The 70,385-nt window shown below is 52.7% G+C and overlaps 2 protein-coding genes across 5 annotated transcripts; one reads left to right on the top strand and one right to left on the bottom strand.

Moving 5' to 3' along the window:
- Positions 1-45,854: 45,854 nt before the first annotated feature.
- On the top strand, positions 45,855-61,616 carry ADGRE5 (adhesion G protein-coupled receptor E5; the record flags this gene model as incomplete). Its single annotated transcript, XM_082837437.1, has 20 exons — positions 45,855-45,894; positions 49,328-49,378; positions 49,597-49,713; positions 50,265-50,420; positions 53,738-53,869; positions 54,427-54,573; positions 55,044-55,193; positions 55,282-55,328; positions 55,457-55,534; positions 57,006-57,183; positions 57,267-57,374; positions 57,595-57,818; positions 58,409-58,588; positions 59,413-59,604; positions 59,851-60,077; positions 60,205-60,271; positions 60,406-60,497; positions 60,583-60,751; positions 60,838-60,942; positions 61,027-61,616. The coding sequence occupies 20 exons, from the start codon at positions 45,855-45,857 to the stop codon at positions 61,054-61,056; spliced, it is 2,490 nt and encodes an 829-aa protein (XP_082693563.1). The 3' UTR covers positions 61,057-61,616.
- Positions 61,617-61,731: 115 nt separating this feature from the next.
- DDX39A (DExD-box helicase 39A) lies at positions 61,732-69,653 on the bottom strand. Of its 4 annotated transcripts, none has more exons than XM_082835869.1 (11): positions 69,569-69,653; positions 65,736-65,947; positions 65,475-65,602; positions 64,537-64,629; positions 63,998-64,181; positions 63,173-63,291; positions 62,708-62,839; positions 62,510-62,619; positions 62,264-62,408; positions 61,979-62,126; positions 61,732-61,883 (listed from the first exon to the last, which is right to left on the bottom strand). In XM_082835869.1, exons 2-11 carry the CDS (start codon positions 65,941-65,943, stop codon positions 61,867-61,869), a joined length of 1,284 nt encoding a protein of 427 aa, XP_082691995.1. In that variant the 5' UTR covers positions 65,944-65,947; positions 69,569-69,653; the 3' UTR covers positions 61,732-61,866. The 4 variants fall into 4 exon arrangements, with proteins under 4 accessions (XP_082691995.1, XP_082691996.1, XP_082691997.1 ...); XM_082835870.1 differs by having other exon boundaries at positions 69,516-69,612; XM_082835871.1 differs by lacking the exons at positions 64,537-64,629; positions 65,475-65,602; positions 65,736-65,947; positions 69,569-69,653 and adding an exon at positions 63,510-63,570 and having other exon boundaries at positions 63,998-64,055.
- Positions 69,654-70,385: the final 732 nt, after the last annotated feature.

Raw genomic sequence — 70,385 nt, 5'->3', positions numbered from 1 at the left:
GCAGAACCTGAATGGGGACATAGACGCCTGTGATTGTTTTTGGTGGAGAGAACTCTCAGGAGAGAGAGAGATTGAGAGAAGCAGGATGTGACAGAGGAAGGGGCTCAGGCAGGATGTGGGTCCAGCTCCAGCCTGATCCCATGGAGCGGGGGGAGCTCCGGAGTGTGAATTGCCCCATACAGTTGTTTCAGCTTGAGGCAAAGGGGTTGGCCCTTAGCAACCCTATATCAGACAGCCATTAGCTGTGGGCTGCACCTGGGGGGAGTGGACGCCCCCCTGGCATCTCCAGAGAAGGGAGCTTTCACCAACACAAGACATTCTCCAGAGGAGGGGCAGGTGAGAGCCATTAGCCAGCCAACACTGAAGGAAGAAGTAGATGGGTGTGCTGGCCCAGAAAAGGGAATCTAGTTTGGGTGGGGGCACTAGCAGTGTTTCCAGAAGTGGCCATCGGCCATATCTAGCGGGCTTAGCCCCATCATTCATCTTATTTTTGTTTAGCAAACACTTATCTATCATTTTCAGTGTTCCAGGCACTGTTCTGAGATCTGTACACATTTAAATCTTCACAACAACCTATAAATCAGGCACTGTTGTTACAACCACTCAGGAACACAGTCTCAGGGATCCTCCGCTCACCGCCCGGGGCCCACTGAGCGCTCCCTCCCTCGCCCCACTGCCACTCACCCCCATCCATCTTGCGGCCCAGCGCCCCCAGCTCTCACCGCCTCCTCCTGGCAAATCCTCCTTCCGGCTCTTAATTGATTCTTAATCTGCAGCCTTGGGGCAGCCCTGCTGAGAAGGCAGGTGGAAATCATTTCCTACAGGGCCCTCCAGTGCTCAGGGCATCTGAGGGGGAGCCCCACCCCCAGTTTCTAGCAGTCCTGGGCCCGCGGTCCCTACCAAGTCCTGTCCCATTTATTCTCTGTTCCCCCGCTTACTCTCCTCATCCCAGGGGCTTTGGGGGAGGATGTGGCAAAAAAGAATCCCCCCCAACCCATGCCAAGGAAAGACCAGAGCTTTCTGGGAGTACTGGGTTTGGGCACCCATCCGAGGCCCACCTGTCCCCCCAGCCCAGAGGTGCTCACGGGGTGGGGGGGTGTGGGGGGGCGATTCTGTCCCCCAAGGGCAATATGGCCATGTCTGGAGCCATATTTAGTTGTCCCAACTCAAGGAGGGGGGTGTTTCTACCCACGGGTAGCGGGTGGAGGCCAGGGATACTGCTAAACACCCTACAGGGCACGGGAGGGTCCCCGCAGAGAACGATCTGGCCCCGAATGTTAGCAGTGCCAAGGCTGAGACTCTACTCCCAGGCTCGGGGTGCAGCCGGCTGGTGGGCCAACAAGACACCAGGGACACTTTGAAGGTCCCCCTGGTGCCTCTAACCTGCAGCGTGGGAAACCACGTGGAGAGAGTCTGTTTTCAGGCCCCCCTCCCCCTTTCCTCTGTGGGGCTCCCATGTCTGTCAGCAAAGGGCCAGGAAGAATCTGTGGGTGGAAACAGCCTCACAGATCCCAGCCGGCGTCTCCTTCCACCTCCCTGGTCCCGGCACCTCCCGGGGCGCAGAGGACTCCGCAGTGGCCCGGCTTCCTGACCTTCCTGCGCGGGACGGAGATGAGGTAGACAGGCCCCAAGTGTGAAGTCCAAGTACCCAAGTTAAAGGAAGGGAAGAGAAGCCTGGGAGGAGGGAAGAAGCAAGCCCTGAGGAGAAAGGGGTGGATGTGGGGAAGGAGAGACAGCAATGGAGCGAGCAGTGTGGGTAGGTCCGGGGAGGCCGAGGCTCAGGGTGCGTGTGCGTCCTGGGCAAGCAAGTCACCTGGTCTTCCAAACACACGCTTCACACTCATCTAGTCACATGCTCGCACCCTCGCGCCCCCCTCAAGTTCCCACACAACCCCACATTCTCACACATCCACACGCTCACACATTACACACTCAATGACACAGCCTCCACACCTCAAATTCTCATACAGTCACACATGGTCAGTTGTGCACTCACACACATTCACACGTACACACTCACACACTCACACAGATTCACAGCACACACTCACACAAATTCTCACACACTCACACATCCACACACGTAGCTTCACACACACTCACACACATTGGCATACACACTCTCACCGTCACACCAATTCTCACACACACAATCACACACACACAAATTCTCATACACTCTCACACATCCGCACACATTCCCATACTCACACCCTCAAATTCTCAACTACACAATCTCACATTTATGCACTCATAGTTCACACCTACACATTCACACACACATTCACATACACACTCTCACATCCTCAAATTCTCACAGTCACACATTCTTATAGATATACAGCCATACACTGTCACACACACATCCGCATCTCTAGACACTCACACAGCCTCACACACTCTTGCACACTCACACCATCACACTTATCTCAACTTCACATACACACACAGCTGTATGGTTTGTGTCTGTCTCTCCGGGATGTCAGTCAGCCCAGTGCAGGCAGAGATTTATCTCGTTCACCCCGGTGCCCAGAACCGGGTCAGACGCACAGGAGGTGCGTACAAAAACTCCTACACCCTCGAATTCTCACACTTCCTCACGTTCATGCGATCACACACAGTTGCATCAGTCCCACACTCACACATCCTCACACGTGCACACGAACACACACAGGCTCTGCAAACACTTGTGGTTTCCCCTGCCTGGGCCCCCACTCCCCTCCGCCAAAGCCACCCTAAGACTGTGTAAATGTCACGGGCTGTGCTGCTCTGGCCCAGGCAGGCCGGGGAAGGCCAGGGCGGGAGGGCAACAGTGAGCTGAGCCCTGGTCTGCTCAGCTCCCCACAAGCCTGACGACACTCAGATCCCTCTGCTTTAGGACTGGGCAGATTTAGAGAGAGAGCCAGCCTTCTGGAACCAGAACCGGCAAAACCCAGCACCCCACGGGCCTCCGGTGTGGGGCGACGAGGATGACGGAGGTCCTTTGTCATTGTTCCTTCACGGATTCATTTTGCATATTTGATTGAGCACCTCTTCTGTCTGACCCCGTTCTGTTCTCTGGGGGCACCGGGGTGAACGAGATAAAAATCCCTGCCTGGATGGGGCTGACGTCCTGGAGAGATAGACACTAAACAAACACGTGGGTGTATCTGAGGTTGCCATAAGGGATATTAAAAAAAATACTAATAAAACCAGAATGAAGCATGATGGAGGGAAGGTAGGATCCGTAGGCTGAGATCTGAGTGAGGAGAGACACAGAGAAGAGCTGCTGGCAGGGGGAACAGCACAGGCAAAGGGCAAGAGGTGGGTGTCCACCTGGCTGCAGGGAAACCTGTGTGTCCAGAGCTGGGGAATGAGAGGGATAGATGAGGGCGAGGAGACCAAGGGAAGGCAGAAGCCGCCTGCCCCCAGGGTCCTGGGGTGGGGGTGGGGTCACCATCAGGGGTCAGCATTTAGTTCTAAGTGAGCCGGGTCCATGGAGGGTTTTAGGGACAGGGGTTTCCTGTGGCTGCTATAACAAATGACCACAAACCAGGTGGCTTAAAACAACTGAAATGGGGCTTCCCTGCTAGCGCAGTGGTTGGGAGTCCGCCTGCCGATGCAGGGGACGCGGGTTCATGCCCCGGTCTGGGAAGATCCCACGTGCCGCAGAGTGGCTGGGCCCGTGAGCCATGGCCGCTGGGCCTGCGCGTCCGTAGCCTGTGCTCTGCGGGGGGAGAGACCACAACAGTGAGAGACCCGCGTACCACAAAAAAAAAAAAACAACAACTGAAATGTATCCTCTGACAGTTCTGAAGGGCTGAAGTCCAAGATGAAGGTGTGGGCAGGGCCGTGCTCCCCCTGAAGTCCCTAGGGGAGGATGCTTCCTGGTCTCTTCTAGCTTCTGGTGGCCGCAGATGCCCCTTGGCCTGTGGCTGCATCCCTCCAATCTCTGTCCTCACACGGCTTCCTCCTCTCTGTGTCTCTCTGTGTCAGAATATCCTTCTCTTTTCTCTAGTCTAAAGACACCAGTCAGAGACTTCCCTGGTGGTCCAGTGGTTAAGACTTTGTGCTTCCAGGGCAGGGGGTGCAGGTTTGATCCCTGGTCGGGGAACTAAGATCCCACGTGCCTCACGACACAGCCAAAAAACAATGTTTTAAAAAGTCCTTCTTTAAAAAAGAAAAAGAAATAAATAAAAATAAAGACACCCGTCATTGGAGTTAGGGCCCATTGCTTAAGAATCTCATCTCCAGATCCTTAACTGATTTTATCTGCAAAGACCCAGGTCACATTCTGAGGTTCCCATTGGACAGGAATTTGGGGAGGGAGAGAAACTCTATTTAATCTGATACACTGCGGTTGAAATAGTGGGGTCCCTCGGCCCCTCAGACTGGGTGCACTCCTGGGGGTCTCCCTCTCTGATGGCCTCCTTGCTTTCTGCACCCAATCTGGCCTCCCCGCCTGGGGACCCTGTCCCCTGAGGCTCCAACCCAGACCACATCCAGCCTGGCGGGATCCAGCCCCTTGGTCCTTTCTTTCAGCCCCGGATGCCTTCTGAGGAAGCTCCACTCCATCCCACAACCCCGTGGGCATTTCAACCCCATTCTCCACCCCGGAGACTTTGCTGGAAAACAGCTAATTATGTCCCTCCCCTGAAGCCAGTCTGGTGGACCTAGGGTGGTATTGGGTGAATGTGCCCTGCGTCCACAGCCAGCAGCCCACACTCCAACACACAGAGATTTCTCTATATTTTTAATTCCACAGCAGTACTTTGATTAGAGAGCCAATGTGTTGTGTACGACCTCAGGGACCTCATTATTTTTCTAACTCAAATAAATACGGCGTTCGGAAAGCAGGGAGGGGCGGAAGGGGGTGGAGGAAAGGAAAGACGCAGGAAACCTCATCTATAAAAAGAACGCAGGCCTTAATGAGCTTTTAAAACTTGCCAACCCCCCTCCCTCCTCACTGATCTATAAACAGAAGATATGGCTTCTGGCTTCAGCTGCAGGATTTGGGGGTGCAGTGTGGGCACAGCTGGGGAGGGGGGCTCATCTAGGTGTCTAAGATTTTGGAGGGTTCCCAGCTGCTGGGAGGATGGGAGTGGTCCAGTCTAAGCTCAGAGGGAGTCGCCACCATTTGGGATCCAAGTTTGACTGGCGTGATGATCTGAGAAATATCTAGAGTTCCCCGATCCCCTGGGCCCTCTTGCGCTGGGCCCACACTGGCATGAGGAGGAACGAGGGAGAGGTAGCATTGCATCATCCTTGTGTGTCTGGAAATTCATCCCCAAAGCCTCCTCTGGGAGAGGCTGGGGTGAGCAGATGGGGAAACTGAGGCAGGACAGAGCAAAGAAGGCTGGACCATAGTGTGTGTTGGGGAGAGACCATAGGCACTCTCCCCAACCCACTCTCATGGTGGGACAAACAAGCCTTGGGCCTGCCCAGTGGCTGATGGGAAGGGGAGCTACCACCAGCCTAAGGAACCCCTTCAGTGGCTATGATGTTGGGGAGGATGGAGTAAGGCGATGACCATGGAGCTCCCAATAGGGCAGGGTGACCTTCAAGCCACTGCTGTGTTCGTCCATTCAAACAGGAGCCAAGACGCTTCCCAGAGCAGGCAGCAAAGCCAATTTCAGGTGAAGGTGAGTTCTTTGAGCAGAAATGTGCTTGGACCTGATGAATTTCTGTGTGATGAAAATTCCAGGGAGCAGGACAGACCCAGGGCCTCTGGGCAAGGGCTTTAAGAAGGACCCAGGGTGGGGAGAGGGAGGAAGGGGTAAAAGAAAAGAGTCAGGTCATGCAAAGACATGTGTGCGTTCAAGTGGCTGATGGGGGAAGGGTGGGATGCAGGAAGATGCAGGGGAGTGGGGGAGGGCTACATAAAGGATAGAGAGGGGTGCTCAGTCTAAAATGCAGCCCCTACCGCTCATTTTCTCTCTACCCATTTTAGTTTTCCTCATGACATTTCTTTTGTCACTCTCTGACATGATGTTTGTTTGTCAGCTGCCTCCTCCACCAGGCTGGCCTCCTGCCTTGCTGCACCTGAGGGCAAGGGGTTTTGCCTATCTTGAAAGGTGGGTGGGCAGGTGTCAGTTGGGGCAGCTGTCCTGGGGTGTAAGCAATGGTGTGCTGGTAAACCAGCTGGGATCTGTAATGTTTGCCAATTTACATGATGTAAATTCTCCCACCTTGGTCAATTTCAAGCTGTGAAAGTGATGTCACTGAGAGGGAGAAGGGGGAGCTCTTGACTGAATGTTATTTCCCCCCCAGATTCACATGTTGACATCTTAACCCCCAAGGTGATAGTATTAGGAGGTGGGGGCCTTTGGAAGGTGATTAGCTCATGAGGGCAGGGTCCCCATGAATGGAATTAGTGCCCTTATAAAAGAGACCCCAGAGAGCTACCTGGCCCTTTCCACTGTGTGAGGACACAGTGAGAAGACACCATTTATGAAGCAGAAGAGAGTCTCACTGGACAACAAATCTGCCTGCGTCTTGATCTTGGACTTCCAGCCTCCAGAACTGTGGGAAATCAATGTTTATTGTTTATAAGCAACCCAGTCTATGGCATTTTGTTATAGCAGCCCCAATGGACTGAGACAGCGGGCATGAGGGGGTCTCCAGATGGGTGCAAGCTACAGTGTGCTCATAAACCAGCTGGGACAAGGGCATCTGTTTATAGTGTCTGCCAATTTCCATGGTGTAAATTCTCCCATCTTGGCAGATTTCAGGCTGTGAATGTGATATCTGATATCTGAGCCCTGAGCTAGGAAGAGATATGCATAATTGGCTCTTGGGAGCCAGTTTGATCCAACTCAAGTACACCAATTGGTGTCATCTCCTGGCCTGGAATTGGTCCTTTTGCAGTTTGGGCTCAGGAAGAAGGGAGGAGAAGGAGGAAGGTGAAGCAGGCCTTTCTGCCTTCCATTCCAGGACCATTTCACTCACTGTTCCCTGGCCTGGCATGATCTTTCTCCAAATAATAACCAAGTCTTCCCTACCCACTCTGAGAAGACCCCATCCCACCCTCCTGCTGGCCCTGCCCCCTAAACAGCCCAGCATCCTCTGAGCCCCCTGCAGTGACTACCCACGCAGGTATCATTACTGCCAAATCTGTATTTTATGAGTAGGAACATGAGGCACTGTAAGTTAAAGCACGGGGCTAGAGGCACAGAGCCAGAGAGTGACAGGCTGCCTGCTGAATCAATTTGTGTAACAATTGGGCTTTATTACTGCCCACTTCCATCTCCTCCTCAGTACATTGTAGGCACTTTTTGCTGCTTTGTCTGCTAGACATCAGTGCGAGCACCAGCTCTGCTGTCTGAGCGTGGCCAAGTTACTTCTTCTCTCTGAGCCTCAGTTTTCCCTTCTGCAAAATGGGTATAGAAGAGTACCTACCCCCAACGTGGTGTCATGCACCTTCACGGAGGGAATACGTGGCTCGTGTACCTCTAGAGCAGGGTTTCTGGACTTTAGCGATACTGACGTTTAAGGCTGGGTCATTGTTTGTTACAGGGTCCTGTCCGGTGCATTGTAGGTTGCTTAGCAACAACCCCAGCCTCCACCCACTATATGCTGGTAGCATCCATGCCCCAAGTGAGACAACCAAAAATGTCTCCAGATATTGCCAAATGTCTCCTGGGGATGGGGGTGGGCAGAATCCCCTCTGGTTGAGAAACACCATTCTAGATCAGCAATTCTTCACCCTGTCTGCACGTTAGAATTACCTGGGAGTTGAAAACTCCCCAAAGCCAGCCTCACCCAATTGCCTTAGGTTCTCTGGGGGTGGGGTCAGGAGTCAGCATTGTTAAAGCTCCTTAGGTGATCCCAGTGGGCTGCTAAGGTTGAGACCAGTGGTGGGAGACACATGACGCACCCAAAGTGGAGGATGCCAGGAGCCTCAATGAAGGCGTGGGCCACATCCAGGGAAATCAACAGGGGGTGGTGATGTACCCCAGGGCTGCCAGGAGCTGGGAGCTGTTACTACCCTGTCTCAATCAGCTTGGGCTGCCAAAACAAAGAGCAGGTTGCTTAAACAACAGACATTTATTTTCTCCGTTCTGGAGAGTGAAGGCGATCAGGAGACTGATCAAGGCGCCAGCAGAGTTGGTTTCTGCTGAGACCTCTCTTCCTGGTTTCCGCACCGCTGGGCTTGCGAGATCTCCGCTCCCTGACCAGGGATTGAACCGAGGCCGTGACAGTGAAAGTGCTGAATCCTAAGCACTAGACAACCGGGGAACTCCTTTAACTTTAATTACCTCCTTAAAGGCCCTGTCTCCACATACAGTCATACTGGGGGTTAGGGCTTCAACATATGAATTTGAAGGGGGACGATTCAGTCCACAAGAAGGCGAATGGAAGAGCATCCAGTATGGAGACAAACTGCGAGCTTCCAGGGACGTATGGTGGTGGGCACGCAACCACTTTGTGAATGTAGGCTGTTGATAAAGGGCAGGAGGGCTGAGTGGACACGCTGGGCCCTGCAGTGGCTGGTACATCCATGGATGGGGCATGGGGGGATGGCTGTGAGAGGCCCCTCCAAAATGAGATTCATGCAGGACAGTGTCCCCAGAGCGGATGACCCCCCCTACACACACACACACACACACATGGGTTCCCAGACCCCTCTGCCCATCAAGGCTGGCCAGAGGCAGCTGCAGAAGGGACAAAGGGTGGAGTCAAAGCCAAGGCCTCCAGCTCAGTAGACCTGATGGGAGGCAGGAATCATACACATACTGCTCAACTCAACAGAGGGAGCGGGGACACCCAGGAACTCAACCCCTGACCTCTGACTATTAAACTTGAAGCTGGTAACCAAGCCCCACCCCCAGGGGGACAGGATGCTACAATAAGTTTATCTCTGTGTGTATGTGTGTTAAAATACGTATAACGTAACATTTACCATTTTTTAATTGTAACCGTTTTTAAGCTCACAGTTCAGTGGTATTAAGTACCTTCACTTTGTTGTACAACCAACACCACCATCCATCCCCAGAACTCTTTTTATCTTGTAAATCCGAAACTGTTCCATTAAATAATAACTCCCCCTCCCCCTCCCCCAGTCCTTGGCAACCACCATTCTACTTTCTGTCTTTATGATTTTGACTAATCTAAGAACCTCTCATAAGTGGAATCATACAGTATTTGTCTTTGCGTGGCTGGATTATTTCACTGAGCATACCGTCCCCAAGTTTCATCCGTGTTGTAGCATATTGCAAAATTTCCTTCCTTTTTAAAGCTGCATAATATTCCATTGTATGAATATACCACATTTTGGTAATCGATGGATGGACACTTGGTTTACTTCCATGTTTTAGCTACTGTGAATAATGCTGCTATGAACATGGGTGCACAGATATCTCTTTCAGACCCTGCCTTCCATTCTTTTGTGTGTACACCCAAGAAGTGGGGTTGCTAGGTCAATGGTAGGCGTGTCTTTAGATCCAGCAAGACCTACTATGTAGGTCCTAAGTGTCCTAAGACTGGGGATGCAGCAATGAACAAGACAGAGGCCCCTGTCCTCCCTGAGCCAATGTCCCAACAGAGAGGGAGACAATGAATTAGTTAAATAATATAGAAGTTGATAAGTTCTAGGAGGAAGGTAAAGCAGAGAAGACGAATGGGAGTTCTGGGAATGGGTTACAATTTTAATTGGGTGGCCAGGGAAGATCTCATGGAGAAGTTGACTTTTGAGCAAAGAGGTGAGGGAGGTGAAAGAGTTATATTTTTTATGTAGTCCTGCGTAAAAAATTACCCCAAAACCTAGTGGCTCTAAACAACAACATGGATGATCTTGTGATGATTTGGGGGTCTGGAATCTGGGTGCCACTTAGCTGGTCCTGTAACTCATGAGGCTGCACTCAGGGCATCCACTGGGGCTATATGGTCATCTCAAGGCTCAAATTGGGAGAATCACACACAAGGCTGAAGACAGAATTCAGTTCCCCACTGGCTGTTGGCTGAAGGCTACTCTCCGTTCTTTGCCACCCTCCATAGCATGGCTTACCTCATGGCCGCTGGCTTCATCAGAACGAGAGACAAGAGTGCTGGCAAGAGGGAGAGTCCAGCAGGACAGAAGTCACAGTCTTATAACCTAATCTTGGAAGTGACACCCCATCACCTTTGCCATGTCCTATTGGTTAGAAGTGAGCGGTTCAGCCTCCACGCAAGATGAGAAAATTACACAGGTGCCTGAAGACCAAGAAGCAGGGACCATTGGAGACCATCTTAGGTGCTGCCTACCACAGGAACCGTGCAGATACCTGGGGGAAGAGCATTTGAGGCAGAAGGAACAACATGTGCAAAGACGCCGAGACAGGAACAAGCTTGGACTGTGGCTGGGAAAAAAAGGACAATATGCCTGGAGCAGGGATTAAGTAAGGGGAAAGGGTAGAGCACGAGGGCAGAGAGACCAGCAGCCATCCTGAGGGCCATGGGAAGAAATCCGCAATTTTTTCTAATAGCAATGAGCACCACCGGCCAATTCCTAGACAAGGCATGCGTCGTCTAATTTATGGTTTGAGAAGATTCCTGTGATGCTTGCGGAAGTAATACGGTACTCGGTTTTTGCTTTAAAATACTCCATTCATTAGCAGATTCAAACTTGTATATAGAGAATGGATAAACAGCAAGGTCCTACTGTAGAGCACAGGGAACTATAGGCAATATCCTGTGATAAACCATAATGGAAAAGAATATGAAAAAGAATGTATATATATATGTATAACTGAATCACTTTGCTGTACAGCAGAAATTAACACAACATTGTAAATCAACTATACTTCAATGAAAAAAAGATTATAAAATACTCCCTGAAAAGACACGTTGGGAGGTAAGCGATGAAACAAGATGGGCAAAATGTGGGTTATCGTAAAAGTCGGGTGACAGGACCCTATGGGCTCTTCATACTCTTCTGTCTGCTTTAGCACATGCACGAAATTTTTCTATAATAAAAAGGGAAATATTAACGACAAACTGTGTATCAGATTTCTGAAGTGTGAACAAACAGTGGGGGAGCCAGGGCGGAAGCAGGTGTTCGAGGCAGAGGTGACTACAACGGTCCAGGCTACAAGCTATCAGCATGTTGGCCAAAATCAGAGGCTGCTGATACCGAGTGTTGATGAGACGTGGAGGAACTGGAACTCTCATCCACTGCAGGTGTGCAAAGAGAGTCTGCCAGGTTTGTTTGTTTGTTATGAAGTTACACACTCACCATACAGCCCAGCAATTCAATTCATAGGTATTTACCCAAGAGAAATGAAAACATATGTCGGTGCAAAGATCTGCTGACAAATGTTCATAGCAGCTTTATTTGTTATTGCCGAAAAACTGGAAAAAACCCAGATGTCTAGGATGAGAGAATGGATAAACAAATTGAGGTCCGTTCATACCATGGGATACTCTGCTGCAAGAAAAAGGAACAAACTGCTAATAAGGGAACTGGATAGAGATCTCAGAATGCTAGCTACCCAGGAGAAGCAGCCAGACAAAAGAGGCCACCCTGTGTGAACTTCTATTTGTATGAAATTCTCCAAAAAAGCTAAAGTAACCCATGTCGACAGAAATCAGACTAGTGATTAGGGTTGGGGATGAGGCAGATGGGAAACTTCTGGGACCTTCTAGATGGGAATGTTCCATAGTCTGATGGTGTGGCCGCCCAGGGCCCAGAGGCACCTGCAATGCACGCAGGCATCTCGCTTTAAAGGATGTAAATGATCTCTCAATAAGAGGGCCAGGGAAAATGATTCCAAACCCGGCGTGATAACAATGGGGTGAGAAGCAAATGGGATTTCGTACTCAGTTCCGAGGCAAAGCCCGCAAACCTTGCAGGTGGGCAGGTTGTGGAGGTGAGAGGCAGCCCCGTGGCCTCCCCACTTTAGGGGAGGGGGAAGCCCAGACCTCCACCCCTGGGCGGGACTCGCTGGCGGGTCTAAAACCTTCCCTGCAGCGGCCCAGGCGGTCGATAGCAGACACCCCGGCTCCGTCCCCGTCCCGCCTGCCGGGCAGCCCAGCCCCTTCCCGCCAGCCCAGTCCCCGGGAGGGGACGCGGGCCGGGTGGATCCTGCTCTGCAGACCCACATCTGACTCTGGTCCCCCTCCCCACGTGTCCCTCCTTCTCTGTCCCCAGAAGTCCGAGACTCTGAGACTTGATCTCGTCCGGGGACTGGAGCGAGGCACCCAGGCAGCCGCCCCTGGGGGCTGCACCGTGATGGGCCTGCCTGAGCCCACTGCCAGCCCCTCTACCCCACACAAGAGGCACGGGGAGCCCAGGTGGCTCCGTGAAAGATGGGAGCTGAGGTCTTACTGTTGGAGCAGACCATAAATCTTAACTTAGAGCCACATCTTTGATGTCATTCAGGCTCGCGTTCGTTAGTTCATTCATTCATTCAACAAGTATTTACTGAGTGTCTAAGACGCCTAAACAACAAAACAACCCCCCACCCCCCCTGGAGCCGACATCTTAGACCAGCAGCGACAAACATATGATGAAGCCACAAATGAGGACACATAGGTAATTTTCAATTTCCAGTAGCCACATTTTAAAAAGTGGAAAAGAAATAGATGCAATTAATTGTAATCATATATTCTATTTAACCCAGTATAGCCAAAATATTATCCTTTCAACACATAATCAATATTTTTAAATGTATTTATGCGATATTTTACGTTCTTTTCTCAGTACTAAGTCTTTGAAATCCTGTACGTTTTTATTAGAACATACCTCAATTTCGACTGGTCTTTTTTCCAGCTGGCATGCGGGATCCTAGGTCCCCCATCAGGGATTGAACCCGGCCCCAGCAGTGAAAGTGTGGAGTCCTAACCACTGGACTGCCAGGGAATTCCTAAGACCCAATTTCCAAATAAGGCTGCATTCACATGGCCCAGAGGACAGGACTTGGGCATGTCTTTTGGGGAGCACAATCCAACCCATGACGTAGGCCATGTCCCATGGATCAGCTGTGGGCCCCCAACACATGGCACAACGTCTCTGAGCCCCTCTCAGTGGCACAGAATAGGTGCTCAATAAACCAAAGCTACTGTTTCCATCATCCCCAGGGCCTCTCCTGCCAGCTGGTCTGCTTGCAAGCAGCCTCAGGGACCCAGGTTGGAGCATCAGGCACAGTACCTGGTATCACCTGGGGGAGACGGCAGTGTCCTGGTTGATGGTACAGGCTCTGGCCTCAGAAGGACAAGGGTTCAAACTCTAGTTCCACCACCTAAAAAATTCAGTGGCCTTGAACAGGTGACTTTGAACCTCTGAGCTTCAATGTCCTCATTTGTAATGGGAAGGGGTGTGTCGATTGCTTCAGCAAATATTTATTGAGAACCTACGGTGTGCCAGGTTCTGAGTGCGAGGGCTGGGTTTACAGTGGTGAATAAAAGAGGTGAGGTCTGGGCTTCCCTGGTGGCGTAGTGGTTGGGAGTCCGCCTGCCGATGCAGGGGACGCGGGTTCGTGCCCCGGTCCGGGAGGATCCCACATGCCGTGGAGCAGCTGGGCCCGTGAGCCATGGCCGCTGGGCCTGCGTGTCCGGAGCCTGTGCTCCACAACGGGAGAGGCCACAACAGTGAGAGGCCCGCGTATTGCAAAAAAAAAAAAAAAAAAAAAAGAGGTGAGGTCTGCGCTCAGCAGGGAGATGAGTGATAAAAACAAGAAACATGCTATTCAGAAAATTTAAATGGTCTGATGGATTGGTGTAGAGAGGGCTTCTCGGAGGACGTAACATTAATTGACGTCTGAATAAGGGCATTCCGGGCAGAGGAAAAGGCAAAGTGGTCCTGGGTCCTGGGGTTTGATGATAGAGTCATTAATTTATTCACTCATTCACTCAACAAATGTTGTTCAGCCCCATCCACCCGCCATGGATACAGCCCTGGATGAAGAACATTTGGTACAGGTCCTGGTCAGGCTGAAATGCTCAGTAACCATTGACAGTTATTGATGGTCAGTAAATTCAGGAATCTCTCCGCCCCATCCTTCCCCGGGAGACTTTCCTGAGGGAGGAGCCTCTGCTCTATGGCTTTCTTTCCACAGTGAAGACGACTTTCTTGTTTTCATTCTGGTTGTAAGATGATACATACCAGGGGGAGAAAATCCAGGCAGGTAGAAAGAGGACAATACCTGTATTCTCACCTCCTGGAAGGAAGTATGGTTAACACTCTGAGGGTATCTTTCTGGATGTTTCTCTGTACAAGCAGGTGTGCACTCGCACACACGGGTGTGCACACATGCATGCATGCATGCCTACAAATGCCTACATATGCACACATGCTTGCTCTCATTCATAGACACCACACACAGAAGTGCACAAAAGCATGCAAACACGTGTGTGTTCACACCCGGGGAGACCCATGTGTGCGTGCACATGTGTGTGCAAACACACATGTGCAAACACATGCAGGTACACAGGGCCAGGATTAGGGTCAAGTGACTGAGTCTGAGTCTGGAAATCAGGGTCAGGTCCTGACTGTATTATAATGTGGTGCTTTCAGGGAACGATATTCAATACCTTGTAGTAACCTATAATGGAAAAGAATTTTTAAAAAAAGGAGGTATATATATATCTATACACACACACACACAACTGAATCACTTTGCTCTACACCTGAAACTAACAAAATATTGTAAATCAACGATGCTTCAATAAAAAAATGAAATATAAAGAAGAAAAAATGTAGTGCTTTAAAAAAATAAAATGTGGTGCTTTGTTCATATGGAATTTTTTATTATTTTGATTTATTTAAATATCACATTAGATGGAATATAATCTGTAAGAATATCAAATCTTTATGTTGTACATCTGAAACGAATATAATATCGTAAGTTAACTATACTTCAACTAAATGTATATATATATATATTGCATTAAAATATTTATCTTGATGACTGAGTTTTTTGACATGCCCTCAAATTTTGCACCTGAGGTCACTGCCTCACTTGTCTCACCTTCATCCCAGCCCCAGCACACACACACACACACACACACACACACACACACACACACACACGCACACACACACGTATGCACATACATGCACACGTGCATACATGAACACACAGGTACACACGTGGTCACACATATATACTGCAACCCAATAGTGGGGGTGAAATCCAACCAGTGCATTGGAGCCATCACTTTCTTCTGTTGCTCCCATTCTTTCTCCAGTCACTATGTAGACCCCGCCTTTTACTGGGGGTCTGGTGACATCAACCAGAACCTTGAAGACAAAAACATTGTACTTATGAGAAAGACCTCCTTTCAAATGGAACAAAAGAGAATAGAAAATATCAGAACCCACTGCACAGAGAAAAGATAAATATCACTTCATAAAACTTTTGTTTCAGTTCTGAATCTGGGTAGACTACATTGCAATGTGAAAAATTAATTCCCTGATTCTTGATCACATTGCTTGAAATCTGTGGCTATATACGACGTTTGAAACCTGTTTTCTTTTTCTTTTTCAATGAATATATCGCAGAGGTCACGTGGTGTTAATGAATATAGGTTTGATCATTTTCATTTTCTACTATGTATTTGGGCAACCTGCTAGGCACAGACGCTTCCATTGTTTCCCAGCTTTCCTTAAAGGTTTTCACAATGATGATAATAGTATCAAGCACCTGTTATGTGTTTGGCAAAGAGACTCTGAATTTCACACACATTACCTCATGGAGTCCTCATGATAAGCCCATTGCACAGGTGAGAGAATGGAGGCTCCGTGACATCAAATCATTTGCCTGAGGTCACACAGCTTACAGGTGGTGGAGCCAGGATTTGAACCATGGCTGTCTGACTCTGGAGCCCTTAACCACCCTGCATTACTCTTTATAGATCTTTGCGTATTCCTAGAAATGGACTTCCTGGGCCAGAGAGTTTACACACTTAAATGTTTAATACAAATATCTGTACTGCCCTCCAGTGTATTACTTTACACTTCCATGAGAGTACATGGGTGTGTATACTCAAAATTTCACACGTGCTGGTAAGCTGGACAAGTAAAAGGGATTCTTTAGCTGATGAATGATCAGACGGCACATCTTTACAGAGGTTTGTTGAAGTTTTATCATTCCTTTGTAAGCCCTGGGCCAATTTCACACTTGGGATGTTTGTCTTTTTCTTATTGAATCATAAGTGCTCTTTATATGTTAAGGTTCTTAATGCTTTGTCTGCCATATATGTGGTCAACAATTGAATCTCCCTTGACCTGAGACCACTTTGAAAGGCCAGACAATTCTGTTTTTATTGCACTTCTGGCCTTGATGAATGTTTCTGTTCTGACAAAACCACACAACAGGCTGTACTTTATTGGTGGTGTCTCCAGAAGCAAAAGTGGGGACTGTGAGGTCTTATAAACCTCAGTCTTATTCAGACCAACATTTGAAAAACCCCTTAGCTTTCCACGGCAAGAAAGTCAGGACCCCCAGCTTTTTGTCCCAGTTCTGTAGTCCAATGCAATGCCTCAGCTTCTGCTCCTTCCAGGTTCAGAGGGATTGGTAAATCGAGCCACACCCACCTCCCCACCAAACCATGCCCACTGCATACAAAATCTCCCCATTCGGCCATGCCCATCTCCTCTAATGGAGTGGAAGTAGCAGATACAGAGAAATGGTTGCCCCTCAAATACAGTCAAGGAAACTGTACAAGGGGGAGGCAAGCAGGAAGGGTCCCTTGACCTTGATGGCTGGCAACCACTTGGTGTCCCCAGCAACCACCTGGTTAAGGAAAGAAGGAGGCCCCTGGCTACTTAAACCTACCTTTCTAACCTACTCTTTAATATATTCCTATCAGGGCCCATGGTTTCTCTGTGCCTCAGTTTTATCACCTGTAGAATGGAGATAATTTTAAGGATGCCATGAGTTGGCATCTGTAAAGGGCTTGGAACGGTGCCTGGCACATAGTAGGTCTTCAATAAACACTGGCACATAGTAGGTCTTCAATAAACAATCTCACTGTTGCGGTGCCACTGTATTATCATTGAGGATAAGCTGCAGGCTGGAAAAGCAGGGCCCCGGGGCACCTGGAGCCAGCCCCGGGGGCAGGTGGGGCTCTGCACAGCATCTTTACCCACTGTCACCTGGAGGACTCTCTTGGGGAACAATGAGGTCCCAACTACACCCCTCCCCAGCCCCTAGTCCCCCTCATCCACGTCCCTGTCTTCAGAAGCCCAGAAGGGGCCCCCTGGGAAAGTGGCACCGTGGGGACTGCAGGCTGCCCAGCACAATTACCGTTCTCATCCTCATTAAACCACATTTTCATTCTAATTAGAGTTTCACCGCCTCCCAGAGAGAAGGGCCGATTACTTTTCACATCATTACCAGCCTCTCCCTCCCTCCTTTCCCACCCTGCTCAGGTGCCTCTTCCACACCAGCTTGTCTCTCTCTCTCTCTCTCTCTCTCTCTCTCTCTCTCTCTCTCTCTCCCCTCTCTCTTCATCTCTCCTCGGACTAAACAGAAGCGCAGAACATTTATTAGTCGCCTACGGGATGCCGAGCTTGGTGTTAGGAATCTTCACCCACAACATCATTGCCTTAGTTTTGCCCTGCTCTCATTGCCCTTTTTTCTCCAACACTTATCCCTCTGAACATGCCCTGTGATTTACTTATTCGGTTTATTGTTTATCTCTGCTCCCCCAGAATGTCAGCACCCACTTGTATCCCCAAGGGACTCCACTCCTGGGCACACTGACCCTACAGCTTCCAACAGCCAGCCTCTGGCTGCTGGATCATTCCCAGGGCAGGCAGAAAGTTCTGGAGAGCAAACACACTGCTGGAGCAGCCCTTGCCCAATGACTGGGGAAAGGAGAGGGATTAATACCCCAGCTCCCTTGCCCCTGGTGGGAAAACTCTGAGGGGTGTGTTCTACTTGGTGTCTCAGCATTTCCCCAGCAAGACTGAGTCACAGTTGTCCGCAGTGTAGATTCATTCATGAACATCCTTTCATCCAACGCCTTCCCTCCCTTACTCCCCCTCTCCCCCCATCCTTGCTTCCTGGGGTCACCTCCCAGATCAACCATATCCTGGATCTCCCAACCTCCTTGGGGTCCGGGGAAACCAGATCTCTGAGAGAGTCACTTCAGTACTCAGCACCCAGGGGATGGGTTCAGAAACCTTCTGCAGCTCTCTCTGAAACAGAAGCTCCATTTTAACTAGAACACAGCATCACTGGGCAGCTCTGACCCAGGTTTAAAATAAACTCTCTGGGGAGTTCCCTGGCGGTCCAGTGGATAGGACTCGGCATTTTCACTGAAATAAACTCTCTGGGCGCTCCCGTTTGGAATGGAGGTAACCTGCCCAGCACTTTAGGGGAGCAGCTTGACAGTATGCATTAAAATGTGAAGTGCGCAGATCATCATTTGCTTTCTGGGTGGCCAGGAGTCACAGGTCTCGAGTATGGAAATAGAGCCAGCATGTTTTGGGCAGGCTGTTTGCGACATGCAAACAAGAAATGATCTATGTGCCCATCAGTAAAGGGTGGAAAAATGAGCTACGGTACTGTGGAATACTACAAAACTGCAAAAACAGGAGCTGGATGCCTGTATGAGTTTCCTGGGGCTGACAAAACAACGTACTGCCAAGTAGGTGGCTGAAAAAAATAAGAATTTCTTCTTCCACGGTTCTGGAGGCTAGACATCCAAAATCAAGGTGTGGGCAGGGTTGGCTCCTTCTGGAGGCTCTGAGGGGAGAAGCGGTCCATGTCTCCCAGCCTCTGGTGGCTCCCAGCAATCCTTGGCTTGTGGCTGCATCACTCCAATCTCTGCCTCCGTCTGCCATGGCCTCTCTGTGTTTGTGCCTTTGTGTGTTACCTCTTTTTCTAATTGGATACCAGTCCTGTTGGACTTAAGGCCCACCCTGACCCAGGATGACCTCATTTTAACTTAACTCATGTCATCTACAAAGACCCCATTTCCAAATAAGGTCGTATTCACAGGTACCGGGGGTTGGGACTTATGTATATCTTTTGAAGAGACACATGATAGTGCCGAGGGATCGGCCCTAAGTGTGGTCTGATTCCCTTTACGTGATCACAGTCAACCTTCATTGGGAGATTAACATTCTCCTCCTGACACCCACGCCTCCAAGCTTTAGCCCAATCACAGCTATTTCTTTTCTCCCTTGATTTAGCCAGTATTCATCAGGCCCTTATAACATGTTCAGCACCGTCTTAAACATTTTAAGGGCATCCTTTTATATAATTTTTGCAGCAACCCCATGAAGCCTCTATGGTGTTAGCCCCCATTTTACAGATAGGGAAACTGATCCCCGGGTACATTGAATCCCTATTTCACTCAGCTGGTAAGTGACAGAGCTGGCCCAAGCGGCCTTTTGTCACCACTGTGGCTACTGGTTACTGATTTCCCTGGTGACAGGGTGTCCCTTCCATGAAATACATGCGGTCGTTTATTTTTTCCCACAACCCTGCGAGGCAGAAATTACTCTCATGTCATAGATGAGAAAATGAGGCAAGGAGAGAGAAAGTGACTTGCTTAAGGTCACACAGCAGGGGTCAGAGTGGGGATGTGAGCCGAACCTGTGAACTCTAGGGGGACCACAGGCTCCATCACCTGGTAAATGGAGTGAGGGTCCCCTCCAGCCCAAATGCGGTTACAGAAAGTCACAGGGCCTGGGTCTTGGCCTCCCGACTTGGAGCTGGGGAGCAGCCCCGACTGACAGAGGCCAACCAGTGGTGCCATCTGTGGGTCCTGCTCTTGAAGCATCTTGGGACTGGTAGCCCTTTCCCATCCCAGGCTCTGAGCACCACACACCAGGGACCCAAGTCAGCCTCTAGGTCTCTCAGAGCTTGGGGACCCACAGGCGCCACCCTCACCTCGCAGGGGGTAATTAATTAACGCTAATTAGTATCTGTGTTCACTGAGCCAGCCAGGCCCCTGGGCCTGGAGCCTCCAAGGAAGGAAAGCATGAGAAGGCTGGTACCCTGCCAAGCAACAGGGATTATTCAGACTGCCACGGCGGGCGAGCAGGGAAGGGCTCACGGTAACCAGCTGACCAGTGGGAAAACGGAGGCACGGGTGAGGACCAAGCAGCGACGGACAGCTTCCAAAGTGGTTTGCCACTTGAAAGAACAAGGAGACAAGCCTTGGAGATCCAGCAGCTCCTGGCTTCGCATGAGCTCTGGGTCCCACCCCTGAGCTTCAGTTTCCTCATCTGTAAATGGGCCAATAATTTTTTTTCTTCTGTGTGCGAGGAGACTCGTCAAGTTTTTATGCATGTGAAATGCTTTGCACTCAGACTCCGTTTCCCCGGCTGCCTACGGGAGAGGACTACTGCAGCCACTTGGTTTAGTTTCCCTCTTCCGCATACAATGAGCAGGCAGGGTACCCCCTTTGCTGCTCCTCCCTTTGGAAGGTTCCCAGGGCAGGGCCCGACTTCACAGAAGACTCTGAAAGATCATTTCTGATCGGCCTTGAATTGATGTCGCCGTCGTTGACGTGGTGACGAGACAGTTCCCTGGCCCCTGATTAAAAACAGAAGTTTCCCCCCCACGAGACGGAGCAGAAGGGAAAACAAAGACGCACACGCTCGCCGCCAGATAAATACAGACTCAAACACAGGCACGGCAGATAAACACACACTGGCACACCAGATATACACACAGCCGGCTGCAGAATTCCGGTGGGCTGGAGCAGCCTGGCTCAGACAGCCCAGAGACCCCCAGGAACGACCACACGGAAGGTAAAGAAACCCACCTCCCACCGCACACCCCCAACCCGACCCTTACATGGATGCTGCCAAGCCTGGACCACATCCGGGCCCCTGGCCACTGCAGTGCCCCTGGCCAGGAGCCAGACATGAGGGAATGAATGCCCCCGGCAAGCAGTCCTTAGTCCAAGGTGGAAGGGACTTGGTGGATAAATACTTCTGCTTCCTCTCCCGGCAGCTGCATGGGCCAATGGTCTCCCAGAGGCCTCTGGAGCATCTGCAAGCCCTGTCTCCCCTGCCTTCTCCCCGTATGCCTACCCTCAAGTTTCCCCCATCATCTCCTGCCTTCGTCTGTTCTGGCTGCTATAACAAAAATACTGGGTGTCTTATAACACCAGAAATTTCTTTCTCACAGTTTTGGAGACTGGAAGTCCGAGATCATGGTGAGGTTCTGGTGAAGGCTCTCTTCTAGGTTTATAGAAGGCCACCTTTGCGCTGTGTTCTCACATTGCCAAAAAACGGTGAGGGATCTCTCTGGGGTCCCTTTTATAAGGCACTGACCTCATTCACGAGGGCCCCACCCTCATGACCTAATCACCTCCCAAAGGCGTCACCTCCTAACACCACCACGTTGAGGGTTAGGATTTCAACGTAAGAATTGGGGGGAAGGGAATCCCCTGGTGGTGCAGCAGTTAGGACTCCTCACTTTCACTGCCGAGGGCCCGGGGTTCAATCCCTGGTCAGGGAACTAAGATTCCCACAAGCCGCGCCGCCAGAAGCAAACAAACAAAAAGAATTGGGGGAAAACACAAACATCTATCTTATCTCCCAAACAAACCATGTGCCCTCCACCCTTGTGTCATGGTCCGCTTCTGGAGAAAGCCAAACCAAGGCACCCACAGAGAAGCACAAATGTACAAGTGTACACCCACCGTGAGCGTGTGCGCACCTATCAAAAGAGCTGCAGGTCTCAGTGGGGGGGATTCTGCCCCTCAGGTGATGTTTGGCAAGGTCTGCAGACATTTCTGGTTGTCACAATTAAGTATGTGCTACTGGTGGCCAGTGGGTCAAGGCAAGTGAGGCCGCTCAACGCCCTACGGGGCATGGGACAGACCCCACGGCAAAGAACGATCTGGCCTCAAATGTCAAGAGTGCTGAGGTTGAGAACTTCTGGTCTACGGGAACCCAACTGCCTCGTACACCCTGGCACCCAAACTGACCCCCATGTAGAAAGAGCTGCACGTACACCACAGGCATGCAGTGGGGTTCACAGGCCTCAGACCACAGATGTGCACTACGCACCAGGCCCTCATACTAGGGAAAGAGCAGGAACGTTCAAGAACGGTGTGTTTCCCACCAGGATATGTGGACTGCCAGAAGGGACCTTCACGATCTGGGAGTAGCCTGTGTGCCAAGCTCTGTTCTAAGAGCTTTTCATGGGAATAACCCATTGGATCCTCACAGCCATCTGGGGAGATAGTTCAATGACCGTTAAGCCCATTTTACAGATGAGGAAACTGAGGCCCAGAGAGAGGAGTTTATGCTCAGCGACCCAGCTAGAAATCCAGGAGCCCCCAGTGGTATGTGTAGACACCTGTGAAGACGGAGAAAGCAGGGTGGACGGGAACCCTCCCCACCACCGTCTGGGGTCTGAGGTGAGGAGGGTCAGGGAAGACTTTGACTTTCCAAATGGATTCCTACATCACTTGGGGTAACTAAGAAATCCATTTTTAATGGTTCTGTTTTTAAACCTTTTGACCCTGGAGTTGGACACACCTATGGGTCCAACCTCAGCCTCACTATTTTTGGGCTCTGTGAATCTGGGCCTCCCGGAGCCTCAGTTTCCCCATCTGTAAAATGGGGATTCCCCTGTTCACGATTCCACAAGTATGCTCTGAGGGCCCACCGAGGCCAAGCACTGTGCCCAGCTCTAGCCCATAAAGGGTTAAAACAAGACATGAGCATAGTAAGCACTTTCCCCCCCACGTTCCCCTCCCCCAGGCATCGGGCTGCTTCACTAGTTTTGTGTGGAATGGGAGCAAACTGTAGGGCAGACGGGCGGAGGGGCGGAGCCCTCAGCTCCCTCCACCCCTAGCCCACCATCCCCGTGCCTCTCAGAGCCCCAGAAGTTGGGACCCGAGGAGGCATCCAGATTGGGGCCAGGGGCTGACCCCAGGTGGAGGACAGGGGAGGGGTAGCTGCAGGTGCCTCCCCAGCCACCAAACAAACGCTCGGGTTTTCCCACCTCTGCTTCCCGCAGCTAAAAGCACGCGGAGCGAGCGCCACCTGTGGGCCACCGGAGGGAGGTGCATGTGACTCCCCGGAAAGTGAGTCGCCCCTCCTATCTCTCCTCACCCAGGACACCCGCGGAGGGGGTGGGGAGGGTTGCTCAGCAATTTTGGATGCGACTTCCCCGCCTACAAAATTCTCCACGTTCCGCTTTTCCCAGCCGCTGTTTCCACGTTGTAATCTTGTCCCCCGTGCATTCCCCTCCACCATCACTAGTTACTGAACACCTGCTTTGTACCGGGCTCTCTTCTGGGTTCAGAGAACACAGAAGGAACATAGTAGGTAAAACTCCCTGGTATTCTGGAGCCTATAGTCTGGGGGGAAGACAGACGAGGAAAGGGACAACGACCAAGGAGGCCATTGCTGGTTGAGATAAGTGTTCTGAAGGGGAGAGTAAACAGAGGGATGTAACAGGACAGGGAGCCTGCTCTGGGTGAGGGGAGTAGAGAGGGCTCTCCGAGGAGGCAATATTTGCACTGAGGTCTGAGAGGGATAAGCCCCCGGCCATACCAAGACTACGGTAAGGCGTCCTGTGGAGGGCACAGCAAGTGCAAAGGCCCTGGGGCAGAAAGGAGCTTGGGGTGTGTTACAAGAAAGGGTCAGGGTGGCCAGAGCTGAGAGGTGGAGGGAGAGGTCGGGTGGGATGTCAAGGCCCCTTTTGGAGACAAACCTGACCCTATACTCCCCCTTGAGGAGTTGTCTCCTAAAAGCCTGAGAGGAAAAGAATAAACCTCAGACTGAACCAAAAGCCCTCTATCACCACTCAGCTCCACACAGATACCATCCTCCCCACCCACCACGAAGACCTGGGAGCAAGTGCTCCCCACAGAGGAAAGCCCCAGACCATGTGTCCTGCCTCCCCTCCCAGGCCTTTGCGTCTGACGATATTGGCTTCACTGTGCCGCCAAAGGGCACGTGAAGTGGAGAGAAATGGGACTCAGTGACTGACCTAGGGGCGGGGAGACCTAGAGTTGGCCTCAGAAAGCTCCTTGGAGGATGCCAGGGGCTAGATTGTTGGGGCAGGAACAAAACAAGGGGGTGTATGTGGACCTGCATGTCCCAGGGCTCCTTGTGTGCCAGCTGCCCCATGCCAGGTGGGCACTGGGGCAGGGGTTCGTCTCTGCTGGCAAAGCCCCCTCCTTGCTCCCTGGCTGCCTCCCTGGGGGACCCGGGAACCATACAGCCAGTCTGCCTTCTGAGTCAAATACCTCTCGGCTGTGTTGAGTGCCCCCACCAGAGGGCATCCGCTGTCTTCACTGAGCGCCCCCAGGACTGCCCCTATCCTCCCTGTGCCCAGCCCCTGTCCCTGGCGTCCTCACCCCCTTTGAGGCTGGGTTCTCTGCTTCAGCTCCCCTCAGCCAGAGAGAAAAACCCTTAAGGGTTGTCACCAGCCCCACACCCCAGACCCCTGCCCAGCCCCATCTCCCTGTCTCCATGCCCCCCAAAAGCAAAGTCCCCTTGTGTGGCCGGAAAACCCCAAAAGGGACTGTGCAGGGAAATGCCCGGGTCCCATAAGCACTGTTCCCGGGGTCCCTGCTTTGAGGGGTGGGTGCCCTGAGGGAGGCCGTGGGTCTCCCTCAGCCTCTGGAGGGGAACAGAGCCCGGTCCCGAGTCCCAGCTGGCCTCAGCTTTGGGGACTGCCTGCAGCTTGGGGAGGGGGCGGAGCCTCCCGGAGCTTCTAATTACGGTTTCAGAGGCACAGACTTAATTACTGCCTTGTGAAGGGTTAATTACCCCAGTAGGCTGGGAATCAGACAATTCTCCTGCCTTCTGAGAACCAAAATATTTCCCCTCCCAGACCCCCCCACTACTTGGAATCTTCTCAGTTTCCCGGCACGGAGGTGTGTGGTGGGCTAGGGAGAGTGGGGGCAGGGGGCGAGCATGCGGATCTGAAACCAGCAGTCTGCTGGCAGAGAATCCACTTTCTGGGCAGAGAGGAGACCCGGGGGGCCCAGAGGTGGCTCGCTCAGCGGGAGCTCACTCAGCACCTGGGGCCACTCTGTTCCTCCCAAGAGCCCTCTGCCTGGGCTCCTGGTGACATGAGTATCAGGACCTGCCCACCTCCCTGCTCTTCTCCGGACCCCCTCCTTGGGCCCTAGATACACCCACTGCTTCCCGCCTCAGGCCCTTCGCCCTTGCAGGTCCCCCTACCTGGCTTACTTTTCCCCCCATGATGCTGTGTCTGAGAAGCTCTGGCCCTAAAATGTCCTCTCCTCCAGGGAGCCCTCCCTGACCACTGTCTCCCCAGGCACCCTTCCTGGGAGTTCTCCAGCCTATCACGCTTTAATCCCTCTGAGAAATTGCCTTGTTTATATGTGGGCCGAGGACTCTGTTTCCTCATCTGTAAAGTAGGGGTGATGTCAGCAGTCCCATCAGAGTCCTGGGCCGTGACTGTGGTGACCCCAGGGGTCAGGGTGAGTTGGGACCTTCTTCTGCAGGGTCCCATGGGATAGACTTGGAGGTTCTGCGCACAGCTTAAGGGCAGTGAGCCGAGGGCAGGTAAGAGTGAGCTTCAGGTGAGCAGTTCATCAGAAGAGGTTAGAAAGGAGGCCGACCTGGGAACAGTGATCAGGCTGTTTGCCCGTTTTACAGATTGGGAACTTGAGGCTCAGAGAGGTGAAGTCACTTACCCAGGGCACAAAGCTGTCTAGTGGGAGAGCTGGTATTCACACCCACATTTGGCAGGTCCCACAGACACCGAATTAAGGAGGGGTGAGCCTGGGGAGGCAGTGATTGGAGGAGGTTTGTTTCAGGGAAGGTAAAAAGTGCAGTTTGACTCGGCTGTGTTGGCTGTATTGGGCGGTGGGGGTGGGAGGCAAGAATGGTGGTTTAGGCCAGGATTGGGTAATGATTCAATTAGAGATAGAAGGGAAGAAGGGAGGGAGGGAAGGAGGGAGGAGGGAGAAAGGAAAGAAAGGAAGGAAGGAAGGAAGGAAGGAAGAAAGAAAGAAAGAAAGAAAGAAAGAAAGAAAGAAAGAAAGAAAGAAAGAAAGAAAGAAAGAAAGAAAGAAAGAGAAAGGAAGGAAGGAGGGAAGAAAGAAAGAAAGAAAGACAAAGAAGGAAGGAAGGAAAGAAAGAAAGAGGGAAAGAAAGAGGGAAAGAGGGAGAGAGGAAGGAAGAATTGGTCAGGACTATTTCAGTTTCAAGTAAAAATCCAAACCCAAACTGACTTGAGAATTAAAATAATAATAATTTATTGGTTCACGTAACTGAAAAATCTAGGGTATGTTGGCTTCAGGCACAGCTGTATCCAGGAGCTTAAAGTAATCTCTCCCTCTCAACTGAGCTCTCCTCTAGGGAACTTCATTCTCAGGCAGCCATTTCCCATGGGGATTAAATGGCCTCAGCAATCCCTGGCTTATATCTTATCAGCCCAGAAACTCCAGGGAAGATGGCCACTTTGCCAAGAGCTCTGGCAAAAATCCTGGAGCTACCTCTCCTTGGACAGACCGAGATCCATGTCATTTAGGAGTCAGTCACTGTAGCCAGAAAAAGTGGAATGTGTCCATTGGCCAGGCCTGGTCACGTGATCACTCCTGGTGATGAGGGTGGGCCTGGCCCCATCAGACCTAAGTGGACAAAATGTGAAAGAGAAGAAGACAACTCATTCAACAAACATTTATTGGGCACCTACTGTGTGCCTGGTTCTGGTTTCGGTGCTGGAAATACAGCAGAAACACCCCTGCTCTCTTGGGGCTGGTAAAGACGTGAATTCCAGTGATATTAGGTGTGAAAATTAGAAAAAAATTAAGAGAAAATTAGAGAAAAAAAATTAGAGAAAATTAAGGCAGGGGAAGAGGATAGAGACTGCTGGGGAAAGGTAACTGAGATTTTTAAACAGGAGGTGGTGTGTGAGCAAAGACTTGAGGCAGAAGGAGTGAAAATATCTGGGAAAGGGTATTCCAGGCAAAGGGAAAAGCCCGTGCAAATGTCCTGAGGCTGGACTGTGTCTGGTGTGTTTGGGGAACAGCGAGGAGGCCTGTGTGGCTGGAGGGAATGAGTGAGGGGGAGAGTGGGAGTTGATGGGGCAAATTGTGCAAGGCCTTGTGGGCCATGGGGAGGACTTTGGACTTCACCGTGAGTGAGGTGGGAGCTGCTGAGTGTTCTGAGCAGAAGAGAGACAGGACCTGACCAGACTCAGGTGTTCACAGGAAGAGTAGATGGTCAGACCCACAAAGTAGCCATCATATATACACAGAGAGGGAGGCTGGGTCTCTACCCATCATGAGCTCCGCTGATCTGCCCACAGCCATCCTCTCCCCTGTGTCTCCCTGAGGTTTGGTGTGCTACCTTTTCCTACGACCCACCGGGAGAGGAACAGGTAGGGTGAAGGGCTGGGAGGACAAGGTACCTCGGGCTTCCCCTTCCCAGGAGGACCCAGCCCCACCCTGATCCAGGATACACTTGGGCAGGACTGCTGGGCAATGTTTGCTTTTTGCCCTCTCCAGGCTTGTGGGAACAGGCGTGGCTGGAGGCACAGAGAGGCATAACCAAGCTTGGCTGGGGCAAGGCTGAGGGGAAGGAAGCTGGGTCACAGAGAGGTCACCCCAGCCCAGGAAGCCCTATGGAGACAGGGGCTGCTCCCTCAGACGAGGCACAGGGGTCCGGAGGTCAGTTTGGGCCTCTCTGGCACCTTGCTCTGTTTGAGTCTCAAGCCCGGGGCTGTAGGAAGGAGCAGGGATGGGGTGGCCGGCTCTGTGGTTGGGCTGCCAGTGCAAGTGCCGATAAGGACCCTTGAGGTTGGATTTCAGCCCTGAGAGGCTGGGCAACATCCTGTTTGGGCAGGCTCCTATGGCTTTCTCTCCTGCAGCCCTGCCCTGACGCTGGTGGGAGAGTTACAGACAGGGAAACAAAAGCCAAGTACCCACTCAACCAGGAACAGAAATAACCTCCCCTTGGAATTTTCCTAAGAATAGGATATACACATGTAAAAGAAAGAGGAAGGAGAAGAAGAAGGGTAGGAGAGGAAGTACTTATACACTATTTCACATTCTACACAAAACGTCACTCTAAACAGATTGTAGACCTAAACAAAAGCTAAAACTCTAGGGAATTCCGGGGAGTTCCAGTGGGTTAGGACTTGGCACTTTCACTACCGGGGCCTGGGTTCAGTCCCTGGTTGCGGAACTAAGATCCCACAAGCCGCACAGCGAGGCCAAAAGAAAAACAAAGCAAATCAAAATAAAAACCCCTAAAACTATCAAACTTCCGAAGGCTTTAAACAGATACTTCAGCGAAGAGGATATCTGAATGGCAAATTAGGATAGGAAAAGATACTCAAGATCATTAGTGGTTAGAGAAATGCAAGTTAAAGCCACCATGAGATACCACTACACACACCTTTTGGAAGAGGTAGAACAGAAAAGACTGATAATACCTATTGTTAGGATGTGGAGGTACTGGAACCCTCAACCGCTCCTGGTGGGTATGTAAAATGGTACCATCACTTTGGAAAACAACCTGGCAGTTTCTTAGAAAGTTAAACGTACATGTCCCCTGTGATCCAGAAATGAAAGTCAACTCTAGACAAAAACTTGCACACGAGTGTTCACAGCAGCCGTATTCATAATAGCCAAAATGTGGCAACAACGCAAATGTCTACCGACAGAGGAATGGATAGACAGAACCATAGATCCATAGAATGGAATACTACTCAGCAATGAAAAAGAACAAAGAACTGGTAAACACACCAACGTGGATGGACCCCAACAACATTACACCAAGTGAAAGAAGCCAGATACAAAATACTACATCTGGAGCTTCCCTGGTGGCACTGTGGTTAAGAATCCGCCTGCCAGTGCAGGGGACACAGTTTCGAGCCCTGGTCCGGGAAGATCCCACGTGCCCCGGAGCAACTAAGCCTGTGCGCCACAACTGCTGAGCCTGCGCTCTAGAACCCACGAGCCGTAACTACTGAGCCCGTGTGCCACAGTTACTGAGCCTGCAGGCCTAGAGCTTGTGCTCTGCAACAAGAGAAGCCACCGCAATGAGAAGCCCGCACACCACAAAGAAGAGTAGCCCCCACTCGCCGCAATTAGAGAAAGCCGCCGCGTAGCAGTGAAGACCCAACACAGCCAAACATAAATCAATAAATCAATAAAAATACTGCATCTTATATGATTCCAGTTATGTGAAATTTCTAGAGAAGGCAAAGCTAGAGAGACTGAAAGCAGACCAGCGGTTGCCTGAGCCAGGAGGCAGTGGAGACAGACTACAAAGGGCAACAAGGGAAATTTTGAGCTATTGAAACTGTTCCCAAACACCAGACTGTTGTAATGGTTGCACAACTCGGTGAATTCACCAAAAATCATTGGACTGTACACGCACATACGGTGAATTAAACGATATGTAAATTACGTCTCAATAAAGCTAAAAAACCCCACATTGCCCCAACAATCTTCAGATGAGATTGTCACCATTCAGTTGATTAGATCAATAAGTACCTATTCTTCGCACTGGGAACACCACAGGGAGTAAAACGGACGTGGCCTCGTGGAACTGATGTTCTCATGAGGAGACCGACAGGAAGCAAGACGAGAAACGAAAATCTATACAGGTGTTGGATGGTGATTGTTACAAAATATTAAGCAGGGATGGGGAGAGTGCAATTTTAAGTCAGGGGATCAGGGAAGACTCTCTGAGGAGCTGATGTTTGAGGAAAGACCTGAAGGAGGTGAAGAGAGAGGCATGTAGAGATCTAGAGAAGGAGGGTACCAGGCAGAGGAAACGGCAGGTGCAAAGCAGTGAGGAAGCCAGCGGGGCAGAGGAAATAGTAAGGGGGGAAGTGGGAGGAGGCAAGGGCAGGGCGGGGACAGGGCAGAGTGTGCAGAGACTTGTGGTCATGGGGAGGACTTTGACTTTTGCTATGAGTGAGGTGGGAACCAAGGAGCGTTCTTGAGTAGAGGAGGACATTCAAGGGTGTCCTCTGGCCACTGTTGGGGGAACAGCCTGTAGAGGGGGCAAGGGTAGGAGCTGGAAGATCAGGGCAGAGGTGACTGGTCCATCATTTCCCACTGGTCCAAGTGGGAGATGATGGGGATGGTCCAGGGTGGGGGCCAGGAAGGAGATGAAAAGTGGTTGGATTCTGGATAGATTTTGAAAGTAGAGTCCTCAGGGTTTGCTGATGCAGGAGAGAAAGAAAGAGAGAGGACAGAGCCAGGAGAGACACAGATGACTCCAAGTATTTTGACCTGAGCGTCCGGGCCACTAGGAAGGAAACTATGGCTCAGAGAGGTAGGGGAGGTGCCAGGTTGCACATGGGTCCACAGTGACCCTCGTCCCCAGCTGAGGCATGGCCCTGATTTGAGAGTTCTGGGGGGGTGGGTATCACTAGGGGCAGAGACTGCTCAGAGCCAGGAGCCTCCCAAATCCTCATCCCAGCACCCCCTCTGGCTCTGTTCTCATTCATTTTAGTCTTCTTTCCAGAATTTCTCCTCCCCGAGGAATCCAGCCCATGTGCTTCTGATTCCTTTGTCCTGAACTCATACGGCAGGAGCACCCCCTGAAAGCCTTATGTGGAAGAGAGTAAAGGCAGAGAAGGAGGTGGGGGGCACATTCCTCCCAGGGGGGCCAGGGCTGTGTCCAGCAGCACAGCGGCATCTCCAGGGCATCCAGCAGCAGGGGAGGCGTATTCCCAGGCCGGACCAGACCGGCTGCCTCCCAGAATAGGCTTTCTTTGGGCCTGGCAGTCACCCACCCACAGTCTGGGCTCCAGCTGTCCTGACCCCCACCGCCCCCCAGGCCTCCCACGCATTTTCTCTTCGGAGCCACGACTGTGGGATTTGGTTTCCCCCACCCTCTCCTTCTCTTCCCAGCTCTGTCACTCCCTCAGGCTGCCTCCCTGGTGGCCGCAGTGGGTCTGGCTCCCCAGCAAGTCCCAAATAGCCATGGTAGGTCCTGTGTGTGGCCACAGCCACAAGTTAGGCATCCCACCTTCCCTGGCACCTCCCCATCCTCTGGCCTCTGTGTTCCCTCCCCTCCCCCACCACCTCCTGGGCATCTCTGGTCCCCTCCTGCCTCTCCATGTCAAAGGCTTCGGAGGGGTCTCCTTAATTCATCTGCTCTTTGCTGACCACTGACCCACCAGACCATGCTCTCACTATTGGGGAGACAGACTGACCGATGCTTAAAAGCTAATATTAGGTTGGCCAAAAAGTTCATTCAGGTTTTTCCATAAAACGTTCCCGAATGAACTTTCTGGCCAACCCAATACTTGTAGAGTCCTTTCTGGTCATTAGTAAATCAGTCCATCCATCTCCTGACGACTCTGTGAAGAAGAAACATGGGTTCCTGTTTCCATTTACAGACAGAGAGGAGATGTTGCTTGCCCAGGGTCACAGTACCAGAAAGTGGCCGAGCTGGGACAAACCCTTGACCACTCTACTCATCTGCTTCTCCTGAGAGAGACAGATGAGGTCTTGACCTTCCAGAGTTCTCGATCCAGGGGAGAGAGACAGGAAATAGCAAATGAAGAAGAATACCATTCAGCAACAAGGGTTTGAGGTCCCCAAGGTCACCCTCGGGATAAGTGATTCACTAGGACTCACAGAACTCAGAAAAGTTGTTCTACTCACAGTTGCAGTTTATTACAGGCAAAGGATACGGATTAAAATCAGCAAAGGATAATGGCACATGGGTCAGAGTCCCAAGAGACCAGGCATACATTTCCAATTGTCCCTTCCCAGTCACGCAGACAGCTCTCAGTTCTCCCAGTAATGATGTATGACGATAAGCATGGAGTATTTGGAGTATTGCCAACCAGGGAAACTCACTCCAACCTTGGTGTCCAGGGTTTTACTGGGAGCCAGTCACTTAGGTACAGCTGACCACCGGGTAGCCAATCTTAGGCACCAGCTCCTCCGGAGGCCAAGCTGATACTGCATGGGGGCTCAAGGACCCCACCATAAATCACATTGTGATTTATCTGGTATGGGTAGGATCCTAGGTATACAGACATTCTTATCCAGCAGGACACTCCAGGGGCTTAAAGATGACCTCCAAGAGCACGGCAAGGGTCAGTGTTGCAGTCTGTCCTTTCTTTGAAATGTGCAGGGTTGGAGCACCTCAAGCCCACCGAGTCCGTCGGTGCGAAGGAGGTGAGAACAGAAGGCCTCATGGACAGAATGACAGAAAGAGGGGAGTCCAGAAGGACACCCCCACCTGGAGCTTGAACAACTGAGTCATTCACTGAGAAGGGGAAAGTCAGTGGACAGACTCCAAGGCAGCCCCTGTGATCCTCATCTCTTGGTATCCACACCCTGTGTAATCCCTCCTCCTTGAGCGTGGGCAGGACCTTGTGACTTACTTGTAACAGTAGAATAAAACAAAGGTGATGGGATGTCATTTCCAAACTTTGGTTCCAGAAGATTGAGACTTCCAAGTCTGTGTCTCTCCCCCTGCCTCTGATGAAATTGTATTGTGAGCTGCTCCGTAAAGAGGTCCACATGGCAAGGAGCTGGGAGCCACCTCCTCAAAAGCCCGTGAGAAACCGAGTCCTTCCAACAACAGTGAGTGAGTTTGGGAGCAGATCCTTCCCTTATCAAGCCTTCAGATGACACTGCAGCCCCAGCCGACATGTAGATGGCAGCCCATGAAAGACCCTAAATCAGAGAACTCAGTGACGCCACACCTAATTCCCGGCCCATAAAAACTGTCAGATGTAACTCTTGGCTGTTATTTTAAGCCCCTACGTTTGGGATAACAGCAAGAAATCACTAATGCAGTAGGTCTGGCGGGAAGTTAGGAGAGGAACCAGATATCATAGTGCTTGTCATGTTGAAAAAAATTGTAAAAATTGACTTTACTTCCCCCAGTTGCAGAGCCTGAAACAGGGATTTGAGTGCAGGTGCTTCCTTCAAACAGGATTCTAGAAAGAATGAGTGGAGAAGAAGGGAAGTGAGATAGGGAGGGGCGGGCAGCAAATACTGAGAGTCTGAATGAGCACATTTTTGCTGTGAACATCTGGGACTCAGTCCCTGTGGGGCACCTCTGACAGAGTGTAGAGGACACACACCTCAGTTATCCCATACGAGGGGTGAGGGAGCTGGGGTATTGATCCACCAAAAATGATGAAGGGTTATTCCCAGGCATGTTAGCTTCCTATCAATTCAGACCTGTGGCCATGTGGTCCATAGAAAGCTCCCAGGCAGAGCATATTGGGTGTTTACCAGGGCTGGGACTAGACTGAGGTGAGTGAGGTGCACAGACTGATTTTTCCCTCTGCCTCAGGCTCCAATATGTCTTGGTACATCATGTTGACAGATCCCGTCTTCATTTAAAATTTTGCCTTTTTATTCACCCTGGAGGTTTTGCATTCATTTTGATTATTTAATTTTTATTTATTTTTTATTTTTTGGCCATGCCACGCAGCATGTGGGATCCTGACCAGGGATCAAACCTACGCCCCTTGCAGTGGAAGCACAGAGTCTCAACCAGTGGACTGCCAGGGAAGTCCCCATTTTGATTATTTAAAACATTGCATTAAAATAATATTCATCTTGACTATTGAGTTCTTTGTTGCCCCCTTACATTTTGCTCTCTGTGATGAATGCCTCATGTCTCACCCTAGTTCCAGCCCTGGGGTTCATGGTCTGAGGCCAGCAGCACCCACAGGAGAGGACTCAGATGCCGGTTGCTGTATCAGAATCAAGGCAGCCTCAGTTCTGCTGCAGTAGCATGTGAGCCCCACATCTCAGGGGCTTAGAACATCAGAGAGTTTTACTTCTCACTCAGCCACTGTCTGGCATGTTGCAGGTTGCGCACTGCAGAAGGAAAAGGAACACAGCAGGGCCAGCACCAGTTCTTAAAGCTTCCACCTGGAAGTGTCATAACTGCTCACTTTTTTTTTTTTTTTTTGCGGTATGCGGGCCTCTCACTGTTGTGGTCTCTCCCGTTGCGGAGCGCAGCCTCAGCGGCCATGGCTCACGGGCCTAGCCGGTCCGCGGCATGTGGGATCTCCCCGGACCGGGGCACGAACCCGCAACCCCTGCATCGGCAGGCGGACTCTCAACCACTGCGCCACCAGGGAAGCCCCACTGCTCACTTTTAATTGGCCAAAGCAAATCACATGGCCACACAAGTAGGCGGGGCAGTGCCGTCCTTCTGCTTGGAAGTAGAGAGGGCTGGGATGGTAGTGACAGAGCCCAGTGACCACTGTAGCGGCCCTGGGTGAGACTGAGGAGGAGCTGGGTGTCTGAAACTAGGTGGGAAGGTCCAGGTGGGGATGGAAACATATGAGGCTTCAGGATATAATTGGTATTGACTCCCCGGAGGGCCTGTCCCAGGCTTTGTCATCTGACAGACTCATGGGACTGGTGGGTTCAGTCTCAGTCCCACCTCCCACCCTGCATTTTTATTCAATGTAATGAAATACACATAACAAAATTGACGATCTTAACCGTTTTTGGTGTCCAGTTCAGTGGCATTAAGTGCATTCATAATGTACAACTGTCACCACCATCCCTCTCCAGAATTCTTTGCATCATCCCAAACTGATTCTGTCCCTGTTAAACAGTAAGTCCCCATTCCTCCCTCCCCCAACCCCTGGCAACCACCATTCTGCTTTCTGTCTCTATGATTCTGACTACTCTATGTGCCTCATGTCAGTGGGGTCATATAGTATTTGTCTTTTTGTGACAGGCTTCTTTCACTCAGCATAATGTCCTTAAGTTTCATCCAAGTTGTACCATGTGTCAGAAGGTCCTTCCTTTTTTTTTAATTTTTAAGTAGTAAAAATCACATAACATAAAATTTACCATCGTAACCATTTTAAGTGTACAGTTCAGCAGTGTTAAGTATATTCACACTGTGGTGCAATCAGCCTCTAGAACTTATACGTCTTGCCAAAGGTGTACTCTATACCCACTAAGCAACTCCCCTCTCCAGCCCTCCTCTCAGCCCCTGGCAACCACTACTTTCTTCTATGCATTTGACTGCTTTAGTTACCTCACGTGAGTGGAATCATGCAATATTTGTCCTTTTGTGATTGGCTTGTTTCACTTAGTGTAATGTCTTCATCCACGTTGTACCATGTGTTATAATTTCCTTCCTTTTAAAGGCTGGATAATATTCCATTGTGGGTGTACCACATGTTTTGTTTATTCATTGATCCACTGATGGAAACTGGGTTGCTTCCACTTTGAGGCTATTGTGAATAATGCTGTTATGAACATGGGTGTACAAATATCTCTCTGAGACCTTGCTTTCAAATTTGGGGGAGTGGGGAGTATATACAGCAACCCAGAAGTGGGATGCTCATTCTATGTTTAATTTTTTTTTAAGGAACTGCCATACTCTTTTCCACAGCATCTGCACTATTTTACACTCCCACTAACGGTGCACGAGGGTTCCAATTTCCCCACATCCTTGCCAACACTTGTTATTTTCTGTTTTCTTGATCGTAGCCATCCTAATGGGTGGGAGGTGGCATCTCATTGTGGTTTTGATTCACATTTCCCTGGTGGTTAGTGATGTTGAGCATCTTCTCATGTGCTTATTGGTCATTTGTTCCACCAGGGATTTTAACAACTTGGTTTCAAAGGAAGCCCGGGGCATGGGTGCCAGTCTCTTTGTCAATGCCAGGGCCTCCTGGCCTCATGGGCATCAGGCAGCCTGTGGCAAGCCCAGGGCTGGATCCTTGAGCCAGGCAGAAACTGGGGGCGAGAGGCAGGCATGGCGGTGGCATATTCACAAAGAGATTACTGCTGAGTTTCATCGCTTGGCACCAAGACCCACGCCAAAGGCCATGGAAAATCCCAGTGACACCCTCACCCCCAGATATGGGGATGCCGACAGGAAATGATCTCAGAAAAGTCATTTCTCCAACCACTCAGAAAAGACAGTGCTATCTGCCCAGAGGGGCCCTTTCCCCTTCCCTCACCCCGGATCCCAGTGGCTTCACCTACAAGACAATTTGGGCTGAGGCGGCACCACTCCTGCACACAGGACACAGGTCTGCTGCCCCATCCTCACCTCCTGCAGCATGGAGTTGATTGACAGCTCACAAGCATCATTCATTCCTCTCTCCATCGACGACAGGTTGTTCCTTCAAGCAACTTTTCCTTTTTTTAATTCTTTTTTTAAAGATGTTTTTTAATATTTATTTTTATTTATTTATTATTTTTATTTATTTTGGCTGTGCTGCGTCTTAGTTGTGGCATGTGGGATCTTTGTTGGGGGCACGTGGGATCTTTTTCAGTTGCGGCATACGGGCTTCTTAGTTGCAGCATTTGGACTCCTAGTTGCCCACACGGACTCTTAGTTGCGGCATGCATGTGGGATCTAGTTCCCTGACCAGGGATTGAACCCGGGCCCCCTACACTGAGAGCAGGGAGTCTTACCCACTGGACCACCCGGGAAGTCCCCCGTTTTTCAATTCTTAATGAATTTATTTTGAAAGGAACATTTTGCTGTACAGCTAAAACGAACACAAGATTGTAAATCAAATATACTTCAATAAAATTTAATTTAGAAAAAAAAGGAACTTTTATGCCACTGCCACAAAAGGAAAACAAGACCATTTCCATAAGTGGAGGGCAGCAGAAAAAAGAACTACATTGGCGGGGGCAGTGGGGAGGTGATATTAAAGTCAGCTAATGCTGCTGCCTTCATAAGACTCAGAGCTGGGACTAGGGTGAAGACAGGGAGGCACTCAGGAGCAAAATTTAGGGGGTTGCTGGCTCTCAGGGCTGGGCCTCATTCCCAGGGGCCTGAGAGCCATGGCCTTGCCCTCTAGTCCAGCCATGGATCAAAGACTGCTCCATTCCTTAAAAAAAAGAAAGAAAAAAGAAAGAAAGAAAAAAAGGAAAATAAATGAAAATGGAAAGAGATTACTGAGGTGTTGAAAGGTGTCAAAAACAGCTCATGCAGCTCAATATCAAACAAAACAAAACAAAACAAAACAGGGCTTCCGTGGTGGCACAAAGGGCTTCCCTGGTGGTGCAGTGGTTGAGAGTCCATCTGCCGATGCAGGGGACACGGGTTCGTGCCCCGGTCCGGGAAGATCCCACATGCCGCGGAGCGGCTGGGCCCGTGAGCCATGGCCGCTGAGCCTGCGCGTCCGGAGCCTGTGCTCCGCAACGGGAGAGACCACAACAGTGAGAGGCCCGCGTACCGCAAACAAAAACAAAAACAAAAACAAAACAAAAAAAACAACCCAATCCAAAAATGGGTGGAAGATCTAAATAGACATTTCCCCAAAGAAGGCATACAGATGGCCAACACGCACATGAAAAGATGCTCAGCATCGCTAATTATTGGAGAAACGAAAATCAAAACTACAGTGAAGGATCACCTCACACCAGTCAGAATGGCCATCACCAAAAAGTCTACAAATAATAAATGCAAGAGACGGTGTGAAGAAAAGGGGGCCTTCCCACACTGTTGGTGGGAATGTAAATTGATGCAGCCATTACAGAGAACAGTATGGAGGTTCCTCAAAAAAATAAAAATAGAGTTACCATATGATCCAGCAATCCCACTCCTGGGCATATATCCGGAGAAAACCATAATCCAAAAGGATGCATGCACCCCAATGTTCATTGCAGCACTATTTACAATAGCCAGGTCATGGAAGCAGCCCAAATGTCCATCGACAGAGGAATGGATAAAGAAGATGTGGTGTGTATATATATATATATATATATATATATATATATATATATATATATATACATATACATACATACACAATGGACTATTAGTCAGCCGTAAAAAAGAATGAAATAATGCCATGTGCAGCAACATGGATGGACCTAGAGATGATCAAACTAAGAGAAATAAGGCAGACAGAGAAAGGCAAATATCATATGACATCGCTTATATGTAGAATCTAAAATAAAATGATAAAAATGAACTTTTTTACAAAACTGAAATAGACCCACAGACATAGAAAACAAGGTTATGGTTACCAAAGGGGAAAGGGGGGGAGAGAGATAAATTAGGAGTTTGGGATTAACATATACACACTACTATATGTAAAATAGGTAAACAACAGGACCTACTGTATAGCATAGAGAACTATACTCAATATTTTATAATAATCTATATGGGAAAAGAATCTGAAAAAGAATATATATATGTGTATATATATATATATATATCTCTGAATCATTTTGCTGTACACCTGAAACTAACACAACATTGTAAATCAACTATACTTCACTTTTAAAAAAAGAAAGAAAAAAAAGAAAAGTGTCAAAGATATAACTACAATAAACTCAGACTTTGATTTTAATCCATGCAACCATTTTTTTTTTAAATTTATTTTTTGCTGCCTTGGGTCTTCGTTGTACTGCATGGGCTTCTCATTGCTGTGGCTTCTCTTGTTGCAGAGCACGGGCCCTAGAAGGCGCGGGCTTCAGTAATTGTGGTTCGCGGGCTCTAGAGCGTAGGCTCAGTAGTTGTGGCGCACGGGCTTAGTTGCTCTGCGGCATGGGGATCTTCCCCGACCAGGGATCGAACCCTTGTGCCCTGCATTGGCAGACGGATTCTTAACCACTGTGCCACCAAGGAAGTCCCACGCAATCATTAGTGAGCACAGCTGTGGACCAGGTGCTGTTAAAGGTACAGGGGACACAGCATTGACCGCAGCAGGTGCACTGGAGTGATGCGGACAATGAACAATGGATAAAACAAGTGGAGGATTCTGGTCCCCACAGGCACTCAGAGGAGGCCCTCAGAGATTAGGGGAATAGGAAAAAAACCCACATAGGCTAACACTTTTCTCGCTGGTCAGCTTCCACACCTTGCTAGGTGTTAAAAATATTTTAAATGTCACCTCTGGCTTTATAGCTGCTGCATGATCTCCCTGGCCTTCTCTCCTATTTCTCTCCCCGCCTAGTCACTTGGCTTCAGCCACACAGGCCTCCTTGCTCTTCCACACCAGCCTCAGGGCCTTTGCACAGGCTGTTCCCTCTGTCTGGACGTCTCTTCCCCAGATCTCCATGGCTCCTCCCTCCTCACCTCCTTCAGGTGTTTCCTCAACTATCATCTCCGAGAGGCCTTCCCTGACCACCCTATTTAGTTCAGCAACTCCCCAGCACACCCCCCTTTCATTAACCTGCGTAATGTTCCCATTCCTAACATTCTCCGTAATTTCTTATTTATCATGTTCACAGTCCTCTCCTGTGATGAAATGTCAGCCCCACAAGGCAGAGATTTGGGTTTGGCTTGTTCACACCTGCACGCCCCCAGTACCTAGAACAGTATGCAATAACATAGCCTGGCATGCTAAGTTTGTTGAGTGAATGCATGACTGTCAGATCTGTAAAAGGAGGAACGTAATGCCTAATTCATCTCAGGGCAGTGGAAAGATGAAATGAGGGGAGACCTATGAGCCACAAAGGAGAAGTTGTGACAGGAGAGATACCCATGGTGGGGTTGGGGGAACACTGCCGTGACCAGCTCAGGATATTTTGAAACTGGGGTGAGATTCACGTGACATAAAATTAATCATTTAAAAGTGAACAACCCAGTGGCATTTAGTACATTCAACAATGTTGTGCAACTTCCACCTCTAGCCATCTTGTAGCATGTATCAGAACTTCATTCTTCTTTATGGCTGAATAATGTTCCATCGTGTGGATGGATCACATTATTTATTTATTTATTTATTTGGTGGCTCCAGGTCTTAGTTGCGGCGCGCAGGCTCCTTAGATGTGGCACGTGAACTCTTAGTTATGGCACGCATGTGGGAACTTTGTGAGGAATTGCCAGACTGTTTGCCAGAGCTGTTGAAAGCAGACTCACATCTGAGAGAAGACTGCAGATGGGTTTATTCCTCCCAAAGTCCCTGCCCAGAACACAGCACTTCTTTCCAGGACTGGTCATGACCATCAGCAGCATCTGTGGTCTCATAGTCCATAACCCTGGAAACCCCTGAGGCGGGGGCCCAGATGGGGAAAATGAGTCATGGGGAGAAACTGACGAGGGCACTTAGCCTAAACCCCCTTCCTACCCCGCCTCACCCCACATTCCATGACCCCCTTGCAGTGGCCCTGGGAGGCCGGAGTCCACCCTCACTGGGCATTGTCGGCTCCCAGCCTGCGGCACCCAGAAGCCCTTGCAGAATGGGGAATAAGCCAAGAGCTGTGAGAAAGAGGTGGAAACGGCAGCGAGATTTGCACACTGTTCCCAGCTCAGGACTGCAGACCTTCCTGTTGGCGCCTGCCAGTTCCCCCCTCTCCCACCCCTACCGCCCACCAGCACCCACCACCCCCCAGCTGCTCCCCTTCCCCAGCTGTGCCTCCCCACCTCTGGCCACCTCCGGCTGTCTTTCTTTTGCTTCCTCTAAATGCTTCTCATTAAAGCCTTTAAATATTTTAAAATTTCAAAATATTGTTTGCAGGGTCTGGTTCACAGAATTGATGATATGTCATTCTCATGACCATGGGTCTATCCATGACCCACTTTACTTTACTCATTAATTTTTTTTAATTCCATAAGGTATACCCACAAGCCCTCAACAAGAAGTGGGAGATGGCCCTGCCCTCTCCCGCCACCACCCTGAATTCTGTTTGTTATTTTCTCACTCCTTTATTTTTTTTATAATAATCACTTGTATTTTTATTTATTTATTTTTAATATTTATTTATTTGGTTGCACCGGGTCTTAGTTGCGGCAGGCAGGCTCCTTAGTTGCGGCTCCAGGGCTCCTTAGTTGTGGCTCGCCAGCTTCTTAGTGGTTGCTTGTGAACTCTCAGTTGTGGCATGCATGTGGGATCTAGTTCCCTGACCAGGGATCGAACCCGGGTCCCCTGCATTGGGAGTGCGAAGTCTTATCCACTGTGCCTCCAGGGAAGTCCCACTCCTTTATTTTTTTAAGTTTTCTTAGACATGTTGGTATGCTGAAAGCTTATCTTGTATCAATTTCTCTGTCTGAGCTTTATGACTCGGGTGGCTTTCAGATGGGCTTTGGGGACTTCTTTTTTGCTCAAGATTCGACTATGATCAAATCATCATATCACAGCCTTTAAATATATTACAATTTTATTTGTCAGTTACACCTCAATAAAGCTGGCGGGGGGTGGATAAAGATTCTACTACGAAACCTGTCCAGCTGCAAATTAAGATTTTTGCACTGCATCCAATTTTTAAAATGAAGAAAGGAGTGTGTTGCCAGGACCCAGCCATCTGGCAGCTGACCCCTGGGGTTCTTTTTCACAGTCGTGTAATATTCCACTGTTTCTCCAGTTGCTACTGAGGAAACATGAACGTTCTGTTAAAGTCTTAACAGCCATCTTGTTAATGTGCTGCCTTTAAAGAATCATTGGTGTTACTCCTTTTAAGCAACTCGCCTCTCTGTTCCCTCTTACTTCCCCAAATCTTGGGGATCGCTGGGAGGGGGGGTGAAGTTGGCTACCCCTGAGGAGCCCTCTCCGACCCGAGGCCACCCGCTGCCCTGTTGGCCCTGCAGCTGCTTATAAACCAGCTATTTATAGCCCCACCCCGCCCCTAGCCCATGTCACTGCCCACTTCCTTGGGGCCACCAGTGAGTTCAATGCTGATGGGGAAGGGGAAGTGGGTTGCTAGGTGCTGGGGTTTGTTTAGGGTTTGAGGTGCCCTTACAGTTTCCTGAAGGTCTTCATTTCCAAGAAGCTGAGAACACTGATTTGATAGCTCAACCTACTTTTCTTACCTCAGTCAGTTTGGGGTGAGGGAGGAGGTGGAACAGGGCGCTGGGAGCCCGTGTCCCGTCCTTGGCCCTAAACGCAGCCCTCTAAGGCATCACAGCTTCTTGCTTCACTTCTCATTGGCTTTGGGCTGCTCCTCCACATCTTCCTCTATCCCCCATTCAAATGGGGTACAAAGCGCCCCTGAGACCCCCATAGCCCCAGCCCCTGGAGACTGAGAGGCCTGGGCAGTCTTGGGGGCCCGGGCTAAATAGGTGCTTGTGCAGTGCTCCCCAGCACTCTGCCCCAGGGCTGTGGCCCCAAATAGCTCAGCTTCTATATTTAGAAGTTTGCTCAACAGTGCCAGGGAACTATAAATAGGGCCCAGCTCTGCTACTGCCTCCCAACTCCCCAGGCTGGGCCAGGCCAGGTGGGGACCAGGGCTTAGGAGGATGCCAGCTGGGCCAGGGCTGAGTCTGCACCAGGAGTCCCTCGTCAGGTGGATTCTGGAGGCCTGGGCTCAAGGGAACCCAGGTGTCCAGCCTGCAGGAGGAGACAATGGGCCCATTGTTGGGCCTTTCCCCAGGTTGAAGGCCATCAGTCTCTGGCCTCCCACCCCCTTCCCTCACTCCATGGGGTTTCCTGGCGCAGGGACAGCTGTCTGGCCTCACAATAGCTGTGCCGTCCTCCTGGAGCCAGCAGCTGGGCTCATCCGCGTGGGGACTGGCCCGGCCCCTTCCTCTGCCATTGTCTCCCTTCCAGGGGGCTTCCTGTTATGCCCCCTCTACCCGAAGATCCCATCTGACCCCCTCTCTCAGCCTGGGCTTGCGAGGGTGCTGGGCATGGGCTGCTGGCACAAGAAGCCAGGGGGCAGGACACTGGGGTCCCCTCGTCTCCCTCCCCACCGCAGAGGACAGCAGAGAAAAGGGTATCATCCTAAGAGCCACTGCTGTGGTTCACTGAGTGTCTATTCTCAGCGACATCCCTGCAATCCACTCACTCTTATGATCTTCACCAGCCCTGCTGCGAGGTTCTGACCATTTCACAGATGGGGAAACTGAGGCCCAGAGAGGCCACATCACCCGCCCAAGACCACACAGTCCAAAACATAGGGAATTCTCTGGCAGTCCAGTGGTTAGGACTCCATCCTTCTACTGCAGGGGGCATAGGTTCGATCCTTGGTCGGGGAACTAAGGTCCCGTAAGCCGTGAGGTGCGGCCAAAAAAAAAAAAAAGGTACATGATCTCCCACAGCACCACTCTCATTTATTACTAAATAGATTTGAAAAAAATAAAAAGAGGAAGAGGCTGGGCTTGCCCAGGACCTCTGCTATGAGATGGTGGTGCCCTGCGACTGTGCAGGCCATTTTACTACTCTGTGCCTCAGTTTCCCCATCTGCCAAATGGAAATCACAGCACCTGCCTCCTAGGCTACTGGGAAGATAAGTGAGTTCAATCCCTGCAAAATGATTACATACAGTGGGCGCTGGATGAATACTGTCATCCGCTGTGACGATGTGTTACCATGGCAGCTATAAAAATAAAAATAAAAATATAATATAATAAATAATACTATCATTATGATTGGCTGACTAGTCCTGGATCTGTTACTTCCTAGCTGAGGAATCTCAGGCCAGTGGCCCAACCCCCCAGGTGCTGGTTTCCCATCTGAAAAACAGGGATGCATGTCCCTACCTCACACTGTTGTGGAACAGAGGTCTCGAGATTGTCCAGGGCTTTGGGGCTGGAACTTCAGGGCAGAGGAAAGGGGGAGAAACACTGTGACATCTCAGCAGGGGCAAGATAATGAAGCCTGTAGTGGGCTTCCTTCAGTGGAGGGTAGTATTACTAATTATGCAGCCCTACTGGGTGCAGGCTTTGCTCTGGTTCTACAGAGACACAAATGGACCAAAGTCCTGTCCTCCAGGATGACAGTCTAGGGGGGGTGGGGGGCAGACAGTAAACAAATTAAGTAGGTAAATTTCGTGATGGGGGGATGGTGAAGGGCTACAGAGAACTGAGAAAGTAGGGAATATTGGGAGGATTACATTTATGACATGGGGATGGGGGGTGGGGGGGTTGGTCAGGGAATGTTTGGGCAAAAACATGAAGGAGAGGAGGGAGCGAGCCGTGAGGTTATCTAGTTCTCTGGGTAAGAGTGCTCCAGGCAGAGGCAACAGCCTGTGCAAAGGCCCTGAGGTCACCCCATGCCTGGTGTTTTCCATAAGGAAAACTGTAGCCAAGCTACCGAGGAGAGAGTGGGAGGAGGTGAGGGCAGGGAGGTGACAGCAGAGCAGGCCGGGCCTTATGGGCTGAGGAAGGACTTGGGGTTTGACTCTGAGTGAGGTGGGAGCCATGGAGGGTGCTTGAGCAGAGGAGGGATGAGATCTGACTCAGGTGTTCCCAGGCACCCTTGGGCCACTTGGAGGGGAAAGGAGTGGGGGGGTGGGGTGGGGGGGATGTCCCTCTTCGTGCCTTCCCCAATCCTTCTCTCCTATATCACTCGTTCCTTCCTTACCCTGCTCTGTGAGGCCAGTAGGCAGGAATTAAAATCCAATTCACCAGAAAGGAAAACTGAGTCCCAGGATGGTTAGACCTGCTCTAAGGGCCCAAGACACATCTCTGGGGGAGGAGAAGGCATGATTGCAACCCTTGGGCAGTGGCTCCCCCAGGCTGGAACCCCTACCCCCCAGCTTTTTCAAGCACCAGCTGTCAGACCTGTGGGCCTGTGGTGGGGGGAGGTGGGGGCATGTCCAGCCCTGGAATTTCCAGCTCTAACGGAAAAAAGCCAAAAATCCACCTTGGGCCTTGTCTGTCCCCCTCCCCTCCCAGTCTCGTCCCATGTCCACACCCCTCCCCCTGAGGAAACTGAGGCACAGAGAGACCTCAGTTACCCTGATGGGACCCCTTTCCATGCCCTGTCCAGGTCAAAGGGACAGGAAGAGCAGGAAGGGGTTAATTTTAGGACTGGGGGTGCTCCACCATCCCTGGGATAATGCTTCTCTGCCTCTGGCCATGAGTGACCTTTTTTTTCCATGACTGCAATCCTAACCTTTTAAACTATTATGTACTTAATATTTTATTTAATTTTCTAAGCTTTTGCATCCTTGAATCCATTCATTTAAAAAAGAATCTTTATATTGATGTCCTGATTGGGAAACCCTTCTCACTGCCTCAAATAGTCTGTAAATTTACAAATAAATAAGAACACAAGGAACATAAACCATGGATTCTAGCTGGATAAACCTCAGGGCCACCAAGGTGTTAGCACCCAGTAGAGACTTTCTCCTGGACCTTGGGCTCACTGCAGGGACCTGGGGACTGAACTGCCTACCTGTGGATCTCTGCTTAGCCACTTGTTACCTGCACCTCCGATTCCCCCTTCTGCAAAATGGGAATCATAGCAACACCTGCCTCGAAGGTATTTCGAGGAGTAAATGAGTTAAAATAGATAAAGAGATAACTCTAGGCAAATCAGGCCTGGCTCACATTAAGTGCTTTCTAAATAATAGTGTTTTTTAAAACAAATGATCAGAAGGCTTGAGATAAACCAGTCCTATGACTTATTTGAAAAGGAAACAACTCTCCTATCATGTGATTCTCTGTTGATTAGTGCAGTACCCAGGAATGCCCAAAATATAAGTTTCCTACCAGGTGAAATGCTGACCCAGAAAGGCCAGCTCCAGGAGCACGGTGGCCCCGAGATCCCGCAGTTTCTCTTCTTGGCATCAGCCTGGCATCCGTGAGGACCCCTTTGTGCCCCTCCCCCAGCTCTTCTTTGGACTCTGGCCTCTCTGTGCCTCAGTTTCTTCATCTGGAAAACAGAGGAGGAAGGTCCTGTTAGCTCAGAGGCTGGCCCTGGGGACTCAGCACGACGAGGCAGCGAGCACAGGGTGGTCCCCCAACGTGGGTGCCCTGAGCTATTATTTCTGACGTGGGCTCCTCCCCAACCTCAATGCCAGACAAGGAAGACTTCCTCCTTGCCCCTGGGATCAGCCAACCCGAGTACACAGGGGCCAGAGAGTTCAGACACTCAACGGGCAGGTTGTGCCTCTGTGCCACGTTTGAGTGTGTGCGAGTGTGTGTGTGTGTGTGTGTGTGCGCGCGCGCGCGCAACACACAGCGCCCCTGGGTCTGTGTTTTCACTGCACTTTCCTGTTGGTTTTCAGCTGCCCCGCCAGCTCCAGGGAGGGCACTGGGCCAGTGGCTGTCCCCGCCTTTATAAAGGGCTGGCGGGCCTTGGGGAAGTCTGCACAGCTGCCCAGCCTGGAGACACAGAGAAGCCCTGCCCTATCTTCTGCTTCCCCTGCGGGCAGCTTAGACCATGGGAGGCCCCCACAGCGTTGCATTGTTCGTCTTTCACGGTGAGAATTTTGCGGCCCCGTGGGGTGGGGGGCAGGCAGCAAGGGAGCTCCTGACAGCACTATGGGGTTCTCCGGCCCCCTCTTCCCCGGGGAGAAACGCAAAGTGCGGCTGGCAGCTCTGGGGCCAGGCCTGGAGGAAGCCACATGGTCAGGCAGGGGCTGAGGGCACATGGGGAGAGGGGCTGGTAGTGCCCAGCACCCCCAAGCCGTGGCAGGATCCCTCAGGGTGCTCTAAGAGCCTGCCGCCTCTCCCAGAGAAATCTCTGAGCTCTCTACTGGAGCCACTCTGGGGGCTGCTCCCAAAGCGGGGAAACAGGTTTGGGGAAGGAGAGGGGAAAAAAGCGAGTGCTGGGACTCCTGAAGACAGCCGGGCATAGGGGAGCGCTGCAGGGCTGGAGGGCTGGGGGGTTGGGGTGGGACCTCCCCATTGAGGGGGTACCGCCAACCTGTCCCCCACTGTCTCAGTGGCATGGGGCAGCCCCAGAGACCCTCATTCTGGTTCCCCTGGGCCCAGCTTGGACTCAGCTGTGGGTGGAAAGGACTTTGCCAGTGGACGGTTTGAACTTGACTTTTGCTGCGACTTCCCCAGGGCCTCCCTTCCCGCCCCACCCAGGGTGGCTCTACCGGTTATCGTGGGCAGCTGGTTGCCAGGGCGACCAAGCAACAAAGAGAATGAAGAAATGGCATTTGGGGTACCAACCAGAGCTTCCCCAGGCCACAGGGACGGGCTTCCCTGTACTGGCCCGGGATGGCGGGCGTGAGCCCAGTGGCTCCCAGACTGGGAAGCAAGAAACTGGAATCTGTGTGGGGCACACCTGATGGGGGGCGGTGTGTCACCGGAGCCAGATCTCGCAGCCCCTGAATCTCACTTTCCACATCTGTAAAATGTGGCAAGACTGGTCTTCACTTTATAGGGCTGTGTTAAAGGTGAACTGAGTTCGTATGCAAACTATTCCTGGTTCACAGAATTAAGTAAACGGTATTTATTATTATTATTATTTCACTGGCTGGTCTGGGGGGTAGACTGGGGGGTCCTTAGCAGGAGGATCAAGGAGAGGACGACTGCCCCATCCCCACCCCAGGAATCTTACGCCTCAGGGCTCGGCGGGGGGAATGCAAACCAGATGGGACTGGGAGCAGATGACCAGCCGCTCCACTCCCAGCTCCTGTTTGGGCGACTTCCAAGGACCCAGATGGAGAAGTCCTGGCCCAAGAGCCTCCGTGGTGGGGGAGCAGTGCCCAGCCTAGGCAGAGGTCACAGGGCACAAAACAACCGTCCCATCCCCCTGCAGCAACTGGGAACCTTGACCCCATCAATTCCACCTTTTCCAAGCTCCTCTGTTCACCAGATTCTTCCTGAATCTTTTTCTGGGCTCCAAGCCTCAGTCTGTCCATCTGCAGAATGGACACAAACAGGGCAGTTGTGAACGTGAAAGTTGCTACCGGGGACTTTGGGAGCTGGGGACAAATCAGCCCAGGTCCCATCCTACCAGGAAAGGCCATTTTGTGGTGTGTCATGCAAAGAGGCACCGAGCCCCAGCCAAGGGGGAAACTAGCCAAGCCCGGTGACCAGAGAGGAGGACGAGAGAGATCCTCACACGAGGGAGGGGAAGGACATTCCAGCCTCAGTTTACCCTGGCTGGGAGTGCTTCTGGGAGGGACTCTTGCCCACCGCCAGCCCGAGGGGTATCAAGTTTGGACCTAGGGGCTGAGTGGTCAGGGGACCCTCCAGCCTGCACCCTTGACAGCCCCGCAAGCTTTGCACACGATGCTGGACCCCAGAATTCCCCTGGGAGCTCCCTCCAAAGGCAACGGGCTATGAGTCATCCGTTCCCTTGGCCCAGGAAGTGACTCATGCCTGCCCTTCCTCCCGGCCCCCATCCCTCCGCCCACCGCCCCTTTTGGGTCTCCCTGGACCGTTGGGGTCTGCACTGCCTCCCTCGCATTCCCACGTGGGCAGGGACTGGCCGCCTCCCCCAAGCCCTCCCCATGCCTCCACCTGTCGCTGAGCTGCCCTCACCCCCTCCCTCCCTTTCCCTCTGTTTCCATCCCACCCCCTTTCTAATTGTTTTTCTCTATCTTGCTCTCAATCTCCATGTCTGTGTCTCTCTGTCCGATCTCTGCCATTTCTGTCTCTCTCTGAGTGTCCTGTTTCTCTGTCCCTCTCTATCACTGTCTTAACTTCTGTTTCTCTCCATCTGTCTCTCCTCATCTCTCTGTCTCTGTTTCTTTCTCCCTCTCTCTCATCTCTGTTTTCTCTCCATCTCTGTCTTCTTGTCTGTCTCTGGTGAACCGTGAGGAGATCCCCATCTCTAAAGCCCCTGATGACTTGAGGAGGCCCCGAGAGTGGGGTGCCCCTGAGCAGCAGGTACAGCCGGGGAGGAGGTGCTCGTCCAGCACCACCCCCAACGTGAGCCCACAGCATCTTCCTGTGCGCAGGGGAGGCTAGGGTGAAATGTCACCACTGGGTCTCAAGACAGCCATCAGGGCTGACAGATATTGTGGGCGTGGTGTGCATGCACCTGCGTCCCCAAGGACGGTGTGTGGGCTGGAGGATCTTAGATTCGGGGGTGGGGAGGATCTGAGAAAACACCCAGTCCTTTTCCTCCAACCCCCTCATTCTTACACAGAGAAACGTTGCACGGGGAACTCTACTCAATATTCTGCGATAACCTCTATGAGAAAAGAATCTGAAAAAGAATGAATACATGTGGGACTTCCCGGGCAGTCCAGTGGTTAAGATTCTGAGCTTCCACTTCAGGGGGCGTGGGTTCGATCCCTGGTCGGGGAACTAAGATTCCACATTCTTCGCGGTGCGGCCAAAAAAAAAAAAAAGGAATGAATATATGCATATGTGTAACTGAATCACTTTGCTGTACGTCTGAAATTAACACAACATTGTAAATCAACTATAATCCCATATAATTTTTTTTCAAAAAGAAAAGAAACGTTGATGACAGTAAACACTTTGACACACCAGGTGATATTCGGAGGCTTACGTCTCACACTATGCTAGGAAGTGGGTCCCGTCACCATCCCCATTCTACAGAAGGGGAAGCTGAGGCTCTGAGAGATGAGGTAACCTGACCACAGTCCAGAATTTGAAATGTGGCCGCCAGGCTCCAGAGTGTTTACTGAACTGTTGCCGACAGAACCCACAGGTCCATGGGAGCCAGGACCCCCTCGTTGCTTGGGCCCCTTCTCCATCCCTCAGTTTCTGAAACCCACCTCCAGGTGACAGGTGGCAGGGCCTCTGGCCATGGGTGTCCAATCTCTGGGAGGTGCCACGTACTCACTCTCTCCTTGAGCAACGGACAGAGCCCAAGCCTGGGAGGGGCCAACAGCCCCCTTTCCACAGTTGCTTCTCTCTTAGCATTGCATCTGCCCTTCCCTGCTCTGGTGACCCCCTTGACCCTCCCCTTCTCTGTTCCAGTGCTGTGTGTCTTGCTGACTCTGTCGGAAGCTGGGTCCCGGAACACCATGGGTGAGTCTGCTGGGAGCAACTCAGTCCACAGCCGGAGCCTGGGGAAGGGGCCCTAGACCCTCACCCACCCCCCTCAGCCCAAACAGGAGAGAGGCCTGTTGCAGGGGGAAGGCCAGGGTCAAGCCTCCCCAACACCCCTTCTTATGGAGATGATCCTGCCCCCCTCCCCAGTCCCTGACTCAGCCCTCACGTTCTGATCAAGGTCTCCATCCCCACAGCCTGTGCTAGGCCGTGCCCTGCAAACTCCTCATGTGTCGGTGGCATCTGCCGCTGCGCTCCAGGATTCAGTTCTTCATCTGGGGAGGACTTCACCGACACCTTCCACAGCTGTGATGGTACAGAGGCTTGGGGGTGATGGAGGGACATGCAGAGATTGTGGGGTGCAGTCCAATGCCCGTGGGGGGACATGGGTGTTGGTTGGGGGCTTCAGCCTTTCTCCTCAGGACCATCATCAAGGACAGAAAAAAGAGAAAGGAAAAGCTATGAGAGGTGGAGAGATGAGACATGAATAAACATGGCCTCCTGGAGAGAGAGAGGAGCTGGGTCTCCAGGAGTCTGGAGTCTGTGCCTCAGTTTGCCCTTTCAGGACTGACGAGGGGGATGCAGAGCTTCCACCCACCCCCCACTTCAGCACTTCCCACGGTGTCCCAATCTGGGGTGCCAGCCAGAGGGCCAAGAAGAGCAGAGCTGATTGCACAAGCTTCAGGAATGGCTTGCTCCAGCCGCAGCCCAGCCTCAGCAGTATTGCCTGAGAGTCTAATTCTTTCTAAAAAGACACTGATTAGCCATCAGGACCAGTGCTGGGGAGCCAGGTAGGGGATGGGGATCTCTGCCCTGACCAAACTCACGCCTTTGGGAGGTGACCCTTTGCCCTGCTGTGTTCCAGACATCAACGAGTGCGTACCACCCTTGACAGTGTCCTGTGGAAAATTAGCAGACTGCCAGAACACGGAAGGGGGCTATAACTGCATGTGCATCCCAGGATATGAGCTTACTTCTGGGGCAACAGTGTTCAAGAATGAGAGTGAGAACACGTGTCGAGGTAAGAATGACCCTGCATCTTCCACTTCTCCATCCATGAGGTTTGGGGTCACCCAAATACTGAGGCATTCCTGTAGCATCCAGGGGTCAGGGCTTTGGTTACAGGTGTAGCACCCAGGTCTGAGTTGGGACAGATGTACCTGTGCCTTTCCCACCTGCACAGAGAGGCAGGGCGGCATGAGCCAGGGACCAAATCCTGGCTTTGCCACCTGATAGCTGTGTGTGTGACACTGGCCAGGATACTTATTCAGAAATCACCGTTAACATGTGGGATGTGATAATACTATTGCGAGAGTATGGCTTTTTTTGTTTTTGTTTTTGTTTTGTGGTACGCGGGCCTCTCACTGCCGTGGCCTCTCCCGTTGCGGAGCACAGGCTCTGGACGCACAGGCTCAGCGGCCATGGCTCACGGGCCCAGCCGCTCTGCGGCATGTGGGATCTTCCCGGACCGGGGCACGAACCCGTGTCCCCTGCATCGGCAGGCGGACCCTCAACCACTGCACCACCAGGGAGGCCCTGTTTTGTTTTTTTAGAGTCTCTATCTTTTACAGATAAAAACAAAAGGAGCTTTGCCTTTTATTAACTGTGTGATTTTGGACAAGTTACTTCACCTCTCTGTGCCTCGGTTTACCCATCTGTAAAAAGGGGGTGACCAATGGCGCTTATTACCTCATAGAATTGCCAGGAAGGTATAGGAGATCACAAAACACAAAACAGTGACGGCTGTTGGGTTTTTAAATTATAATGATTCTGATTTAATGTACCCTTTCCAGGACGGGCATCCCTGTGGTTCGTGCCCCACGGTGGGTGCTCGCGAGTAGCTGTCCCAGTCCATCCCCTTACCAGGGACCCCGGAGGAGCCTGGTCTCCACACATCACCAGGTTTTGCCCCCTTTCCAGAGGGGGCAGGCAGGCAGGGAAAGGGGCAGATGGGGCCAGCAGTGGACAGACAGGAGCCACGACTCCAGAGAGGGGTCCAGAGAGGGGATTAGACGCGAATACTGAGGACGGGGAGGGGAAGGTGGGAGGTGAGGAAGAGGCTGAACCCAGGGTCCAGAGGACCCTGAGTAGGGTCCACAGGCCCACCCTGCGGCTACCTTGGTCCCAGCGCCTTCCCTCCTGCCCTGCAGAGGGAGGGCGGCAGAGCCTCCCTGGCGGGAGGGAAGAGAGGACCTGCATCTATGTGGAGGTGCTGCTGGTCCACAGGGGCCTCTGTGGAGGTATGCTGTGCTTGAAACATGTGGCCTGGCCAGAGCCTTCACGTGAACTGGAAAAATGTCCCTCATCTCCAAGGTGAATACTGTGTGTTTAGGGAATGGAGAGTGAGCTGGTTTTCCTCTCCCACTTGCCTCCTTGGCTGGACACCCTTGTGCAGTCAGGAACCTGCGCAACTGTACATGGTGGTCATGGAGCCCACTCAGTGTGCCTTGGCTGGGGGTGCCACCCACCCACTGTTGTGAGCCCCTGCAGAGACACAGATGAACAAGAGTGAGGTGTGAGAGGGAGCTCTACGGACCTCAAGGAGGGTGACTGCGAGAGAGCAGCCTGCTGGTTTGGACCAGAGTTTGCTGCCTGAAGACCTAGCTCTGTGACTGGCTCAGCTGGACTGTCTGTGCACCCCTTCCTCAGCATTCCAACCTTTGCCGCACCTGAGGATGTGTCCGCCTGTGTCCTGGCCGTGGGGTCTGCTACGGGCAGGAGACACGGGTTGCTCCCTGGGGTCCTCATCCCACTTTCTCCAGGCATCAGAGGGCCGTCTTGTGCACGTACCTCATCTCCCAACCCTCTCTGAACCCCAAGGCTCAGAACCCTTTGCAGAGGGTCACTTCCAGATGTTTGGAACATCCCCCCCGGCCACCTGGCATCTTATTTGCATGAAAGAAAAGAGTGGCTGGCATTCAAGATACTCAATGAGGTCACAGCACCGTGTGTTCCAGCACAATATCTGCCCTCTTCGCCGCTCTTAGTGACCGCTGGGAGGAGACCTGCCCCTCTGGGGCCCTCTCAGACCCCCTGGGCCATGGTGGACCCTGGGACCCTGTCCAGAAATGCGGGAGGAGGGAGATTCAAGGACAGGTCCACCGTCCCTGGCCAGCCCTGCCCTGGCTCAGCAACCTGCCTGGAAGAGATGCCTCCTGGCACCCTGACCCCAATTCTCAGCCACTCAGCTTCCATCTATTTCCCCACACAAGGCTCCACCCTGACCCTCCCCAGTAATTCCAGTTCACGGACCTGAGGCAGCTCTGATGACTGGGGCCTGGGAGGACGTTGTGTCAGGGGTGGGCAGGGTGACATCAAGCCCCCAACACACTGGAAGAATCAGATGAACAAAGAGGCTCCCATCTGGACCAGATGACAGGAGAGGTTGTCATCAGGGACCATTGCCCCTGGCCTGACCCTCTACCGAAGAGATCAACCCAGGCCCCACGATGACCCAGACCACTTGGGGACAGAAGACAGAGGCTGAGCCCCACTCAGCAGGGTCCACGGGTCTACGTCCCAGGTGAGAGGCCAAGGGCCAAGATGACAGAAACACCTGCCACCCTTCATGCATGACACCTGCTCCCTGCTCCAGCCACCCAGCCATTGCCCACTGCAGGCCTGGCTCAGACGTGGATTCTCACCACTTGCTGCCAATCTAGGCGATGCCTTCGTGGGAATCAGAAAAAGGCCCCTTCAGAGGCCCAAGGCTGCCTGGCCAGACGTCAGCCCCACTGTCCAGCACAGCCTGGTGCCCACTGTCCAGGTGGCCCTGGCCTTTCCGGCATCACCCTCATTTTCTGTGCCACTGCCCAAAAGCCTCGTCCTTGAGGGGCGTGGCTCAGGGGTGGGTCTTGGGGCATCTCCATGGAGCTGGAGTCTCAGAGTTAGCGTGGACAGGAGAGTGCTGTCCCGCCAGGGTCACCAGGATCCAAGGAGAACTCAGCTGACAGCACTCCCTCTGGGGGAGTCAGGACAGAGTCCATCACCGGGAGCCAAGATGAGGCCTCCCTGCTCAGGGAACACAGCATTTCTCCTGCACTCGGTTCCCAGGAAGGCACGCCCAGGCCCTTTGTCCAAATCCTCAGGCTGGGACACAAGCAGCTGTGATGTCCCCACCACAGCTGGGAGCTTCCCAGGGAGGCTGAGAGAGCCAGAGCCGGCAGACAGGGGAGGACTTGGGTCACTCCTGGCCACGTCTGGACAACAGAACATCTGGGCCACCCACGGGATGCCTCCATGTGAATTAGAAAAGACCCACTCACCGACGGAGAGAGAGTGGGCCCGGAAGGCTGTCCACAGCTGCAGGCATCCATCGTCGTCTCCTTTCCCTTGCAGATGTGGATGAATGTCAGCAGAAACCCAAAGTCTGTAAAGGCCGCAGTGTCTGCATCAACATGCCGGGCAGCTACATCTGCCGGTGCCCACCTGGCTTGAAGCTCAACCTGGAGGACCCAAGACATTGCACAGGTAGAGGCCCTGGGAAGACAGTGTGAGGCTGGCCTGGAGCTGAAGGAGTCGAGGCGGTCCCTGGAGCCTGAGGAGGAGGGAGAAGAGCCTCAGGTTCCTGCAATGCCAAGGGCCTGCCCGGGCCCTGCCCAAGGATTCGCCTCCCCGAAAGGTCCCACCACAGGCCAGGGAGGCGGCAGAGCCTTCTGGGCCTGGGGTTCCCTTGTGGAGTTCCCTGCCCCTGTGAACATCCCCAGACCTCGCCCCTTCCTCATCTGTCACATTCGAGCAGAGGAAGCTGTCACTTCCTGTTCCCAGAAGGGGAACCTCAGTCCAGGGCTGGACTTCCAGACCCCACGACTCAGTCTCCCTCCTGGTTTTACTATAAAGTGGGGCCCTTGGCCCCTGCCACGCCCATCTTGCAGGGAGGCTACCTTAAGGTGCTTTGAGGGTGAAGTTGAAGGTCACCAGGTGATGGCACGTGCAATCACAGTGGGGTCCTTGGTGCTGGGCAGTGATAAGCGGGTACAGTGAGAAGTGGAAGTGGGGGGCGCCTGACCCTCTGGCTTTGTCCTCAGATGTGAATGAATGTACCTCGGGGAGAAACCCATGCCACAACTCCAGCCACTGCTTCAACCTCGTGGGCACCTATAAGTGCCACTGCCGTCCAGGCTGGAAGCCAGTTCCTGGGGCCCCCAGCAGCCCAAACAACACTGTCTGTGAAGGTTCAGAGCTCAGATGCTATGTTCTTGGAGACCCACACTTAAAACATCTGATCACATATTCAGTGGCACCCACCCAAACCAAACAGAAAGAATGCTGGGGGAGCCCTGCTGTGCCAGGCATTAATTTTTTGGGGGCTAAATGTCAAAACATCTGGGGGTCCTGGAGAAGGAGCTGGGGTGCCAAGAGAAAAGCTCCCAGGGACTCCAGGCAGCAGCTAATTACTGAGACAAAGATACTTCAGTATTTTCACAACCTGCCTATCTGTATGGGGCCCACCTGCTATGTGTCAGAACTCTGCACACTTCCCGTAAATAACCTCAGCGTCCACCGTTCGATGATGAGCAGTCAGCAGGTGGCATCACCTCCGGGCGTGGGAGGGGGCACTAATATGGGAAAAAGAGGGGCACAGAGAGGAGAGGGGCCTCATCAGGGCTGGGACAGAGACAGATCCCCTTCTTCGTGTCCCCAGATATGGATGAGTGCAGCTCCGGGCAGCATCAGTGTCACAACTCCACCATCTGCGTCAACAACGTGGGTTCATACACGTGTCGGTGCCGCCAAGGCTGGGTGCCCAAACCCGGATTCCAGGATAAGCAAATGGGCACCATCTCCTGCGAAGGTACCTGTCCTGACCTGACCCCAGACCCCCTCCTACAACAAGCACAGACACTCTCACACCTAATGAACTGCTGTCCTGTCCCCTGCAGAGATCTCCTTCCCCACCTGGACCGCACCCCCTGAAATCAAGAGCCAGGTGAGTGGCCCCAGCAGGGAACAGGAGACAGGAAATCTTCCACCCAGCTCACCCGGTCCACCCATTTTCCCCAAGCTCCCCCATCCAGGATGAGGTTCTCTGACCCCCCTTCTCTCCCCTCTCTCCAGAGTCTCTCTGACTTCTTTGAAAGAGTCCAGAAAATGAGCATAGACTTCAAGTCAGCCTTCCCTCAGGAAACCATCCAGGTAAGGGCAGGCCCTGGGGGGGAACCCCAGGACAGTGTGGGGTGGCTGGAAGATGCTTCAGTGTGAGTGGAGATGCCCAAGCAGGGGCCTCTGTGTCTGTATGCACAATATACACACACACCATATATATACATTGTACAAACACAGACATACATACACACCCCAAAATGTACACACACACACACACACACACACACACATTTGAGAGGGATATAATGGCAATAGAATGAAGCAGTTGAGAATTTCACCTCTGGAGCCAGGCCTCAAGGTTCAAATACACCCCATCCTACCCACTGCCACTTCCTGCTGTGTGACCTCAGGCAAGTGACTCCCCCTCTCTGGGCCTGTCACCTCACTTCATAAATGGTGCCTGCTTCATACAGGTGGTGAAAAGGTTTAAATGAACTAATAGAAGTAAGGCTCAAAGAATAGTGCCTGGCACACAGTATAAGCAGTATACGTAAGCTTTGGCATATGTCCTTAGCCTGGTAGAAATATTGAGCCCCTAAAAAATAATAATAATAACTTTTAAAAAGAGAAATATATGAGGAACTTCCCTGGTGGTCCAGTGGGTAACACTCCACACTCCCAATGCAGGGGGCCTGGGTTCCCTTGTTGGGGAACGAGATCCCGCATGCATGCCGCAACTAGTAAGAGTCCTCATGCCCCAACTAAAGATGCCGCATGCCGTACAAAGATCCCACGTGCTGCACCCAAGACCCGGCGCAGCCAAAGTAAATAAATAAGTATTAAAAAAAGAGAGAGGGAGAGAGAGAAACATGTGAGCCCCTTGTGTCATTTAAAATTTTCCTGTAGCTACATTTTTAAAATATAAAAGTAGGGCTTCCCTGGTGGCACAGTGTTTGAGTCCGCCTGCCGATGCAGGGGACGCGGGTTCGCACCCCGGTCCGGGAAGATCCCACATGCCGCGGAGCGGCTGCGCCCGTGAGCCGTGGCCACTGAGCCTGTGCGTCTGGAGCCTGTGCTCCGCAACGGGAGAGGCCACAACAGGGAGAGGCCCACGTACCGCAAAATAAAAATAAAAAATAATAAAATAAGATATAAAAGTAAAGAATAAATTTAAGAGTAAAAGTAAACAAGTGAAATTAATGTGAAAATTGCATATAACCCAATAGATTCAAACTATTACCATTTCAACGTGGAGCCATATTTCAAGTGACACCTGTGGCTCGGGGCAACTGTTCTGGGGCAGCAAAGGGCCTGTGCCTGATAAATGTTAAGCGCTGTCGTTGTTATAATACGTGCACGCAGGCATATACTCAGTCCCCTTACTTGTCTTCTGGCTACTGCAGTGTCTTGAAGATTCCCCTGTGTCTGTCCCCCAGGCAACCCAGGTGGTTCTCCAGTGTGTACCCCAGTTGTGGGGGAGGGGTGAGGGGAGGTGAGATCAGGGTCCTTCAGGCAGCCCCTGTGGTGCAATGACCCAGCAGCTGTCACCCAACACCCACAGTACCTCATCATGTCACTGGATGACCTGTTGAAAACCCCAGGGGACCTGGAGGCCTTGGACCTGTCTTCCAGGCACCACACAGCCACCTACCTGTTCTCAGGCCTCGAACAAATCCTGAGGACCCTGGCCAAAGCCATGTCTAATGGCTCCTTCATCTACCATTCTCCTGGGGACACAGGTGAGACCCCGTCCTGCTCCGCCCCAGCCCCGGGCCCCCCTCATACACCCAGAGCCCCTGATCACTGCCCCCTGTCCCCTCAGAGCTGTCCCTGATGGTCCAGGAGCAGGGGAATGGAAACATCACCGTGGGCCAGAGCCAGGCACGGATGCTGCTGGACTGGGCCGTGGCAGCTGGAGCCGAGAAGTCCGGTAATGGCAGGATACGGAGTGGGCACCTGAGGGAGAGGGATGGAGAAGCTGGGATATGGCTAGGGGTGAGATTCCGAATATGCAGCAACTGAAAACTGACCCATGGGGAGGGACTCCAGGCATCACAGTGGACTGGTGAGCCTGAATTAGACATCTTAGGAGGGAGGATGGGGCACAGAAGGAAGCAGAGCAGAAGGTAGCCAGCGTGTCTGTCCCCCAGGTCCCACTGTGGTAGGAATCCTCTCCAGCCCGAACATGCAGAAATTGCTGGCCAATGCCTCTTTGGACCTGGACTGGGAGAAGCAAACTGAGCTGGAAGAGATCTACGAAAGTCCTGTCCGCGGCGCCCAGCTCAGGCTTCTTTCAGCCGTCAACTTGGTCTTTCTGAGCAACACGAACACAGATAAACTCAACTCCAAGGTCACCTTCGCTTTCTCCCACCCTGTGAGTCCTTGGGTGGGGAGGGGGGTTCAGCCCTACTGCTCACCCCATGGCCAAGGTCACCGTGGTCCCTCTGCAGCCTTTGTTTCCCCACTTCCACCCACTCTGCTCCTTCCTTACAGGTATCTCAGGGCCTTTGCACTTGCTGTGCCCTCTGCCTGGGACACCTTTCCTCCACATGACTCAGTCCTTTACCTGTCTCCAGTCTTTGTTCAAATGTCACCTCCTTTTCTAGGCCTTCCCTGACCTGCTTATTTTAAATTACAATCTGTAATCACGCCTCACCTTTCCCCTTTGCTCTTTTCTTTCTTTCTTTTGAACTCAGCACCTTCTAACACACTATCTAGTTTACTTATTGAAAATTTATTAGGTTTATTATTTTCTGTCTGTCTCCCCCACTAGTATGTCAGCCCCAGAAGGACAGGGACTTGTGTCTGCCCTGTTTACTCCCGTGTCCCCTGGCCTGACGCACACAGTAGGTGCTCAGTAGATAAAGGCCAAATGAAAAACAGCCCTCTTTGGGTTCAACCCAAGCCCAGCACCCAAGAGTGGGATCCAGGCTAACCTCTACCACCGCCCCTACCTGCTCACAGTGGGAGATGCCCGGGACAAGGCAGGAGCTGATCTGCGCCTTCTGGAGGAGTGACAGCAACAGGACAGGGTACTGGTCCACCTCGGGCTGCCAGACGCTGGGCAGCGGGAATGGCAGCACCACCTGCCAATGCAATCACCTGAGCAGCTTTGCCATCCTCATGGCCCACTACGATGTGGAGGTAAGCAGACCAGGGGCCATCCGCAAAAGCCCACAGGGGGCACGGCTGGCTTCGGTGAGACAGGCAGCCGGTTCTTGGGGGTACGGTCCACCTGATTCTGTATGGCTGCACAGCCCAGGCGGCCCTACACCACACCTCCCAGCGCCTTCCCTGGGACCCCCCCAGACCTCCACATGACCCAGCAACTAAACAGAGTGGCCTGGCACTGCAGGCCCTGCTCCAGCCGGTGCCCCTCTGACCGCTCACCCCCTACCAAGTTGTTAAATATCCCTAAAAGCTCCTGAGGGAGCACAGCTTTCTGTATGTGGCCTCAGAGGGACCCATAGATACGCTGGGCCATGTGAGTACCTGGAATGGGCCAGGCAGAGGAGGGGAGGCTGGTGGTCCAGGCCCAAGGCCCAGGAAGGACAAAAATGTGGGTTTTGAGGAGCTCATAGGTGTGGCCAGGTGTAGGAGGGGCAAGAGATGAGATAGAGATGAGGGTCAGAGAGATGGGCTCATCAGTGTTGGGAAAGAAGGTTGCAGCCATTGAGGCCTCACTGGGGACGTTCTCAGGAGAGCTGTCTGGGTGTGTAGTGGAGAAGCCCATCCGGAAGAACTAGGGATCCCTGCTGCACCCATGGGGGTGGGGGGGGGGCGGTATTTAGGATGAGACACAGCAGGTTTACTCAGATGTTGATGGCAGAAGAGGTGGGGGGGAGATGAGCCACTGATCAGAGTCCTACAGGCCAGGTCCCAGGTGCCTGCTGGTGGTGGGGCCCACAAGGAGGGCAGGAAGGCCTCAGAGCACTAATCGAGTCCCACCCACCCCGTCCTGCATCCAGGACTGGAAGCTGGCCCTGATCACCAAGGTGGGACTGGCTTTGTCGCTGGTCTGCCTGCTGCTGTGCATTCTCACCTTCCTGCTGGTGCGGCCCATCCAGGGCTCGCGCACCACGGTGCACCTGCACCTCTGCATCTGCCTCTTCGTGGGCTCTACCATCTTCCTGGCGGGCATCGAGAACGAAGGCGGCCAGGTGAGGCCCCGCCCCGTGGAAGGCCCCACTCTCGCCTGAGCGCTAGACCTACCTGCGAGGGCCCTGAGTGGAACAGCCCCGCCCACTCCCAGCTGGGTCCGGTGGTCGGGCCCGAGAAGCCCAGGGCCCCGCCCATTCGCCCGCTTTAAACCCCGCACGGCCACGCCCTGACTCCGCCTGCCATCCGGCGTCGGGCCCGCCCATCGCTGACGTCACCTGTCCCTCCGCCCCGCCCCCGCCCCGCAGGTTGGGCTGCGCTGCCGCCTGGTGGCCGCGATGCTGCACTACTGCTTCCTGGCCGCCTTCTGCTGGATGAGCCTCGAGGGCGTGGAGCTCTACTTCCTCGTGGTGCGCGTGTTCCAAGGCCAAGGCCTGAGAAAGCGCTGGCTGTGCCTGATCGGCTACGGCGTGCCGCTGTTCATCGTGGCCGTCTCGGCAGCCATCAAGAGCCAGGGCTACGGCCGCCCCCAGTAGTGAGTGCGAGGTGGTGGGAGAGGGCCAGGGCGTGGAGGCTGCACCCAAACACAGTGCCCCTGCTCGCCTGTGACCCCGCCCTCTGGGCTTACTGGGTGCTGACCAGACCCCTCCCTTCTCGCCCAGCTGCTGGTTGGACCACGCCAACGGCTTCCTCTGGAGCTTCCTGGGACCTGTGACCTTCATCGTTTTGGTAACTGCCTCACTCCCCACCCCACACCTGTGGAAACCTGAGGTGCTTGGCTCCACACTGAGCCGGCTCCACCGGCTTTCTCCCTGTGAGCTCCAAGGACACCCCCTAATCCGAATTCTGTGCTCCCCACCCAGTGCAATGCTGTCATCTTCGTGATTACTGTCTGGAAGCTCACTCAGAAGTTTTCTGAAATCAACCCAGACATAAAGAAACTAAAGAAGGCCAGGTGAGAGCAGGGGCAGGGAGGGGGCCTGGCAGGAGTGGGTGTGTGAGGCGAGGGCCTTACGCGGCAACTGCCCGCCTCCCCACAGGGTGCTGACCATCACCGCCATCGCCCAGCTCTTTGTGTTGGGCTGCACCTGGGTCTTCGGCCTGTTCCTCTTCGACCAGCGCAGCTGGGTGCTGTGCTACGTCTTCAGCGTCCTCAACAGCCTGCAGGGCCTCCTCCTCTTTGTGCTGCACTGCCTCCTCAACAAGAAGGCGGGCTGCAGGCCGGGCTGCGGGCGGGGCTGGGACCCTCGTCCCGGGGCCCCTCCTCCCCTGACCTGGCACCCTGTGCCCCACAGGTGAGGGAGGAGTACCGGAGGTGGGCCTGCATGGTCACCGGGAACAAGTACTCCGAGTTCGCCACATCCACCTATGGGTCTGGCTCCAGCCAGAGTCAGACTCAGGTAAGGGCTGAGCCTGGAGCGGGGGTGCAGGCCATAAGGCACCTGGGCCTGGGGTCAGTTCTCACAGGGCTCCTTTCTCTCCAGGCCCTCAGGCCCTCAGAGTCTGGCATGTGAAGGCGCCGTCCTGGCCGGGCCAGCGGCTCCCGTGGCCTCCGCAGCTCCTGCACATGCTGAAGACCTCCTCTCCTCTCCCACTGCTCTGCTCCCTCCTGCCCTGGTCCCCATACGCACCATGGAGAGGAGGGTGACAATTGCCACCTGGCACCGTACTCCAGAATACCCAGCCAGGGTGGAGAGCCGGACCTACTGGGCCTGCTTCTGGCTGCCTCTCAGCTCCACCCTAGCCAGGACCCAGGGCAGGGGCAGAAGCTGGCCCAGGACTGCAGCCCCTTGCCCTGGCACACAAGGCCCAGACAGACTGAGGGCTCCTGTGCCCAGCCTGGCCCTCCCCGCTCATCTGTCTTTGCTACAGAACAAGAGGCCAGGGTGCTGGGGCTCAGCACCAGTTAAGCTAAGACTGAGGTCAGGGGTGGGAGAAGGGCAGGGCCGAAGGCTCATGGTACAGAGGCCCATCTGCCCCCAGGGCAGAGGGTTCTCACTGATGTGAAGGCTGTGGATACTGTGTAATGTTTTTTATCTGTATAAAGCTTTCAGTGTTGACACTTAAAATTAAATATCACGTTGACATAGAAAGTGGCATTTCTTCCTGGCTAAGGGCTCGGAGACCAGGCCCATGGTTTTCCACCAAGTGCCGAGAGCTGACAGAAACAGACAGGGTGGGAGCCAGGCTTCCATAATAAAAATTTATTCTTACACAAATCTACAGCTTTTAAACAGTAAAAAGAAAGGCCCACTGTCACCTAGGAAGAGGACTTGAAGCAACATGTGGGAAGCAGGGAGGCTCCAGGACATCCGGGCACATGGTTACCGGCTCTGCTCAACTGTAGGACACACACAGGGAAGGTCAGTGAGGAGGGGGCGGGGGGAAGAAAGGGCCCCACCGCCGTGGCCCCCCAGCCCCGTCTGAGCCACTTACTGTATGTGGAGATGTCTATTTCTTCTGGAAGCTCTGCCACATTCACTTCAAACCGGTCCTGGACATCATTGAGGATTTTGGCATCATTCTCATCAGACACGAAAGTAATGGCCAGGCCTTTGGTACCAAAGCGACCCGCACGGGCCACCTGCAGGGAGACAGGAGCAGGGGTCAGGCCACAAGACACAAGCTGGGGATCTGAGAACAAGCAGGGAGAGGTCCTCATCCAACACCAATCCTGGGAAGGGGGCACCAGGGAGGGAACACCTCTGGGGGGCCACTCACGCGGTGGAGGTAGGTGTCTGAGTCCTCGGGCATGTCATAATTGAAGACAATGTTGACACGCTCAATGTCCATTCCTCGGCCAAACAGATTGGTGGCCACCAGGATCCGCCGCTGGAAGTCCTTAAACTGCTGATAACGTGACAGGCTGGGCGCAGGAGGAACAAGGGGCGGCCATCAGATACAGGGATCCTGGGCGGCGTTCCCCTCCAAGGGGCCTGCCTGGGGCTGAGGGCGGCATGCACTCACCGCTCCTCCTGGGCCATGCCCCTGTGGATGGCAATGGCTGGGAAGTTCTGCTCCACGAGGAGCTGGGCCAAGGCCATGCAGCGCTGCACCGACTTCACAAATATCACCACCTGTGAGGGAGGGGGCGGCAGTCAGGGCCAGAATCCCTCCCAAAGGCTTAGAGCCCCAGGACAGGCCCCAGGAGTGCGGAAGCATCACCTGGTTAAACTCCAACACATCCAGGAGGTCAAAGAGCTTGCGGTTCTTCTCACTGTCCTTAAGTTTGACGTAGTACTGCTGCAGCCCATGCAGCGTGAGCTTGGTTTCGTCGTCCACAAACACCTCCATGGGCTGTGCCGGAAGGAGAGGAGGAAGGGGCAGGCAGGGCTTACTTCTGGGCATCCTGCCTGCCGAGAACTTTCCAGGAGCGACTCCTTTGCTGCAATGCTTCCAGAGAGCCTGCTGTACCCCAGTAAATACTCCTCTCTCAGCAGCTGCATCTAAGGTCTGGTCTGGCTCTAGTGTAAACCAAGCTCTCAGCTCCCAGTGTGACAAGCGAGGAAGAGAACTCCGCTGCCTCCCAGCATTCGTGTGCCGTGAGGGCAGTGTGGGAGTGGGGGAGCAGCAAGGGCCTGGACTCTAGGAGGCCAAAGCTACTGCACCGAGGTCTCGGCCTCTACTCACGTCTTGCATGAACTTCCTGCAGACGGGCCGGATCTCCTTGCTCAGGGTGGCGCTGAACATCATGCACTGCTTCTCGTGGGGTGTCAGGCGGAAGATCTCCTGCACGTCCCGCCGCATGTCTGGGTGGGGAGGGCAAGAAACAGGTGGGCGTGAGCGCCTGCCAGACCACGACCCCCACCCGAGACCAGATCCAGCCCCTCCCAACCTGTGCCAGGGAGCCGTTGGCACCATGACGAGGGCGGTGTGAGCGAGGACTGGCTGGAGGGGAGAGTCCCAGGTGCCTGAAGGCCCGGACTCGGGGTGAGCACAGGCGCGGGAGGAGCGGCAATCCACTTACACGCTGCCAGAGCGGAGCAGCCGTGCCAGCGCGCCTCGAGCCACGCTTCAGGGAGGGGAGCCTGAGGCAGAGACAGCCGCTGGGGTGAGAGCTGCAGCCGCCTCCCAGGACACAAGCCCCATCTCCCACCGGCCCTGTCAGGGCTCACTGAGGGCAGGCAGGGGCCTAGAACTAACCCAACAGGCAGCGAGGCCACGGTACTCTGAGGGCTAACGTGGACATATGCCTGGACACGGCTCATGTGGGGTGCCATGGTCCCACTCAAGCTTCAGCTCAGAAGCAGCAGGTCACTCTGCCGACACCAGAACTCGCCCTAAAATCGCTTACAGGAGACCTGAGTGCTGGCCACCCACGGGATCCCACTTCAGGGAAACCTCCGGCCTGCCCTGTCAGGACCCGCCTAGCTCTGACATCTGGGGGGCTGCGAGGGCGAGGAGGGTGCGGCTGCGTGGGCCTCCACAGCCCCCAGACCCAGCGAGGACACTCACCCAACTGCTCCAGCATCTTGTCACACTCGTCCAACACGAAGTGCTTCACATTCTTCAGGTTGAGGCTCCTGTTCCGCACAAGCGCCAGGATCCGGCCCGGCGTCCCCACCACGACATGGGGACAGTTCTTCTTCAACACCTCCTCGTCCTTCTTGATGGACAGGCCCCCGAAGAACACAGACACCTATGCAGGCGGAAAGCTCCTTTCACCATCTGGCGGCCGAAAGCTCACCCCCCCACTCCGTGCCTACGGCCACTCAGCTAACAGCCCGCCAGCAGCCCCCCCGCAGGCCTGGTGCCTGGAGACAGTGGAGGCCTGAGTCTGGCCCCAGCTTCACCGAAAAGCAGCCCCAGGGCTGGGACCGGCACAGGCCTCTGGGGGCCATGCATAATTCATCAAGCTTTTAAGGAGCAGAAACCACCACAAACCTCAAAGGCAGCCGCTGCAGCCAAGCCTGGTTAATGCTGGCTGGGCTACAGCCGAGGCCAGCAAGGCTGCAGAGGACCACATGGCACCCAACCTGGCCTGAGGGGCTCACCTTGACGCTGGGCATGTATTTGGAGAAGCGCTCATACTCCTTGCTGATCTGGAAGGCCAGCTCTCGAGTGTGGCACATAACCAGGACCGTCACCTGTGGGGCCGGTCAGGGAGAGACACTCAAGACAGTCCCCTAAGTCCTCCCCCGGCCAGAGCCCACGCCGGTGCTCATCCCTTGGCGGCCCCCAGCCCTTGGGCCATTGGAAGGCGCAGTCCAGATGCCTCCATCTTCTCACAGCCCGCTCATTCTCTGTGTCTTCTCACAGCTACGCAGCTGTGACTCCCTACGCCAGGTCCTGCACTGAGGCCTCAGTAAGAGTTAGATCCAGCCTAGCTGGTGACACGCCCCATGCTAACAGCTTCCTGAGCCTGCCCTCGGGCTGGCCTGTGACCACCAAGGGGAAGGCTGCCCCTGCCTCTTGGCCCACAACACCAAGCACTGAGACCACACCATGGCCTTGAACAAAATCCTCCTCTCCTTGACCATCCAGCCTAAGGTGGGTAACAAGGGCTCATGCACCTATACGCAGCCCAAGGATGTGTGCCCCAGCATGTCAAGAATGAACACCAGCATGCACCTCAATTATCCCCCAAAACAGGGGACTACAATGTTCACGACATGAGAAGTACAGCTATGGCCTGTCAGCAATAACAACAGGAACAAAACCGTATTCAGTGTAAGCCCACCTTCGTAAGTGTGTACGATCTAGAAGAGCACATATGGAACGAGCAGCCGTCTTGCTGGATGGCCAAATTGTGGGCACTTTTTAGTTTTTTCTCTTGGCTTGTCGTCTTTGGGGCGATTTTGTTACAACTGAGTACTGTGTTTAATTTTAAAAGTCCAGAAAGAGGATGCAGGAACAGGGATTTTTAAAAAGAGGAGCCATGACTCCTGCTGCCTCAGGTAGCTTGGGCCTAGGAAGGAGGGTTCCCACCCACCTGTCCGTTGACGGGCTCAATCTGCTGCAGGGTGGCCAACACAAAAACCGCTGTCTTGCCCATCCCTGACTTGGCCTGGCACAGGATGTCCATGCCCAGGATGGCTTGTGGAATACACTCGTGCTGGACTGAGGGGGAGAGAGCATATGAGCTATCAGAAACCAGATGTTCCCTCTGTGCAGGCCCCTCACCGGGTGGCTGAGGGGACCACACTGAGGCAGTCAGAGGCAGGCCTCGGCGGGAAGGACCAGGGAGGCATACCCTCGGATGGATGCTCGAAGCCACAGTCCACTATGGCCCTCAGGAGCTCAGGCTTCAGCAGAAAGTCCCGGAAGCCAGAGCTGTGGATGGAAACGTAAGAACCCTTGACATCTTTCTTGGGAGCAGTTGGAGCGCTCTCTGGAGGAGCCTGGGGCTCTTCATCTTCCTCATAATCCAGAAGCTCGTTTTCCACATCCTGTTCCGCCATGGTGCTGAGAACAGAGGAGGGAGGGAAGGGCTCAGGGAAGCAACTAAGGTGACTGATGCATGCAGGTAAACCCACCCAGTGTGGGAGAAGAGGGAGATGGCTGCACAGAAGCTGCAGGCTGTTGACACAGGTCCGAGAGGGGCGAGGTGCTGGCGTCAGCTCTTGTGAGCTGGCACAGAAAGCACCCAGCCACTGATGTCAAGACCGGACATCGTTCTCCGATCCCTCTTTAGCTCACGCCCGACACTGACAACAACAGCAGGTCCCACCACTCCATGTGTGCAGCACCTCCCAGCTTCTGCCTGTTGTGGCCACATCTCCACCATGCCCCGCCAAGCCACCTCACCTCTCCCTGCGCCCTGCCAGCGACGCCCACACGTGCACCCACACCCTCCGCCTCCAAGGGCTTCCCACTGCTCTAAGCGAACCCCCAGTTCCTCTCCGCCCGCAACCCTCCCCACTGGCCCCTGCCCACCTCACTCCACGCCACCCCTTTCAAACCACCCCCAGCTTTATCGGGCTGCTGATACTCATCGAGCCCCTACTCCAGCTCAGGCCGCCCACCCCCACCCCTGGGAACGCACTGCTGCACTACTTCCAGGTCTCTGCACAAATGCCTCCTTCTCAGCATCAAGGTCAAAGCCTCAGACCAGCTAGCTTCAAGGAGTCCCCTCCCCTTCACTCCCCAAGGACCCCACCCCCACCCCGCTTTCCCACTCCCGACCTGGATATGTGGCTGCCAGGATGCTGGAGAGACAGGAGCTTGTGAGGAAGCAGTGTCTGCCCAGGCCCAGCTACTCCTGCTATTTGTGGTCTGCACAGGGGAACAATTAAGTGCTCTCATGGAAAGACCTCCCGTTGGGCCCAGAGCCAATAAGAATACAGCTGAGATGGTAAATGGAATTAATACAAAGCACGCTCACCGCCTGGCTTCGTTTAATCCAATACATACAGAGCGCCTACTGGGTGCAGGCTGCAAGGGACCCAACCATGAAAATACTGCCTTACTCCTCCCTGCTGCGACCCAGCCTCCAGACTGGGGGCTGGAAGTACTAAAGCAGTCCCTCTTCTTCCTGAGCCGGATGCTGAGCGTCCCGGGCCCAATTTCTGGCCCTTCTGCCACTCATTCTCTGTGACCATCAGCCCCGGCGCTCTAACCACCTCTGTGCAGCCTCCCAAACTGTGTCTCTATGGAGACACAGACTCCATACTCAGTTACCTAGCTGCCTCTTTCACCTCTCCCCCTGGAAATTGAGGCCTGTTTCCCCCATCTCAAAAAAGGCAATTCCATTCTCTAAACTGTTGTCTTTTCTCTCTCTCTCCCTGTTCTATCAGCCAACAAATCCCGCCAGGTCAATCAGACCACTTCTCACCCCTGCTACCTTGCCAGTCTCAGGCTGCCATCTTTCTTTTTAGATTAGAATAGCTTTATGGAGATATTCACATGCCATACAAGGCACCAATTAAAAGGTACAATTCAATGGTTTCTTGTACAGTCATATAGATGCGCAATCCCTGCCACTATCAGCTTTAGCACACATTTCCTCAAAAAGACGACATCCTTTAGCTACCATCCTATGCCACCAACTCCCTTTGGCAACCACTAATCTATTTTCTTCTTACGAATTTGCCTATTTTGTACACTTCATGTAATGGAATTATACAACACGTGACGGTTTGACTTCTTTCACTCACATGTTTTCAAGATTCATCTACATTGTAGCCGTGTATCAGTACATAATTCCTTTTCATGGTTGGATAATATTTCTTTGTACTGCGATACCAGTTATTTTATCCATTGTCAGCTGATGGACATTTGGGCACCATCATCTCTTGCCTGGATTATGCCAATAGCCTCCTTGTTGGTCGGTCTCCCTGCTTTCCATCCCCGACTCCCCCTTCCATGCCCCTCAGCAGCTGGAGGGAGCTTATAAAAGCTAAGTCAGAAAACGTCACTCCTCTGCTCAAAACCCTCTACAGGTTCACGCTGCGTTCAGAATAAAACAGTCTTCACCACAGCCTACCAAGCCCCACACAACCTGACTCCCTTTACACTCAGACCTTATCTCCCCCATCACCCTCACTCACTGGCCTTGCTGCTGCGCCTCAAACATGCCTCAGCGCCTTTGCACTTGCTGTTCCCACTTCTTTCAGACCTCTGTTGCTCCAAAAAGGCCCGTTGGCCCGACTGAAAAAGAACCCCCTCCAGTCACGTCAGTGCAGCACCTAGTACAGGGCCTGACATACATTGTGTAAGCACTCAACAGCAATGGCTGAATGAATGGATTTAGAATCAGGGCCTCAAAGCAGAGTTTAGGGGCTAACATTAAGCATGTATCCTTATCTGATTCTTGAAAGAAGCAATCTGATACCAACACTGGCAAAGACAGGAAGGAGTCAGTCCCCAGGCATCAGAGAGAAGAACAGGAGCCAGCAAAGGCCAGTCCAGAAACCACCAGACCCTTTCAGGGAATGGAAAGCACTGGCTGCTTGAAGTAGAGGCAGAAGACAGAGCTGGAAGAGCTGGTTAAGCCCAGGGCATTCATACTTAATTTGCTAAGCAATAAAGAATCGCTGACTAAGCTTTTGAGTTGTGACTCAATCAGGATTTGCCCAAGAACAAGTGACTCCAGAGAAGATGGAGTCGGGTAAGAGACCAGCAGCAAGGAAAACCAGACACCCAATTAACTACAGTGGTGGCATTGTTAAGTAGGGGAAAAGATGGTGGAACACCCTACAGGGTGGGACCACCCCCTGGGAGAAGCTCAGACAGAAAAGAGCCAGAGTCATCTACTCTGGGCTTCAAATCTGGGAGTAGATGGTGTATTAAAAAAAAAAAAAAAATAGGAATTCCAACAAAGTCTTTTTGTTTTGATGGGGAGACAAATTTGCGGACAGACTAAGTTTGATATACAAAATTTTCTAGACTAAGTGACTAGACAGGATCTAAAGCTCAAAACAAATTAGATCAGGAAAGGATCTGGCGGTGTTTGTTCCACCCAGAGACGGTGGCCGAGACAGCTGAGGCCCCAAGAGCTGATGAACTTGAAAGCTGACACCAGAATAAGTAACAACTCTGACTCGCACGCGTACCCTTTCACCCTGAAGTGCTCCCAGCGAGAATTTCTACCTAAGAGTTTGTTCCTTACTGAACATCTTTTTTGCCCGAAATCTCTGGAACCACGAATCCACCCCCTAAACGCGAGAGTGGGGGAGGGGAGAGTCTCTCGAACTCGGAGAAGACCGTCAGGTCTACAAGCTCCGGCTTCTCCCACCGCGGCCCCACACCCCGGCGTCGCCCCCTGACGCCCTCCCCGAATCGCATCGGGGCTCCTCGAACAGGCAGACCTCCCCCTGAAGCGGGCTCAGCCCGCGGGCGGCCATGACAGCCTCTGCCAGAAGCGATCTCCGCACCCAGCGCGCCAAAGGCCGGCCCGCCCCTTGCGCGTGCGTCCCAGCACCCAACGGCCACCAACGCGCGCGCCGGACACCAGAGCCGCCCCGCCTCCCCTCGTCTCGCGCCCAGTCTTCGTCCTTCCCTCAACCCCTGGCGTCTCCCATCGCCCGCTCACCCGCAGGTCCGACGTCTCCACACCGCGGGCCCGCAGCTGGGCCCGCCGCTCACCTGATTCCTCGTTCACCTCCGCGTGCTGCGAGGACCGCCACCCGACTCCTGTTACCGGTCGCGCGCCTTGACACAAGCTATCGCGTTTCCTGTCTCGTGCGTCCGACTGCGGCTCGGCTCACTGGACCGCTCGCTTTTCATTCAAAAGAGACGGAAGCGATGATTGGATCCTGCGGGAGGCGTCTGGAAGCTACTGGTGGAGAGTGGAAAGAGGGCGTGCCTCATGCCTCGGATTCATTGGTCAACCTGAAAGTTGGCGCCCGAGTGGGCTGATTGAGGCGGGCGTCTGCCTGCGCGCTGTCTTGTAATCGAGGTTGTGACCTCGGTAGGTGCCGCCATATTTTGTACGGGCAACTGAAGCCTGGATGTGGGCCCGGGGTGAGCGTCTCGCCCTTATGAAATATGGCTTCTACGCTTTGCTCAGAACTTGGTGTTCGAAGTGGATGTCCATCCGCGAACTCCTGGTCCCGCAGAGTGGAGGCTCTGAAAGGGTTCTGAGAAAGCTTGGGAGCTTGGAATGACTCCAGCGTGGAGAGGACATTTAGCACCAGCAGTGGGAAAGGGGCCCCTCAGGGCGTGGGAGTGAGAGAAATGGTCCTAGGACACAATTCCCGTTTTCTGAGAGTCATTTCCTGGGTCAGACACTGTGCCAGTGACCATGCAGGTTCAGGCCAAAAAACCAAAACCAGATGTTTTCGTCATAAAACTTTTTTATTGTTGTTAATTTTACTTTTCCTTGTATTAAATTTCCCCAACCTTTTTCTTCCCGCCCACCCAGTACTTTACTGAGTTGAGCTAAAGTGTATTGTAAAAAGAA

This window comes from Leucopleurus acutus, assembly GCF_964270905.1.
Source record: "Leucopleurus acutus genome assembly, chromosome: 3".
NCBI classification, from domain to species: Eukaryota; Metazoa; Chordata; class Mammalia; order Artiodactyla; family Delphinidae; genus Leucopleurus; species Leucopleurus acutus.
This window is presented reverse-complemented; position numbering and strand designations above follow the sequence as displayed.

Excerpts from the sequence above, each read along its gene's own strand:
- DDX39A (XM_082835869.1), bottom strand. The coding sequence starts at position 65,943 with ATGGCGGAACAGGATGTGGAAAACGAGCTTCTGGATTATGAGGAAGAT. Across the intron at positions 62,840-63,172 it reads GCAGGAAGTTCATGCAAGAC|CCCATGGAGGTGTTTGTGGA; the intron begins GTGAGTAGAGGC and ends CTTCCGGCACAG. Across the intron at positions 62,127-62,263 it reads CAGACACCTACCTCCACCGC|GTGGCCCGTGCGGGTCGCTT; the intron begins GTGAGTGGCCCC and ends GTCTCCCTGCAG.